Source organism: Perca flavescens, chromosome 9 (assembly GCF_004354835.1).
Source record: "Perca flavescens isolate YP-PL-M2 chromosome 9, PFLA_1.0, whole genome shotgun sequence".
Taxonomy (NCBI): Eukaryota; Metazoa; Chordata; class Actinopteri; order Perciformes; family Percidae; genus Perca; species Perca flavescens.
In genome coordinates, this window is record NC_041339.1 from 918510 (window position 1) to 982890 (window position 64381).

A 64381-nucleotide genomic window follows, 5' to 3' on the forward strand; every position below is an offset into this window, starting at 1 on the left:
CCTTGAATTTGTACTTAAGTACAGTACTTGAGTAAATGTACTTGGTTACATTCCACCACTGCATAGAGACAGTATATGCAGCCATAGGATATGCACTGTTCCAGTATATTTTTAGAATACACAGTAGTAAAATGTATTTAAACATGATAAATTGCTTTATCAGTGTTGTTTTTTATGGTTTTGGCTGCCTCAGTACTGGCACTGTGTTTGTAAATCTTATTCTAGTCCTATGAGCCTCGGTCATTTTTATCACGGATTAAAGACATATGAGGTGAGTTTATGTTCGACACTTTTAGCCTCTTAGACTCCATGTTTACATGCTCACATTGTGTAGCCAAAGTTTCCAAAGATAATAGGTATTCCAGGCAGAGTGTTAAGCAGATGTCTATAAAAATATGCAAAATACATCTAGAAAATCTAAATGTTGTCTCAGTGAGTTCATTCAGCTTTAGTAAAGCGCTACAACAAGCAGATACTCATATAGTGTATGTGAAACTGTCGTACAGTGTTTAATCTAAATGTTATGCTAATCTAAATGCTAACCCTAAATTTCAGGGGCAGTTTAAAGGGAAGTTAGTGAAATCACAAAATACATAAGAAATGTAATATGTATATTATATTTGAATATCTTACTGATTTAATAGTAAGACTGCCACTCTTTTTCTCTTTTTAAAATATATAAGTTTGACATCTATCAAATGTATGATAATAGAGCCATTTCCAGTCTTATTGTTATCATTAATCTTAGTAGTAGTGGAATAGTTGTTGATTTTGTTCTTAGTATTGAGCTTGTTAAAGTATAACAAGTATATACAAGTATATTGAAATACAAATGTGAATTGTAGCATCATTCAAAAAATGTCAAGAGAATGAAAAAAAAAAAACATTTGAATGATTTTTGTTGGGTTGCCATGTTTCAGTGGAAAGTAAGTAAGTAAAATGTACACAAGTACAGTTCTGAGCTACGTATTTGTACTTGAGTAGTTCATAAGTATATTACTCAACTACATTTAAGAATAACATTGTACATTTTATTCCAATAGATGTATTGCACATTACAGTTACTTTTAAGATAAAGATTTAACATAAAAAACATGGCAATTCTATAAAATGTGGTGCATTGTTATGAATGTGCTCCACAACTACACAGTAAAGTAGCACTTTTTTGTTAGTGCATCAGTGATAGTGATCCAATAATACACTGACAGGGTCATTAGGAGGACAGACTTTGTTTATTATGTGAGCTGGCTGAAACTGAGAACAAGTTTCATTTCATGTTTTATTGTCCTGTTTACGAGAGGGACATGAGGGATGCACTTTTTACTCAAATGACCTCAATTTGTGATCATATCTTCTGGCTGGATGGTTATGAAGAATTTGAATTATGCTTAAAGAAAGGAAATTTTTTTGTAGCAGATTTTATTTGCCAAGCTTGGAAGAGAAGGCACAAGACTTTGTTTAAGAACAAGCTGTAAAATAACCTAAAATAATCATTTTATGAAATGTTTGAACACTGCAACTGAAATGTTGGTGTATAAACACATGAGGGTTTGGGCACTTAAGTGTGCATGACATGTAAATATAGAATCATTCAATTAATCAATCAATACTTTTACTTTGGTATCTTTAACCGTGTTTGTAGCCAATACACATGGCAACACAGAGGCAAATTTGTTGGCATTGTTCAGTGAAATCCAAAAATTTCAGAAATACAAAACCATATCGCACCGCAGTCTATCAGTGTGAAAACATACCACACATGAGTCTTGTGTCAAAACAGTGTTATTATCCTTTAAGAATGTTAATCACACTGGTCCGAGCAGTGGCCATTTCTGCCTCAAGGGCCTGTTTTCCTCAGCAAGCGGAGCATTTTATGAGTGAGGTTAAGATGTCAGTATGAGCCCCGGTTAAAGACCAGCCCTCCTTTAACTGCCCCCCCAGCCTGACCTGCGGCACAGGAGGGAAGAATGTGATGTCTTGACGCTAAGTGAGTGCCCCGGCTCTCCCTCTGACCCCCTCCACCCAGCAGCAGCAGCAGCAGCAGAAGCCCTCAGGCTTCTTGTGTCAGCCACTGTGTCCCCAGCAACCTCCTCACAGTTTGCAAATATGTCCTCGATATGGCTGGCATGTCGTACGCAGATGTCCCAGTGGCAGGAGATAAATTTGAGAGCAAGGAGATGTCAGGCTGGCGACAGCTGTTGGCTACAATTTCACCAGATGTCCGCCGTCGCTAACCTTCAGTAGACATGAACTGGCCAGCCCCTGGACGTACTTTACATGCACAGTAAATATTTTCTCAACACGAAGCTCATAGAAGGCGCAAACCCGAATTTGTTTGACACAGCTCGCATGGCCGCAGCCTTCAGGGGCTTGATTTATAAGATCTGGAGGCAAGTACTTAGGAGATGCAGCATGTGTATTACTTAAAGAGAATCACAGCTGGAGCTGTAACAGACACACCGACACCCCCCCCCCCACACACACACACACACACACAGTGCGAAATAACATCTCCAGGGCTCTCAGTGCTCATTGGATGATCCTGGAGGATGGAGTTGTTGCTGAAAATGTTTAAGAGCATGCATTTCTTTTGTCCTTTGTTCCAAAACCTGCTGGTGGCACTGTGACGCCTTGCCATTGGTCAGACAGTGCTGACGGGTGTGATGTCTGTGTGTGGACAGAGTTTACATTCCAGCAGTCTTCAGTCTAGGTGCCACCGACATGGCTGTGGCATTTCCTGTTGTGCCACACTGTACACAGTTCTGCCGGTGCAGATTGGTCACAGACACTCCCCGGTCAGTTCAGCGTGATCTGAACCGAGTCTGAAAGGACTAAAGTTACATTTTTTGTGCTTCCTGCCATTTTTCCTGCAAATTGTTTTGATAAGCGGCATAGTGTGGTGTTTTGAAAGGCCTCGCATGGTGAAAGATAAGCTTCTTTTCTTTGTGCCATGACTCTCTGTGACGAATACTGATAGCGGGAAAGGAGGTGTTATGAAGCTTGTGTGTGTGTGTGTGTGTGTGTGTGTGTGTGTGTGTGTGTGTGTGTGTGTGTGTGTGTTGCATTCTATGGCAATACCTTCACAGAATCACCTTACAGTAAGTTTGGCACTTGAACTTTTTGTCCGAGCTCAAACTACGGTTGATCTCTTTCCCATCCGTTGCTCTCGCTGCAGTCCACCTGAGGGTGTGTGTGTGTGTGTGTGTGTGTGTGTGTGTGTGTGTGTGTGTGTGTGTGTGTGTGTGTGTGTGTGTGTGTGTGTGTTGCAACTGAGCAAAGTTACTTGGCTGTGTCAGAATGGGGTGGGGCTGAAAAGGAGCAATTCAGCGTCTGTAGATTACACGGAAAAACTGTCTGATGACATATTAACCACATTTTCCACCCTTCCACTGTTTTTCCAAGCAAAAGCAGGTGAATAATGCATACTAAAAACCCAACCATGCATATCATGTATCACCCCCAAACAGCACTGGACATGCATTCATTTAAACTCACCATCAACTTGATGTGTTTGCTTTAGCAGTGAAAGTTCAGAGATTTGTCATCAGGTGGGTTTTTTCTCAGACTCTGGCTGCGCGAGAGTGGCATGGCTCTGAGATCTTTTGGGATCACTTAACTCGGCTGTATATGAGCGTCTGTCAGGATTATGCATATTTTAAATGGTTTATGTGCCTAATGTAGAAGTAACAAGCTGTACTGTAGAATCTGAGTGAGGAGAGACTGAGTGCAGGAGCTGAATGGATCCACAGGCCCCTGAGGCTCAACAAACCTGTCCTGCAACCTTCTCAGCCAGCCTGCTGGAGACTTCAAAACAGATTTGTTTTTCAGACCTGTTATTTTCCTGCTTAGTTAATACTGACTAACAAACATAGAAGGCAACAACAATATGTGTCATGCAGGCATTGCAACACATTTCAAGCTTGGTGTTCCTCGTTAACATGATCAAATCTATTATTGTGGAGTTTTATTATTTGTATAAGGGAGGTAATCACCTGCATCATTCCAATAATAATAATAATAATAATAATAATAATAATATAAATAGTTAACACATTAAACCATCTGGGTGCTTGTTGCGTTGTAGAACGGACCAGTAATCCCTAATGACATCAAGTTTGGGAGCTGTCTTTATTACGCAACTGTTTAATTTTAAATGGAAGTAATAGTCAGACATTTTGGGTAATACGCTTAATCGCATGCTCGCCAAGAGTTGATCAGAGGATCGATACCACCTTTATTACAGTTGTTCAGAACATGTACGAAGGAATCATCAACACAAAATCTTTAAAGTGAACTGACTTATTCTTCAGTGTTACTGACTGAATCAGTGTTTTGTCCACTCACTGGTAGTCTGGATCAATGGAAGTACATCTGTCAGGCTCTGCCCATCACAGAGCTAGCAAGCCACACGCTGAGAATGGCCACTTTTTCTAAATGTTTTAAAGAATTGTCAATTTCAGCGTGTTGCTGGCTAGCTTGAAGTTTGTTGTTGTTTCCTGAAGCGAACAGAGTTTGAGAACGACAACACACAGAGAGCGGAAGATGAGGGACATATAATAATAATATAATAAAGTGAATTTATATAGCTCTTTTCACGAACTCAAAGTCGCTTTACAGGGTATAGATAATAAAGACAAACAAACCAAACCAAACAAGATTCAGACACAGATGAAAAGGGGAGGGGGGCGTGGGGCTAGGGATAGGCAGTGGTGAAGAGATGGGTCTTGAGGCAAGACTGGAAGATAGTGAGGGACTCAGAGGTGAGATGTCTTGGGGGAGGGAGTTCCAGAGCCTGGGAGCTGCCCTGGAGATTGCTCTATCCCCAAAACTGTGGAGGGTGGACTTTTGGATGAACAGGAGACCAGCTGAGGTGGATCTGAGGGACCGTGAGGGTTGGTATGGGGAGAGGAGGTCAGTGAGGTATGAGGGGGCCAGATGGTGGAGGGCTTTGTAGGTGATCCGGTGGGAGATAGGAAGCCAGTGGAATTGTTTTAGGACTGGAGTGATGTGGTGCCAGGATTTGGAGCAGGTGATGAGTCTGGCGGCTGAGTTCTGGACCAGTTGGAGTCGGTTGATGTTGGTAGAGCTGATGCCGAGAAGAAGTGAGTTGCAGTAGTCCAGTGATTAAGTGTTGGAACTATTTTCTTGGTCTTGTGTAATGAGTTATTTAAAAAGCTTGCCGGTGCTGGTAGACACATTATCTACCCCAGTTTGTCGTAAAACTGTTGAGGCTGTGAAAATACGTAATTAGAAAGACTACTTACCCCAAAGTCGCATTTGTGACGTCTTGGAAGCTAATTTGCCTGTGTGTTTCGTACCGGAATGTAATGTTAATCACACAGGTGGTCTTGCTTGTTCTTTTGCTTCCTGGCTAAAAAAATACGCTGGATAAAACACATCATGTAAGATAACGTTTTGTGTGTTGTGGAACACAGCTAAGCTAGTTTACTAGAGAGCAACCCGACCAGCAAGCAAGGTGACATTGTGAGAGATGAGATAGGTAGTTCACTGAGCTGTTTCACACAAAAGCATGGGCGGAGCAAGGGGGTGTCTTCTGGGGCCCCAGCCCCGAATGTTTTCTCGAAAGCCCCGAATATTTTAGGTTTTTAAAATAACTTCCACTTTGTGTCATTTCCCCTCAGTCTCTCAGACTGGACCGGCAAATTAATGGAGCAAAAGTTCTATTACTGGGGAAATATCGTCATTCATTCTGTGAACTCTATTAAAAATAGGTTTCAAGATTAGTAATGCTGTTTACGCCAAATTCATACCCTATGTTATGTAAATTAAAAATGGTAACATCAAACAAGTTTTGCCTCTTTTTAGGTGGCAGAAGTGAAAATGAGTCATCCTCAACATTTGTTTTATTGTAGTTTCACAATGATGGAGACAGTTGGAGAATAATCAAATACTAAATAGGATGTAGGCTCCATAGGATGATTCTTTTCCTTGGCAACTATCATGTTTTTTCCCATACGATGTACAGATTTTTAGGCATTCTATTATCAAATGGCATGAAAAATGGTGCACATAGCTGCCATAAATGGAGCATGCCTCCGGACCACCCTAGGTTTGGGCTGAGCCCCGAAGGTTTACAACATCTGGCTCCGCCCCTGCACAAAAGTAAGTGGACAAACCTTCGACAAACTTTCTTCACTTGCAAATTAAATTGACAAACATCATGTGTGTTATTCATGGCTCAATGCAAACAGGATCAAAACAATATTTGTCTCCCCCCATTCACTGCCGTTAAGGTCCCATTGGGTCCACCGGATGAAAAGGGAATTTGCCTCTCTATTTAGTGTACAGACATGAGAGTCGTATCAATCTTCTAATCTAACTCAAGAAAGCTGTGGGCTAGAAAGCTAAGTGTATTCCCGAAAATGTTGAAATCATTCCTTTGAATTCAATTTATTCTCAGCTACATGTAATTACATGGATGATAATATTAAGTAAAGGACTATTGAGTTACAGTAAGATTAGATATAAACTACATATGATAGCACCATTTAGAAACAAATTAGTGCATTAATCTGTTCACAGAAATACTGTAGGCTGCATAATAAACGTTTTTCACACTGAAAAAAATCTTATCTCAAGAGAGTAGTGATATCTTTGGTTTTACTTTTGCATTACACTGTGATTTGATTCTAGTTAGGGCTTGTGAACAAAAAGGGTTAATGACTATGTATCTGAAGGTGTCTGAAGGTTTGAACTCTGCGTTAGTGCTGAGCCAGGTGTCACTCAGACACACTGCCAAGTGAGTCAGACTCCACTTTGGTTATGGGATGTGAAGTTCGAAGTTGACACTGACACCGTCGGTTAACAAGTGCCACTTATGAACTTTTCAGATGTGACGGACCGTTCACCTCGATCAGCATCTGTAACCTTAAAAAAACACCACATCCTCTGCTGCAAAGGCCTTCTGCTGCGCTGGCATGATTCGGCAGCAGATAGAGACATCATGTACGTCTTATAGTAAGATGAGAAGAGCGGAACTGGCCTTCAGTGTGTCGCCATGTCTGTTTCACACTAAGCTTACACGGCCATGCCATGACACACTAAACATATGCACAATCCCAAACCTTCACAGAGATTGACATGTGACATTACCCCACTGGAACCTGGACTACCTGACACTGCAAACATTCCCATCCCATTGCCTCCTGCTCACTGGATCAACTTTCATATGTGGTCATTGCAGTGTAAATTCTCTAAGCCTATCAATTAGCAAAAAGAATTACATGGGTCTTCACTTGAGCGAACATCACCTCATGTACATGGAGAACAGATCGGCAAAAAAAAGAATGAACAACTAATTCAATTCAATTTTGTTTATAGTGTCAAATCATAACAGGAGTTATCTTGGGACACTTTACAGATAAAGTAGGTCTAGACCACACTATAATTTACAAAGACCCAACAATTTCCCCCAAGAGCAAGCATTTGGTGCGACAGTGGCAAGGAAAAATGTCCTTTAAACAGGCAGAAACCTCGGACAGACCCTGACTCTTGGTGGGCAGCCATCTGCCGCTGCCGGTTGGGAAAGAGAGACACAGATACAGATATATACAGATATGGAGAAATATGATTCATAATAATTATAGCAGTTGGTATAACTAATAAAATCAATGTCATTGTTTAAGGTCATGCTGTTTTATTGACTGTGACTCATGATAGGAATTTTACAATGATATCAGCACCAATAAAAGCAAGCCTTTCTCCTTCTGTAATGCCATCACCATATGCTCTCTCATGAATTGAGGCATTTGTTTTCTTCGAAGAAGATAAAATGACTGTGTCCCAGTTTTGTGGTATTTAGGGACTTTTTGTTCTGGCACCACAATGTTGAACATGTAATTGTTTGATGGCTTCGGTATGTTACGGATGAACTATATCTATCTACTCATCAGAGACTCAAAGAAATGCCTCTGAACTATCCACTTTCATTCAAGCATCCCAGAACATCGACAGCGTGTTTTATTTTTAAAGCATATCCAGTGACAAAGGACACTTCAACCCCTCGCTTAGATTACATGTGGACGAGTGTAAGCTCATGGATGGGGGGTAATGTGTCTTTGAGCTGCCCCAGGCATCATTATGTCCTACGCATACATGCTTTTTAATGGGTTGAGGGGCAGACCAATCACACTTGTCAACCTGTTGCCAGGATACCGGCGGTGTGGTTGCTAAACATCGGTCCACAACTTTTACATCATGGACTATATTTCTGAAAGTTAGAATATGAAAGATTGTATTACCTCACAGAAGTGCTGAAGCAAGTCCTGGGAACACCTGCTCTTTCAGTGTAAAATATCATCACCCCTGCTCCTGAGTCCAGACAATTTCCTCATTTAATGCCTGCTCTCAATTGAGAAGATGATCACCATTGGATCCTAATAGGTCGTCTGCATGGAAACGATTAGTAAAGCAGAGGTGATAATGGTTCAGTTCAATGCATTCTCATAAACGGGTCCGTGTGATATCGTACGAAAAGTTATGCACAACAATTCGTATGATATCCTACGAAATAGGCGACCGGTCACATGTCAGTTAAGTTTAGAGGTCTTTATAGTTAAATTTAGCCGCATAAAGGTTACTGGGAGTCGGGTACCGCTCGCTGTTAGGTGCCAGTTGTTTTAGAGGCCGTTGCAGTTGAGTTTAGCCGACAAAAGATGGCTATGAGCCGAGTAAAGTGCACTGGGAGGTGACGGTCCTTTCAGAGGCCATTACAGTTAAGTTTAGCCGCCAAAAAGTGAGCGTCATGCGGCAACGAAGGCAACAAAGCGACTTTTCGAGACGAGATTTGAGAAAAGATTGTGGTTTGGATTAAAACACCAATCCCCTTATATAGTACTCCCGAGAGACAACACATGTTTCCTGGGTGAAAGTTTTGTGTTTTCTCTGAGACACAAACTCCGCTCCCCGGCTTAAAAACCCTGTGTTTATGACTCTCCCGTCCACCCTGACTTCCTCCCTACATGGCACTTTGTGCTCTTATCAGCAGTCAATATGGTGCATACAGCAATAAATACGTGAAATACAAAGGAATTACTGTGCATTACTTTTCGTTGCGAAATGTACAAATGGTTCATGAAAACAGCCTGCTCAGTTAAAATGTATCTTAAGTCAAGATTTAAGCACTAAGCTGAAGCCCTCATTTATTTAACTGTATTTGGATCACTTGAATGTCACATTAGGCAATTATTAATGTAATTATGTGGTAATAAGCCCTTGTTTCAGTTCAAACTGCCAATGTTTCAGTTAATTTCCCCACTGTGATTGTGAAATGATATTGTGCTAAGCTAACACCGCACCATGAGTGATGTCGACCGGCATCAAAAGACAGCAAAGACAGGTTTAGTGTTGGATTAGTTGTGATTGATGGTTTGTGGTTCACTGGTTGTCTGCTCCTCAGTTCTGGGACTGGTTTGGTGAAAAGCTTTGATTGTGTTTACCAAAAGTGCTGCGCTCTAGTTCATGATGGGATTCTGTGCCCCTGGGGATTAAACAAAGCGATCCACTGGTACTAGTTTGAACCATAGCAGGATTTAATTCACAGTTTCATGTTTTTGTTTAGTCTGCAATCCCTTATGGCCTGCTGGTTAATCCAAATCTGTATACTGTACACTACACACTGTACACACTGTTTTCACTGTGTTCTCTGATAGCAATGCTCCACTTTACACCGTCCTCTTTTTAAAAAGTATGCATTCAGATTAATAATGTTAATACCAGTGCAGCATCCTTTATGATCCATTAATTCAATTCAATTAAATTTTATTTATGGTATCAAATCATAACAAGAGTTTTCTCAGGACACTTTACAGATAGAGTAGGTCTAGACCACACTATAATTTACAACGACTCAACAATTTCAGTAATTCCCACAGCAGCAAGCATTTAGTGCAACAGTGGTGAGGAAAAACTCCCTTTTAGGCAAATGAACAATTCCAGTTTAGGTGTCTTTTCCTTCTTCTCCAGAATATCGAACATGAACATAAAGCTACACTAATCAGTATTTTTTATTGACAAGAGCTTTAATAGACTATATGTAAACGGGTGCTTGTAGAGCTGAAACAATTATTCTATTAATCAATTAGTTGACTGACAGAAATTGAACCATCAACTATTTTAATATCTACTTTGTTTCTGTTATTTTTTAAAGAAAAAATGTCAAACATCACACGTTGCAGCTTCTCAAATGTGACAATTTGAAGCATTTGCATATGCATTTTGACAGCAAACTCAATATCTGGGTTTTGGACAAAATCATCCTCATACCTAAACGACATTATTGGTTGATGTCCAAAGACTCCCAAAACAACACATACAACTGTTCTATATACTGCTTCACAGTGGCGGTTAAATCATGCGACCATTCTATTTAAGGTAACAAGCTCAGTTTTATTTATTTTTATCTTTTTTGGCAGGCTTTTCCCCTTATTTGATAGTGACAGTAGATAGACAGGAAAGGTGGGAGAGAGATGGGGGATGACACACAGCAAAGGGCCGCAAGTCAGACTCGAACCCGGGCCGCTGCAAAGGACTCAGCCTACATGGGGCGCACGCTCTTACTGGGTGAGCTCAGTTTTAAACATGGATGTAGATGTGAACCAGAACTAAGTTTAGGCATCAAAAATACTTAGTAAGACATCAGGGTAATTGGCTTAAAATGAGTCACGTAAAACTAAATGAGGTCCGTAAACATTTCTAAATGACAGTTGACTTTTGGTTTCATTACTGAGGCGTTTACATTGCAAAAGCAAGTGTGAATTTAAAAACAAAAATATATATATACAATAATAAAATCTACTAGAATAAAGTGTAAACAGAGAAGTGTAACATTGTAATCAAATATTGAAATGAAAATAGGTAAAGTTGAACTAATATATACATATATGCCTATATATACAGATAACTTACCATAAAATAATAAGTGAGATATGTATGTAATGTGTCTGTACAGAGATCAGCACAGTGCAGTGAGTAATATGATTCTTCATAGTGGTTTTATGCCAATCGATGCCATTTTCTGGTCACAAACATACAATTTAATCAATTTAATTTAATTTCTTTTTTTAACAATTATTTTTGAATGACCAGTTCCATCATAACAAATTATTACTCATAATCACTCGTGTAGTGTACAAACATCTAATAAACAAATCTGGTTCCAACTGAAGCTGGTTATACTGGAAGCATTATTATATTCTGGCTCACTGCCTTTTTGTTGCTTTAGGCAGGATTGATTTTCCCAAGGTGACAACAGGATATCAGGTGTAAAAGTCACTGTGACAAAAGACACAAAAAACTAAGTTGAATCATACCGTGGGAAAGCATTTTATAATTGTCTGGGAGTCTAAATATTAATGCAAAAAGTGATTCAGTGAACAGAGATACAGGTTTAACTGGTCACATGGGAAAGCTCATGCTAGTTTACAGCTCCTTACCTTTAAGCGCCGTTATGGAAGTGCAGGACTGGTTGTATGACGTTGAAAATATTCCATGCTCTGGGAAATGAATTTATATACTTCTACTTTATATGCTGATGATATTTTTTAAAAGCAGCTACAGACGCATCTTTTAATTCAGGCATTTTTATTAGCCACATTGTTGACTGTATTACTTATTTAAATGTTCCTTGCCGTTGTGATTTATTGTGATTTGTATTGGGTATCGATGGGTTTTAATGTATTTATTTATTTGGCCTGTGAAGCACTTTGTGACTTTGTTTGTGGTAAGTGCTATACACATAAACTGTACTTACTGTACTTACTTCCTGAAAGTTTTTCAAATGTTCCACTTAACAGCCTCCTTGAACTTCCCCCAAGATATTGTATAGTTATATGGAGGGATGTTTTGAACAATGCCATGTTGCCGGGCAGTTTAGTGCATAGGCTGTAAATTATCACCTCTCAGACATTGCACCGGACACTGGCAGTTTTGACTCATCTGGATTTCCCCTGCATTAGTCACCAACTGGAATATACACACAGACACACACAAGTATGCCCCCATAACCCCCTCACTGTGTGAGAGTGATTGGCCACAGTGTGGTGTATGTGACTGACACTGATAATACATCTCTTCATAGTGCAGCAAACGTCGGGGCTGCTTCATCAGCTGCTCCACCAACTGCTCTTTGGCATCCCGTATGTAAACTCTAGACATTAAAAGGCTGTGTGAACGGGGCCTCATAATGCCTTCAGGACAATGAACACACCAAAATGAATGAAGCAGATATTGGGCTGTACACTCACTGTACAGGCTGGTTGCCATCTATGGTTTTGACTGCCGACTTTGTAGATTAGAGCGAGCTTAGCGCTCACAAATCAGAGCCTTACGAGAATAATAAGCACATTAGACATATGTGCACTCCTACTGATGACAGTATCTGAGCTGTCACTGACGTAGCTGCCAACTCATAAACACACATACATCTCAAATGAAGTAATAGGGGTTTGGTAACTGGTTCCCAACGCCGGGGCCTTAGAGTAATTAATGATGTAAGGGTTTCAGATGTCGCTGTAAATATCAGATTTAATGACATCTTGAGGTCAGTTTGTCCTTGTTATGTTGAGAGGTAGACATGGTCAAAGCTACAGCGTGTGTATAAGTTTTATTAGAGGATATTTGTTGTATTAATAACATAATAATTGCCCAGAGGTTTTACAAGTGCATGTTTACTGTAGTTGTGAGCAGAGATTAAACTGGGAAACTTTATTTAAGAGAGCAAACTGGTTAACAACAACTGATGTTTACAGCGGTGGCCATGGGGAATAGTTGCTTAGACAGGCAGACAGTCACAGTGCAGTGTTGTGATTCAGTGCACATGATAACAGCAATGGTATCTCCCTCAAAGTTTGACATCCAACTTTTCTTCTTATTTTATCCATGTATTAACTTTTTATTGAAAGAGAATTTGATTCAAAGTGACAGAATGGTAGCAGAGTGGTTGCCCCTCAACCACAAGATTGGTGATTTTTTTATCCCAGGCTCACTCGACCACATGTCAAAGTGACTGACTGCAGATATTGTTGTGCAAGATACTAAACCCCAAGTTGCTCCCCGGATGCTGTATGTACGGCTGTCCACTGCTCCTAATACTTAGAATGGGTCAAATGCAGTAATTGAATTTGCCTACATTGTACTGTCAATTGTATGTGACGAATTAAGAATAACATTTTGTTTTTATGACATCATATCACATTTTTAGATACTTAAATCCAAATCCGGTGTAAAATTCTAGTCAAGTCAACTACAACCCACGGTGCTATAAGAACAGGTACAACAAGTGTACTATAAAAGATAAGTAATATATACAAATAAAGATAAGTAATTTATACAATACAATAATAACTTCTAAATAGTGCAAATGTAAGGCAAAACCAAACAGTATAGAAAACTAAAGATAGACACACTAGGTTTCCTTGATTTAATTTCAATTTTGATATTCACTAGTAGCCAATTTGTCGCACTCATCTTAGCCAAAGATGACAACAACAGTGTGGAGGATTAAACCTTATTACACACATTTATGATCAAACTGTTGCAAAACGTATTTTTAGTCATGCTAACGGCATGGCTCTATGGATGGCAGTGTTAGTCGGTCAGTCCACTTTGTTCGGCACTGAAAATTCTTAACAACTATTGAATGGATCACCATGAGATTTTGTACAGATATTCATGGTCTCCAGAGGATGAATCCTAATGATTTGGTGATCCTCTGACTATTTGTTTAGCGCCACAATGAATTGGCATTTTGTTTTTTTTAAGTGAAATGTCTCTATTACTATTGGGTTGATCAAAATGAAAATATGTAGAGATTCATGTCTCCGTGAATGAACTAGTATCGATGAATGATCACAACTTCCCTGTGCTAATGATTCCTTAGCACTTCTAGACTCTAGTGCCATCATCAGGTCAAAATTTTCATTTGTCCAATCCTTTAGTTTATGATCAAATACCTGCAAAAGTAATGGCATTCCCATCAGGCTAAGCTGGACTTTGAGTTTAGTATTAATGAAGCCAAAGTTAGCTTACCTTGCACGGCAGCTGGATTCTATATCTATATAGATCATGCGAGAATAACATATATCTTGTCTCTTAAGTAGTCTCACTTTGCCAGACCCTCCTCCACAGCGCTGTGGAGGAGGGTCTGGCTAGTCCACACAGCATTCCAGGATTGGAGAATAACATGCTGTGGTTTATTGCCGTTTCTTTAAACCAATCACAATCGTCTTGGGTGACGCTAAGCTCCGGACGGAGCCCCGGTGCCTCTGCTAAATAGCCTCAGGAAAAAACTTGTGTGTACGTTCAAAAGTAGTTTTAGTCGTGCAACAGAAAACTCCGATTGGACAGATAGTCTAGCTAGCTGTCTGGATTTACCCTGCAGAGATCTGAGGAGCAGTTAACCATAGTCCTCACAAATCCACCAGAGGTTAGAACACTAACACAAAGAAAGAGGAAGGTAACGGACAGGTGTTTGTGACGGCTGCGACTGTTCGTTCAAAACAATAGAGAACGTGATAGACAGATGGTTCATCCAATCACCTGCCAGGTATTTTTTGAAAGGGCCTGCCCTTTATTAAACAATCTCCAATCGCAGCTTCTCAAATGGTTCTGTGTTAACAAAAAAGTTCAAGTTTATATAAAGTTTAAATAAAGTTAAAGGTTAGCATGCTAACAGGCCAAACTAAGATGGTGGCCATGGTAAACATTACCTGCTGAACATCAGCATGTTAGCATTGTCATTGTGAGCATGTTAGCATGTTAGCATGCTGACATTAGCATTTGGCTCAAAGCCCTGCTGCAGAGAGCCGCTACTGTAGACTCTTAGTCTTGTTTAATATATCGCCAAAACAAAATGGATTCACACATGCTACAGTTTTAATTGGCAATTAGGATCCCCAGATTTAATTCGCAGTGAAATAAATTGAAGATGATATATATTCCTTATGAAATATCTGTGTATAATTTAGTCTTGTTTGTTAAGTAATTGGCTGAGTCTGACAATTTTTATATGAAATCTTGTTTCATAGCAAATGCTTGTGCTGCGGTAGATTATATCTTTCAAATAACAGCTGTGTGAGCCCAATGTCACGTCACCAGGTTGGCCCACAGCGTACATGTCTGCTGTATCCGTGTCAGTGGGCGCACAGCAGGCAGTCAGAGGCTAGAGAGAGAGACTGTATCTCTTTATTAAAAGTACAAGAGAGCAGCTTAGAGGTTTGTGTTCCCTGGATACACCACATCTATTTATTATCATTCCCCCCGCTGTGACCCTACCTTTTTATTTTAGCCTGCTGATTCATCTACGGTTTATCTCTGAAAACCACACAAGACCTCTAGGTTTACGGTGTCATACTGTTAGGGTGAGAGAGAGAGACTGATTTTGAATAGGAAGTATGTGCTGGGATGTAGGCTACTGTAAAGATTTTTTTAAACCGCATCGTGTTTCGTCTGGTGTCTGTTTATCTCCGCTCAAGCTTAAAGAGGATCTAGGAGGTAATAATGGCCATCTTGTCCTCCTCTAATGTCTCATTAGACATCTGAGATCTTAGAAAAAGAGTATTTCACTTCCTTATAATCAAATATTTGGGTGATTTTGTTGTTGTTTCACTAACTGAATCTTTGCTGAATCGGCACACAATGCTGTTCAGAGTGTGTTCATGGCAATATTCAGCATGCTTGAAGCCTCCCGGGCCTTGGTGAGAAGTTTGATGCAACAGACATGCCCTAAACCCACAAAGCCACTGGGGAATCTGGGTGGAAATATCACAACTGGCAAGAGAAACACATAGCAGGGTAGGGGTGAGCTTTTCAGGATAGTGGCTAGCTGTGTTCGCCGGGTGGGGAGGCGCAGGGTCAAATGTAGTTGCTTGATATCTATATCCTAGCAACTGAGAGTGAGTGATATCTTGTACAACTGTAGCTGGGGATTGGTCAGAGAGCTGACACAGGCCCCTCCTATTTGTAGGCTAGCCTAAGAAAAAATACCTAAATTCAAATTCATCTCTCAAACGTTCTCCACTCTGCACTATACCCTCTGGCCGTTATTTATTTTTTTATTTTGTTTTTTTCTTCTTCATTAATTGTATTTATTCTTGTAGCTCATGCACAGCCGTTGAAACAGGTGCCTTTATGACAAGCTGATCATTTTGAAGAGTTCAACAAAGTGAAGTTTGGCTTGACAACATGAATTCACCTTACACAGCTGTGCAGTATTACCCAGAGTTTCCTTTTCATCGGTAAGTACATACATGTTATATCAACTGATGACTTACAGAATTAGTTATCCTTAATATTATGATATATATGATATATATATATATATATTTTTTAAAGGTATTAAATCCTGCATCAGCACACTCATCTTTATTAACATTGAATTGATTTAACATGGGATACAAATATGGGAAATGTGCACTTAGCTACAAACATTTACACGTATAATTACCCTTTGACTAAGTTCTGACTTATTAAAACTGATAAAATGACTCATTGTTTGACCTGGACTGCCAGTCAGACTGATACTGTCTGGAGGTCCAAAGCGACCTGAAAACAGTTGTGTCTGCCTGGATCCTCAGCTGCTGCTCTGTCCTGATATATATTTAAGTGCGGTATACTTATGGCAACAATGCATGTGTAAAGGGCCACCAGGGCCAAAGTGGCAAACGGATTACATGACAATCGCGGTTGCTTGGTCTTCTCCTGATCCTAACTGAAGATGACTTACGGCCTTTTCAATGTAAATGCATGTTGTGATTCAAAAGATGTCAGGTGTTTTGCAGATGTTTAAATCAAGAATGATAGATGACTGAATTACTAATTGCAGCCCAATTTTGAATCCCGTATATCTTGGCCCATAATGTCTCAATAGGTCAATACCAAAGTCAGGATGATAACATGATGCCAGAACATTATGTTGTTTCTTTGACATCTGAGATTATACATTTAGTTTAGAGTTTTTAAGATTATTTATACGCTCAGGCATCAAGACAAAAAGAAAAAAGTATGTTACCGGAGAAAAAACATTCTCACCATCAGAAAATCATAGCAATGCCACTAAAACAATAAAGTAATTATGAAGCACATTAGAACATCAAACAGAAGAAAATAGAAAAAAAGAAGACCCAATATGTGCCAACAATTAAATAAACATAATATACAAACTTCAATTGCTGCTAACAGGCATTGCATACAACTGCTATAATAATAATAATAATAATATAATATATATATATATATATATATACATGAAGCAAAGCAAATTATTAAATAACTTCATCATAACTACCATAACTACATCAAGCATGTTTAATCATAATTCTTGATTTCACTCGTGGTCAGACACACGTTCATGTAGTCTTCCAATGACAAAATAAATCAAACAAACTTTGATTTCGTCAAAACTATTTAGAAGCTTCCATCTGCGCTACTTCATTCATTTATAAATAAACATATATTTATATTAATATCATTTTCTTACACCTTGTCCTTGTGTGTGCAATAGTGTGCAGAAACATGATGTACGGTGTGCTCTTTGACACTTTCAACACAATGCCATGTGTCCTTGTAGATGTGTTTGACAATCACACTTTTTAAAGTCATCATTGTGCTTCAAATGTTCTGCTTTGATTGAACAGAAAGTTGAGTACACAGTTGAACTACACTGCTGCAGGTTTAAAACGTATTACATGATGCTTTCAAATAAAACCTGCTACTGCTTTAGTCTATTTTTGAAAAAGGGATGTTTTGGAAGCATTCATTTTTCTATGGTGTTGCTTTTTAGATTTGATCAGCTTTCAAGCATCAAGGTATCTTTTGGGTCCACTAGTTTTCACCTTCTCTTTTGTTCTTTTTGCATTGCAAACCTTAGAGGAATTCTTGCCTGTCCTTTTTTGCCCCAGAGGATTTGACTTCAGACTGTTTCACTTCTAAAAAAGTAAGGGGATGAGAAGAGGAGAAACTTTGGGGCTTTCTATTGTTTTGAAGTCATGTCCCTCTTCCAGCCGGGGCTGACAGATGAGGGGGAGAAGGTCTTAGGCCTTTGAACAAGTGATTAATAAAGACACAGGAGAAGGGCCCTGATCGGTTGGGCTGTTTGTTTTGATTGCATTTTCATCGGTCGGTGTGCCCAACCTGCCAAGAGACAATAGCCACCCCTGTTTAGTGCTGACCTCTGCCCCAGTCTCGTCTGGAGGCGCTGCACTGTCTTTAAGTGGATGCTGAACAGCCTTCGCCTCAGGCTAAACTGAAAGACTCTCTGAGTAACCAGACACCCAAAAGCAGACAAACAACACCCAGAATAGGGATAAACCCATCTATTTGAACAGATAAAACTGCTAATTATATTTAAAAAATAGTTTTAATAATAGATTTTTAAAAAAGAGTGTCCATGTGTACAATAAAGAACTTATGTTTATGATATGTTGTTATTCAAATTTTATAAATTAATATTGTCCACTCTTACCACGGACATGTTTTACTTGTTGTTTAAAGGCCTTGCTCTTAGTTTGATGACATGATGCGTTTTTGAACTCTATTCGATACGTACAATTCCAACAAGACCATGCACACATGGTATGCAACTGCAGCGAAAACATGCAACACAGCTAAAAACTGTTTAAAGCACATGACATGTGGCTATACATGTTGAACCTGATGCACAACGTTTGTGATTATATTCTGGATTTTAACCATTCAACAGGCAATGCTCAACAGTCTTTTAGACAAGTTAATGAGGTGACAGTTGAATGAGTTCTGCCAATTTTAAATGTATATTTAAGCCAAAATCAAAGGGAGCTTAACTGAGGTAGAGGTCAGTAGGACCACACCTTAACCCTCCCTTCTCCATTAACAGAGATGACGCCACACCTGCTCCACCTGCAATTTACCTAGGCTATTTGCTTTTTAATTCATCCACTCAAGTTGTTTTTTTGGATGGATTTATGATGCGTGTAGGCTACGAAACCCATAGTCTTTCTATTTACATTGTTGATGTCGATCTTCTGCAATTATCATTGTCCTTTGTTGTAATAGTCAAATTAAAACTGTCTGAAGTCTAATATAGGCTACAGTACAATCTTAAATATTTAAGAAATATAACCTAAATCATTTTCAGTTTTGGCCTATAGTTGTTGATTCCAAAGACAATTAAGCTGCTGAGGCAAAAGTAAGCTACTGGTAGGCTATGTCTAAATTAAAATGATTTACAAATACAATTATTTTGCATTATATCACAAATATAGAACAACAATAAGTGTGTTTGATGAATGAATAGTGCTGCAACATTTTAATTAACCAGATTTTTTGAGATTTTACAAATATAAAAAACATCTGTCGGCATCTGCCCTGTGCTGCCGCGAGACTCTAGTTTCCATCACAAGGCAACCGGGACAAGATCAGACAGGCTTAGTTAAACTCGCGACGCTGAAGGTAACACGGCTTTAAGCTAGCATTTCCTACAATAAGTGTAACTTTGTGCTGGAAAGATACCAAGTCAAGGCAGAGATGTATCCTAAATAATAGCTTGGACAGCTAAGGGGAATTGAGCTAAAATGACCAATAGTTGTGCTAGTTAACGTTAGCTACCGGTTCAAAATGAAATGAGGCTAACTCTTGTTAAAGAGGCTAACATTTGAGCTCAAATGTAAGCTGCAATTTACCTTAAGTTAACGTTATTAAATTCACGTTAAAGCTGCATGGCGGATATATTTGTTTTATATAATGGTTATTGTTACAAAACGACTTGGCTGTTACCGTTTCTTTAACCAAATTAGATTGGCGAAAATGTTTATTTTCTTAACTAACGCTAGCTTGCACGTGTAACGTTACGTCATTTTAACAAATATTTTAAGTTAGCCGATATATCCAATCAATTTGATTCATGACTTGGCTAACAGTTAACTGATTTATAGAGCGTTTTAATGTATACATTGTCAATGTTTGTACTTTACGCTACACTGCTACTAAATTTTGAGTGCGTTTAGCCTGTCAAAATACTTTCAATAGTCACAAACACGTGTATTCGTTGACAGGTACAAAGCATGTAAAACAGTGTACATGTTCAGTTCCAACACAAGATGAGCTAGAGTATAAGTCCATTATTCCCAGTAGTTGTACATCATTGCTTCTCTTAAGCAGTCAAAGCCTCTACATGGTGTTTATATTGCAAACGCTTTAAATTGACTATATTTTAATATAGTCAATTTGAATGATCTGTATGCTTAATCTCCTACATCTCATTTTTTTTATGGTTATGTTTGGGCATTGCAAACTTAATGAACCTTTATTCTAAATGCAACACTCCATGTGTACCTCCTGCATAAGTTAAATTATTTGCTTCATTAGATATGCCTGTGTTTGTAAGTCAAGTATTAATATCATTCACCACGCAGTGTTGGGGAATTCCAAAACCCAAAATAGTGCCAGCTTCAGATTATGGCCCCCCATCTCCTCTCACCAAGCCCTTCCAGCTGTACACATACCAGAAGTTGCAGCAGTGCTATCATATAGACTGTGGGGGGAATTCCGCCTGTCTCAGACTGCAGCGTGCGCCACTTCAGCAGGAACAATGGCAGGCTGAGCTTTGAGGCAGGTGTAATGTTTCAGGGGAGCAGGTCAAAGTGCCTCTGTCTGAATGGTGCATAATCACCATTATGTGTAGTACAAATATTCAGTATTATGCAGGCTGACTTCTTCACAATGGAAGTGCTCTTCATGAATGGCTGCCAGCAGGACTCCTCCTCCTCTTTTTCTCCACTGACTGGGTGGCCAAATCTCAGCCCTGCACATCAACATTTATGTTGAATGTTTGCTGACATTGCAGCGTCTAAAACTACCTATTAAAATAGTTTTGCCATTTTTGAAAATGCCAATAGTAAAAGTAAGTATTGCTTTTTTTGGAATATGAGTAGTAAAATGAATGTGATTGTGGTTGATTCTGTCTCCTTGCAGACTCAGGGACCCTTCGTCTCGTTTGTCCTGGAGAGAGAGCTCATTCCTGACCACCATGTCCCAGAATCAGTCAGCACAAACAACAGACTTTTTCAGCCAAGATGTGTTCAATCAGCTGTTTGATATGCTGGACCAGTGAGTGAACACTACAAAAACAACAACATACAAATGTAACAGACTTAACCGACTAAGAAAAAAAAATGCGTATATCAACCAACTATTCTCAGTATAATCTGTCTTTTTGTGTTTCAGATCTGCTATCCATTCAGCCCAGCCCATTGAGCTGAACTTCAAAGACAGTCCAACTGATGTGTCTGCAGGAAATACCATTCAGATCAGTATGGACTGCATAACCATGCATGAGCCAGATGAGATGCTCACTGTAAGTACGTAGGTTTACTGTTCAAGCAAAACACCAGTTTTCATTTTAATTGTCTTTCACTAGCAATTCCTGCTGCCTCAGACCCACCATAACCAGAGATAAGAAATATGTAAAATTAACAATATTCAAAATAACATGACCTGCTCATCATTATAGAGCTCAACCATGGGCGTACAATGGGTGACACAATTAGTACAGCCAAAATTGTACTTGTATAGGACATAGGACCAGTGTTTTTAACCCAAACCACGACCACTTTTTTCTAATTTTAACTAGACGTTTTGGTGTCTAAACTGTCGCTGCCGCAGGATAGTCACCATTTGTCGGCTAAACTCAAATGCAAAGGCCGCCTAAGGTGATGTAAAGGGGAAATGCAGGCAGTGGACCAAACCAATTCTTTTTGCCCCGTTTACGTTTGTATTGTTTTACTACTTGCACACTAATTTTAAATATATTTTATTATATTTTTTACAATAATAACTGATTTAAAAAAAAAAAAAAAAAAAAAAAACTTTTCAAAATGTTTTCTTTAACCAAATCAAATGTTTTATGGTCAAGATTCGTCTTGTAGCTGGTTGGCTTGGTTCCAGACTAAAATCTGTTTACATGAGCATTTTCTAAAAACGTCAACAGAGCAATTGAATGGGGGAGAATCACTTCTGGAACCAGAGGGGGCGGTCACTGTTGAGCTCTATTATATGAGCCTATTCAGTCCTTCAACAAGTAATATGCTAGACGTTCACCTGAAACTATTTTTTTATGTAAACTGAGCTGTGCCTATTTTGTCTGTGGCATAAGGTTCAAGCAATAACCTTTCTGGCCCTGGCAGTACCAACTTCCATCTGATTAAGTGTTGAGTCAGTACCCTTCACAGACACAATATGGATGGTTTACAAATAGTTCTCTTTTTTAAACCTGTCAGTTTTATGCTTTGTGAGACCAAACTATATACTTTCTTAACCAGTTAATTCTAAAACACAAAAGTGATGCCTTGCAGAATGCTCCTTTTTACCTTTTAAATGATTCAATAAAAACAGCATAGTCTCTGTACAACATAGTAGCATCTGTGATTACTTTCATTCTGATTTAATGGGACTTCCGTTGGTAAATTCCATAGGTACAAAATGTACTTTTAATTTTCATATCAACATTGGAATTTCCCCAGGACAGTTGTGAAAAAGTGGTGCCGAGCTGTTTAACAGCCAGTGCATCAGGCTGGTTTATCTGTTTTTCGTCTGAGATGTTGTCTGTAAGGTGATGATATTATCTCATTCAGCCTGAGTTGTGCTTGACCTGGGTGGCCCCTCTGAGACAGGCAGTGCTCAGAGAGTCTGTTGATAGTAGAATGGGCATTTAGACATTCACATGGCTGTTGGGCTTTAGGTAGTGACATTTCATTTTTTTAAGTTTTTAAATCAAAATCAACTGAATCAGGGATTCTTAGCTTGATTTTTTTTTTCACATTCACTTCATAGTGCAGTCAAATTGTGGAAAAAAAACTGTTCTGGTATTAGATGTTTTTAGGTTATATTGCCTTACGTTTTGTTTAGATGTTGATGACCTGTAGTGAGGGACTTCTCTTTGCCAGTTCTGCTACTGAGAGATGATGTGTATGTTCCCCTCCCAGTGTAGGAATGCTGTTGTCCAACCAGGGCGGAAAAAAAAAAAAAAATAAAATTTTGTTAAAGGAGCTGAGTAATGTTACCCTGCACATCCCCCAAGGGGGCCTGCTGCTCTTTTGAACTGGTGATTAATGGCCCCACCCCCCACCAACCACTTTCCTCCACACCAAAGAGGGGCGTGGTGTGGTGATTGGCACGCCAGCAACGTGGGCAGCATCCGTGTGGGGCGAAGAGCTCGCTGCCAAGGCTGCTTGCTAATCACCAAGCCCCAATCTTTGGTGTCTGTTCTGATGAAAAGACGAGGTGGGCAAACCCCCCCCTCCTCTCCACCCATGTGGAGGTGTGCCTCTTTCATGAGTCATTAGAATGCAGCTCACTGTTTAGTGCCCTGGGGAACTTATTTGTATTGTGTAGGGTTTATGTTTAATCTGAAATTCTCTTTTTTTTTTCTGGATTTTTTTTTTCTGAAGCTGCAGGGCAACAATTTAATGCAGCACCTGCCTCTCTTGCAAAAGGTCCCAGCTCTCATCTATCAGTACGTGTCTTTTCCATGTAAAGGTGGGGGCGGCAACAAGGGGGGAGGAGGAGGAGGAGAGGCGCAAGCACAGGGTAGAATAACATGAAGGAATGTAGCAGAAATAGTGGCAGGAGAAACGCTATATCCTACCCCAAACAGCTGATTTTACACGCAGATAAAGCTCTGATCAGCTGTGCGTGGAAGATGCAGTGTTGAGCAGGTGAACAGACACAGAATAGAGTTGAAACAACTTTGCAGCAGAGTAGCTCAATCAACACACAGCTTCTCTGAGATCTAATTACATGTTTGTGTTTGGATTCGTGCTTTTTTCACCACACCTTGTGTGTCTTATGTGTGATGGCTAGTTTAATGTCTAAGCAGCTGATCAGCTTTCTCCACTGTTTCCTAATTTTAACAGAATGTAAATCTAATGGTAATGCTGTCGTCTGAAAAGAATCTGCAACTTGTGGTGCAATAACTTCCGCTGCCATGTCAGCATCAGATGTTTTCATCATTGTTATTTTCAAAGCAGTCTTTATGAGTGGTTACATCCACCTTACCTGAAATAAGTATTTTAGCAGTCCATCTTGCTCTTTATTTTTCTGAACATGCAGTTGTTTTAGGTCGCTGTATCTCTCAAACTACAACACTAGTTTTACACGTTTTTTTTTTAAAGTTCAGTAACAACAAGCACAAACTTAACCTTAACTTGGATTAATAATTAGGGACTGCTATATTAATGCAAAGTAAGCCTGTGCATAAATACCAACCATAATAAGTTCTTTTTGTATTTTTGTCATGCTCCACCAGTTTGCCTCCAGCACACAAGTGTTTTTTTAAGGTGTAGTTCCAAGGAATGAGTGCTTGCCACGGCTTACTTGACTAACTGTTGAGTCAGAATGAGACCTCATCTGACTGTGGATGCCCCTATTACCCTTATCTCTCGTATTTTCTCTTATATATCCTATATCCTAAAGATATATCCTATATCTTTCTTACAGCTTAGACCAGATTTAACTTTTCCTTTTATACAGCAGCATTATATCATACCAGGTTCAACTGAAAATTGTGTAGGTCACACCCTCTGAGAGAAAGTGCATGAATAAATCTTCAGCAGTAATCCCATACATTTCTTTTGTAAAACACCAATTATCCATATCGATTTTTTTTTTTTTTATAAATCTGGAATTTTATTACAATACTTTTCAACATGTATGTGAGTTAAAGTAGACTGAGGTGGATTCAGGGGAGAAAAACATGTCTCCGTTAGTTGTAAAATAGTACATTTAGTTCAAAAAGTCCGTAGTTTGAAGTGAAGGACACATGACATTAAACAGCAATATTAGAGATGTATAGTTTTATTTCATATCAGAAATGGCCATTCTCAATGATCGGACAAGCTTTGGTTAGAATATACTTTTTTTTTTATTCGTAATTCTAGGAACTAAGGAGCTTGTAAACCAAATAAGGAACTAAAAGTTCCATTTTTTTTGTTTTACTATTTACATTTTCACTGTATCTGAAGAACTGGCGATTAGGCAAATTCGACCCAATAACCGATTTAAAAGTGATTTGTTTAAGATGTACTTTTTGCATGCAACAAGATAACAACACGAAATGTACTGCTGTTTGAAAGGATATTGGAAAGCAGATTGAAAACACCAGAAAGGCAAAACATATTTTTCCAAAGTATCTACATTTTATTTCACCTTAAGTATGTAAAGTATAGAAAAACAAAAATCAAATAGAGCTGAATTTAATTTTTCTCTTTTTATTTTTTTTTTTTTTTTTTTTTTTTTTTTTTACTGTAGATTCAACACATATTTATAGCTGTCCCTTAAACATCAGCATTAAACAAACTTCCCATCCCTACTCCTAATGCTGATACTTGCTGCAGCCAGTGCTTTCCTGCAGTCTTTAATGCATCGTGTGGCTAGTGTTTGCCCACTCACACATGTTCAGTACTTTAATCTCCACCTTGATAGTTCTTTGCCTATTGGAAAGAACTTATGTTGGACTTTTGAAGGCAGAAACCCATGGTCCGAAACCAAAAGTAGAACTGGTTTCCTGCGATCAAAGTGCAAAGTAATTTCCCCTTAGTTCCTAAAAAGTTTCAGATATCAGTGGTATCAGTATGGTTGTCAAAATGGATTGACAACAGTGAATGTCCATCCATCCATCCATCCATCTTCGTCCGCTTATCCGGTGTCGGGTCGCGGGGGGAGCAGCTCCAGCAGGGGACCCCAAACTTCCCTTTCCCGAGCAACATTAACCAGCTCCAACTGGGGGATCCCGAGGCGTTCCCAGGCCAGGTTGGAGATATAATCCCTCCACCTAGTCCTGGGTCTTCCCCGAGGCCTCCTCCCAGCTGGACGTGCCTGGAACACCTCCCTAGGGAGGCGCCCAGGGGGCATCCTTACCAGATGCCCGAACCACCTCAATTGGCTCCTTTCGACGCAAAGGAGCAGCGGCTCTACTCCGAGCTCCTCACGGATGACTGAGCTTCTCACCCTATCTCTAAGGGAGACGCCAGCCACCCTCCTGAGGAAACCCATTTCGCCGCTTGTACCCTGGATCTCGTTCTTTCGGTCATGACCCAGCCTTCATGACCATAGGTGAGGGTAGGAACGAAAACTGACCGGTAGATCGAGAGCTTTGCCTTCTGGCTCAGCTCTCTTTTCGTCTAACGGTGCGATAGATTGAATGCAATACCGCACCCGCTGCGCCGATTCTCCGACCAATCTCCCGCTCCATTGTCCCTCACTCGCGAACAAAACCCCAAGGTACTTGAACTCCTTCACTTGGGGTAAGGACTCATTCCTACCTGGAGAAGGCATTCCATCGGTTTCCTGCTGAGAACCATGGCCTCAGATTTAGAGGTGCTGATCCTCATCCCAACCGCTTCACACTTGGTTGCGAACCGATCCAGTGAGTGCTGAAGGTCGCAGGCCGATGATGCCATCAGGACCACATCATCTGCAAAGAGCAGCGATGAGATCCCCAGCCCACCAAACTGCAACCCCCCCCCACCCGACTACGCCTCGATATCCTGTCCATAAATATTACAAACAGGATTGGTGACAAAGCGCAGCCCTGGCGGAGGCCAACCCTCACCTGAAACGAGTCCGACTTACTACCGAGAACCCGGACACAGCTCTCACTTTGGTCATACAGAGATTGGATGGCCCTGGTAGAGACCCCTCACCCCATACTCCCGCAGCACCTCCCACAGTATCTCCCGGGGACCCGGTCATCGCCTTCTCCAAATCCACAAAACACATGTAGACCGGTTGGGCATACTCCCAGGCTCCCTCCAGGATCCTTGCGAGTGAATAGCTGGTCCGTTGTTCCACGACCAGGGCGGAATCCGCATTGTTCCTCCTCAACCCGAGGTTCGACTATCGGCCGAACCCTCCTTTCCAGCACCTTGGAGTAGACTTTACCAGGGAGGCTGAGAAGTGTGATACCCCTGTAATTGGCACACACCCTCTGGTCCCCCTTTTTTAAAAAACAGGAACCACCACCCCAGTCTGCCACTCCTTTGGCACCGTCCCAGACTTCCACGCAATGTTGAAGAGGCGTGTCAACCAGGACAGCCCCTCCACACCCAGAGCCTTGAGCATTTCTGGACGGATCTCATCAATCCCGGGGCTTTTCCACTGTGGAGTTGTTTGACTACATCAGTGACTTCCGCCTGGGAAATCGGCGACAATCCCCGTTATCCTCCAGCTCTGCCTCTAACATAGAGGGCGTATTAGTCGGATTCAGGAGTTCCTCAAAGTGCTCCTTCCACCGCCCTATTACCTCCTCAGTTGAGGTCAACAGTGTCCCATCCTTACTGTACACAGCTTTGATGGTTCCCCTTCCCCCTCCTGAGGTGGCGAACAGTTTTCCAGAAGCACTTTGGTGCCGACAGAAAGTCCTTCTCCATGTCTTCTCCAAACTTCTCCCACACCCGCTGCTTTGCCTCTTTCACGGCAGAGGCTGCAGCCCTTCGGCCCTTTGGTACCCTGCAACTGCCTCCGGAGTCCTCCGGGATAACATATCCCGGAAAGACTCCTTCTTCAGTCGGACGGCTTCCCTGACCACCGGTGTCCACCACGGTGTTCGTGGGTTACCGCCCCTTGAGGCACCTAAGACCCTAAGACCACAGCTCCTCGCCCGCAGCTTCAGCAATGGAAACTTTGAACATTGTCCACTCGGGTTCAATGCCCCCAGCCTCCACAGGGATGCACGAAAAGCTCCGCCAGAGGTGTGAGTTGAAAGTCTGTCGGACAGGGGCCTCCTCCAGACGTTCCCAATTTACCTGCACTACACGTTTGAGCTTACCAGGTCTGTCCAGAGTCTTCCCCACCCCTGACCCAACTCACCACCAGATGGTGATCGGTTGACAGCTCTGCCCCTCTCTTCACCCGAGTGTCCAAAACATACGGCCTCAGATCCGATGAAACGATTATGAAATCGATCATTGACCTTCGGCCTAGGGTGCTCTGGTACCAGGTACACTTATGAGCATCCCTATGTTCGAACATGGTGTTCGTTATAGACAATCCATGACTAGCACAGAAGTCCAACAACAAACAACCACTCTGGTTTAGATCAGGGAGGCCGTTCCTCCCAATCACGCCTCTCAGGTGTCTCCATCATTGCCCACGTGTGCGTTGAAGTCCCCCAGCAGAACAATGGAGTCCCCCACTGGAGCCCCATGCAGGACTCCAGTCAAGGTCTCAAGAAGGCCGAATACTCCGAACTCCTGTTTGGTGCATATGCACAAACAACAGTCAGAGTTTTCCCCCACAACCCGCAGGCGTGGGAGGCGACCCTCTCGTCCACCGGGGTAAACTCCAACACAGCGGCGCTCAGCCGGGGCTTGTGAGTATCCCCACACCCGCCCGGCGCCTCACACCCTGGGCAACTCCGGAGAAGAAAAGAGTCCAACCCCTATCCAGGAGTACGGTTCCAGAACCGAGACTGTGCGTAGAGGTAAGCCCCACCAGATCTAACCGGTAGCGCTCCACATCCCGCACCAGTTCCGGCTCCTTCCCCCACAGAGAGGTGACGTTCCACGTCCCCAGAGCCAGCGTCTGCCGCCCGGGTCTGGTCCGTCGAGGCCCCTGACCTTCACTGCCACCCATGTGGCATCGCACCCGACCCCAACGGTTCCTCCCACAGGTGGTGGACCCATGGGCTGGAGAGATGGGAGCCACGTAGCTTGTTCGGGCTATGCCCGGCCGGGCTCCGTGGCAAACCTGGCCACCAGGCGCTCGCCGACGAGCCCGCCGTCTGGGCCTGGCTCCAGACGGGGGCCCCGGGCTTCCTCCGGGCAGGGTCACTCCATCTCTACCTTGCTTATTCATTGGGGTTTTTGAACCATTCTTTGTCTGGCCCCTCACCTGAGACCACTTTGCCTTGGGAGACCCTACCAGGAGCACAAAGCTCCAGACAACACAGCCCTCAGGTTCACAGAGACACACAAACCTCTCCACCACGATAAGGTGATGGTTCACGGAGACAGTGAATGTATGAAAATGAAATACTGATTTATGGCATTGCCATCACGTTGGAATTATCCATTTATGTCGGAGTATATCAGTGTTTTTCTGATCCCTTAATGGGGATAGTGACTAGGTTGCATTTTCCCTCCACTTCATATTACAGCAGCAGCAACATAAGTAAAGAACTAAAAATATCTATTTGACTTTTTTTGTGTCAGGTTTAGGGTAAATTAGAATTAGATTGTTGTACAGCTCTTTGAGTTGACACTTGGCTTAATACTTTTTTGTTATCACTATTGATAATAAAAAAGTATTAGGCTAAGTGTTCAAGCTCTAATTAAACCGCTGCAGAGTCATTATTCAGTATCAGGGTTATTTTAGTGACCGTTCAGCACAGTGAACTGAAGTTGTAAAATAATAAATATAGTAAAATATGTATATATATATTATTGAACACAAGCCACATACCAAATACTAATTAATTACTAATAAAATAATAGTTGATTAATTTTCCATTTCATTTCCATTGTATTGTTTATTTTTACAGGGACAATGCACAATTAAGAGCAATTGCACCAGAGTTAGCTAATAGCTAGTTTACATCTGCTGTCCCTGGGCAGGTAAACAAATAAAATAACATACACGTACATTACATATACACCACATAAAACATCACAATACATACATATCCAGAAATATAAAATTTAAAACCAAAATATAAAACAGATAATTTGCAACACAGACGTTAGTGGGTGCAGATCTGTTCTGATAGTAGCCAGTACTTAAGTTTATTTTTAAAATTTGAGAACCTATCGAGGTTTCGAATGTCTGTAAGTAGGGAATTCCACAACCCCACTACTCTGACTGAAAAATCTCCCCTGGCAGATGCTCTAGTCCTACCGGCACTTCCGTTGTAGGTCACGCATCCCCGAAGAGGAGGGGGAGCAAGATTATGAATAATTTTGTACATCAGGCACACATCGGTATAAAATACAAAATTGTTAAAAGTTAAAAAATGTAACCTTTTCAAAATAGTACAATAATGGTACTCCCTTGGTTTTTTATCTAACACTTTCATGATTTGTTTATGAAGGGAGTACACAGGCTTAAGTGTAGTTACATCTGCTTGTGACCAAGTTGTTATACAATACGACAAGTGAGGGAGAATCAGAGTATGTACTAAGAGAAGTGCAGCTGATTGAGAGAGCTGGTGCCTGATGTTTTTAAAATTATTGAAATTGAATTTAACATTATTTATAACTCTTTTTACTTGCTTTTTAAAAGACAGGTGTTGGTCTATTATTATTCCTAAATATTTAACATGTGTCACAAATTTAATTGCTTCACCATTAAATATGATATCTGGATTCACAGAGTTTTGTTTTCGTACAGTGAAATACGTGCATAAGGTTTTACTTACATTAAGAGACAAACAAGACTCATTCAACCAATCTGAGACTTTCACCATTGCAGATGACAGTTTGCTTGCAGCTAGTTCTTTAGTTCTTGCATGAGTAAAAAGCACAGTATCATCTGCATACATTATAACATTAACATCTGGACATGCTTGAGGCAGATCATTAATATAAATACTAAATAAAATCGGTCCTAAAATTGACCCTTGAGGAACCCCCGTAGGAAAGCTAGCAAATGAAGAGCATTTATCAACCACTCTTGTGTATTGACTTCTATTACTGAGGTATGATTTCATCCACTTCAAGGCAGAATCTGATAAATTAAAATTCTGAAGCTTTGACATTAAACAGTTAATATTCACTGTGTAATTAATTGCTCAGTTCTTAGTGTTTTCTTTTCCTTTCAAAATGTTTCCGGTAGTTTTTTAAATCAAATAGTCCAGATGGTAAATTAATTTTATCTAAAGCAGCTTAAGTTTATTTCTTTTAAACAGGAGCATTTCAGGATTTGGTGGCAGTTGATTGTTGGGGTTTTAGGAATTGCCACCCAAGTGATGCTTTCTCTCTCTCTCTATCTCTCTCTCTCTCTATCTCTCTCTCCATTGACTTCCTGTGTATGTCAGTGTGGATGGGAGCTTACGCTGTTTTCAGGGCAGGTGTCTATGCCTTCCCAGCTATTGCAGCCTGACACTTGATACTAAACTAATCTAGCTGACTTAAGGAACAGGCTCTTTAAAGGGACAAACTTTAGTAAAGCCTCTTTTGTCTGAGCCTCAGGATCTGCAGATCTTTAGCTGCTGCCTGGTCCGACTCTCTTCTTAGTTTCTCGCCGCTAGAGCATCTGAGGTGATGCTGCTAAAAGAGATGTGACTGCACTGTCTGAGTATAGCGTTTGGAATAGGCAGGCAATGTAATACCTGTGAACCGGTTTTAGGGTCTTTCAATTATTATCCACAGTCCAAAGCCTAAGGATTATTTTTATCATTTTAGGATTAGTTTCATTATTGGTTTGTTGTTGTCTTCTCTGTTTAATTATGGAAGAAAGGCATGACATTTAAAAAGATTAGGCTATGTGTTGATTTACCCACTGCAGTTTATTGCCACATGAGTCTCAGCTGCATTATATAGCTATTATACTAAGTCTGTCCTGCCCTGTTACAGCTACTGTTCTATATTTTACTACAGCCTCACCCTTACGCTGAGTACTCTATCTGCTTTTCAGATGGCAATGTTGTTTTAATATAATTAGTTTGTTTAGTTAAACTAATTGTCACACTCAAAAGGTCTTCATTGAAGCCTGGGTACCTTGGGAGGCCATTGAATTGGGCCCCTTTTAAAGTGTTGATTTGCCTTTGTGACAGGCTGACCTGTAGGCTCAGAGCCCCAGGGCCCGGCCAAGGTGTGGCTGGTGATTGGAGACACTGACTTCAGGTCATAGTTGTGCTTAAGTTTTCAGACAGCTCTTAAATTATTCTGACCAGAGGGCAAGAGTTTTAGCCCTGTGGCTCTGTAATAGAAGTGATATTGCCCCACTGACCAGTCTCCTCCTTTGTCATCTACCAGTGCAGCTAGCACTATCCACTCATGTTTACATCTGTAGTATTACTCTACTCCATATTGCTCTTACAGTAGATGATTGCACATTCGGATCTAGTTTCACTTACAAGTTATAAATATACAAACCTACAGATGGAATTTTTGCTTGTTTAGCAAATAGCTCTGGCGTGTAGGAGATTTAATAGCAACTATTTAAATTTCAAAATCATGTCTGCTGAAAGGAACAATAGGCTGTTTTTTGTAATTTGTTGTAAATTAGGGTTTTTTCAATGTTAAATGCAAGGGTTTTAGCTCCCCAGGTAAAATATGGAAAATAAATGTGTGAGGCCAAATAGTTCTTAAATTCATGTGGTAATTGTATTGGTACTGTCAAATAGCTGTTCAGGGCTAGCACCGTTGCAGTATCTACACACAATGCATGTTTCCAAAACAGATCTACATCAGTCATCTCTGATATATACAAGCAATCTACAGGAGTCACATTGTTTTTCTGCATTAGGATAGCTTAGGGGCTGCAGAGGGGAGCAATTCTTATGCTAACTAGTTACTGGAGGTGTACTCTCCCAGCCCCAGACTCCACTTCTCACTCTGGGGCTAGCTGGCCTAATGGATTTTTCTCTGAATGTTTCAACTCAAATTGTGTTAATCCTTCTTATTGTCATCCACATTGATAGAATTTTTGTCCATTTTATTTTTTTTTTAATATCATGCATCTGTGTAGATATACTCAAGGATGCATTGTCGTGGCTTACTTTAAATGAAGTTTTACGGGTAGAAATGATGTAAGGGCAGTGCATGAAGATAAAAATATTCCAAAGTGATTTAAAGTTGTATGTTTTTGATGTTACTTTATCTGGATTACCATGTTTGCTTTGTAAGAGAAAGTAAGGACAATGCAAATAAAGTAAAAATGCAAGCATATGATGACAGCAATTAGATTTTTTCTTGAGGTTGATTTTAAGCATTGCTACCAGGATGAAATAGTCATTTGCTGCTCAACTAATACATTGGAGGAGCCCTGCACAGCTTCAAAGGACGAGTAAGGAGACTGTGCTTCTCCTGAAGATGGGTGTGGACTCAGGTATTGGACAGGTAGCTCCTTAGAGCCCTCCCCTCTCTTCCTGGTATATATGACCTTCCCATAGATTCCTGTAGAAGCTCCTGCTTGTCCACTTTGCATCTGTAGTCCACATCACTCTTTTAGAGTAAGGGAAAGAGATTTGTGGAATCCTGGAGCCAGTGGAGCAAACAGCAGCAGCTCTGCTCAATCTCAGCGCCAACATGTTGTACCTGGAGACGGGGTCCACCACATCTTACAGCGAGGTAAGACCAGCAGAGGAACTGGTAATAGGGCAGCATCAATCGCACCCATTCCTTTAGTTGGTTCTCCAGAGCTCCATGGGACTAGTGAAATATCACACAAGAGTTCAAGGCCTTGTTTTTTAGGACTTAAATTTTATGTCAGTGTTCTAAATTATCCAAAATCTTCATTGCATGTGTATTATTTGTCACAGGATATTTTTTGGAGGGTAACTCTGGCATTCTTTAGGCTGATTAAGTAAAAGAAATATAAATAGCCTGTTTTAATCAAGTCACAGTTACTATAGAAAGACTTAACGTAGGAAAGATGGCTTTGCATTTGACGTGTGTTTGCGTGCACATGTGTGTGCGTGTGGTAGACAGAGAGCAGGGGAATGTAAACAGCTGGAGAATCGCTTTGAATACTGTATGTCCTTGGGAAATGGCTGCTACTGTATCTGGCTGGGCATTGACTTAGTCCGTTGATGTGATTTATTTGTGTCTGATTGTTGTTGTCGAAAGATTTAAAATGTCAAATGAGAAAATCTGACTTCCAAAAGGCTTTGGAGGGTTTTGATTTTCTGCTGGAGACTTTTTTTGTTCCTTTTCATGGAAAAGCTAAGGAAAATATAAAGTATGAAAAATAGAGTAAACAATTATCATAGTGTAGGTAATCTTTATAAAATTATCCGGATATTATTTTGTGCTTTATTTGATGACAAATTTTGAGATGGATACTTATGGGACCAGGAGTTTACACTTGCTTTTTTTGGGAACCAAGTGTCTTTTTCCAAGATGTCTGACGTTAATAAATGTTCTTCTGTTCTTTCACAGACAAAACAAACCATAAATGGCAAATGCATCAACCTGCATTCAATTTCTTAGTATGAAAAAAAATAAAATACAGAGGTTTGATTCCCATTTTTCACTTTGAAAGTGCAAGCGTCATGATTGATTCATCTGTGTTTGCAGAGCTCGACAGTAAATACTTAATGGATGTTTTAAATTGAATGAAATATGAAAATAAGTTTGTACTGATGTTACTTTCAGCTTTTTATTTTATCAGGCAACCTTGCAATATTGTGATTTTGGAAATGGTAAGGTTTTCAATTCATCAATTTAATTTAACCACCATGTTACAATAGCAAGGAGAAAGATAGGCCTCGTCATTCTTAACAGTATTTTAGAATGCAAGAACCAGGTTGTTTGTCAGTGAAATACACGCTTTCAGTATCTCTTCTTTGATAAGGCTCCCATCTTTCTTTGTCATTGCTTTAGTGAACTATTGTGTCGGGCTTCTTGTGTTTTTACCATCTAAATCCTGCACCCAAACAGCAGAGCAAGAGAGCGCTGATAGATTCTCAGATTGCAGGTTGCAGATAGCAGCTGTGTCAGGTCACTGTCTTTTAAGTTGTTGAGCAGGGGGTCTTTAAGTGGTGTCCAGCTCAATCCCTCCAGTGTGTGAGGTATCAGGTTCCTCTGTCCTCAGTCTCCAGGGAGCCGCTGCAGCCATTAAAATGTGGCTGGCAAGGCGCTGCTGTTGAGTCCACCATCGTAATTGCTTTAATGGTGTGTTGATGTAGATACAATCACCTACTCTGCCCACCCCAGCAGGTATAAGGTGTAGATAGACCCCCACCCAGCCACACCTCAACCCCCAACCCTGTTGAGCCTTTAATGCCTCCCTCCTCTGTGGTCACTCATCCCAGTCCCCTCGATGCTCTTATATGCTGGCCCAAGGTACAGGGAGTGGGTCAGCAGAGAGCCTGGAATGGGAGCTATTCCCCCCTCAGGCCAAGTCTGCTCTGGTTTCTGTCATCTATTGGTCGCCCAAGCTCTGGCTTTATCAGTGCTCAGACTTTGTGTGTGACCACCCAACAGTAGTAGCAGCAACAGGACAATTTTATTAATTTATACAACAGTGTGCCGTTCATGGTTTCAATCAGGACACTTATGGGCAGAGGGACACTGGTGGGGATAATAATCAAACAAACATATTAATCAGACACCAGTCATAACCACTGAACTGACACAGACCTTGCAGTCTATGTTTTAACAGCCCTCCACAAGCTGCAGAGATCATGGTTTACCTTAAGTCAACTATATTTTAAGAATATTTCTTGAGCCTACTATTCAGACATGTCCATAGTAAGACATGGTAGTTGCATTGATTAATTTGGCCATTGGTCTACCAATAACAACAACCAGGAATACCTTGAATGCTTCAGTATGCCTTACTAAGTAAGTTGGCATTAGCAGTAACTTTTAAATGAGTGCTGCCATGTGTTTTTGAAATGTCTCTGATATGTGTCCTGGATCATTCAGATTCCTACGTTCTATAATAAACAAGCCATCACTCCTTTTCCCGTTGGCCTGAAATGCTTACCCCAGCATTTTTCTCAGACAAAGAAATGAGCTTGAAGGCCCCAAACAGACTGCACAATCTTTCAAAAACCTTATTAAAGGCTGTTGAGGATGTCAAGGCTGCTGATTTACAATGTTCCTGCTTAACAGCCTGACATCCCAAAGGCCTAAACACTGCGTCAGCTATAAACAAGGAATTTTTAAGAGCAGCTAAAGTGGTTATTAAATGGTTGCTGTATTATAGTGGAATCAGATCTGATGAAAGGAAATGTATAGAAGGCCTGAAACTCCCTCACACAACCGTTTTAAAGGCTGATATCCCACTTCCAGTCAATTAAACATTAAAACATGATGAGTTAGGTGAGACTCGACTGCTGGGCCTCACTGTCCGGTCAATTATGGCTTTATCTTTTTTTCTCATCTTTGATCCCTATATTCATTTAAACCACGAGAAGCATTGTCCAGGGCCCTGCATTTAATGTTAAGTATTCTATGTCAGGCATTCTGCTTTATGTCCCCGCTTTTATCTATGTTTGGTCTCCAGCATCAGTCTTTTCTTTAGAATAATAATTTGAGATTGATAATTGGTGCCTGTCACATTCCCCTTTGCAGATGCCTGCATCAGGTAACGGGGGAGGCTGTGTCATCTCTGAACGGCTGAGCGCCTCGGTGCAATTGCAGTAAATTGTGTCACATTTCAAAAGAATCACTCTGTTATCATGATCATGATCACTGACTCCTCTCATACGGGAAAATATTGCCCAAACTGGAAATTGTGTTACCTTGTTCGTTCCCAAAACAGGGATTTTCCTGCTGTTAATTAACATAGGCAAAAATATTTCTTCTGCACATTGCCACTCTTCAGCCCAATGAGTTTAAACCTTAACCTATATGTGTGTGTAATTAGCCCATTGTAAGGTGTGTGTTTGGGGAAGACTGCCAAAGGCTGGAGGGTCTCTCTGTGTGTGTGTGTGTGTGTGTGTGTGTGTGTGTGTGTGTGTGTGTGTGTGTGTGTGTGTGTGTGTGTGTGTGTGTGTGTGTGTGTGTGTGTGTGTGTGTGTGTGTGTGTGTGTGTGTGTGTGTGTGTGTGTGTGTGTGTGTGTGTGTGTGTGTGTGTGTGTGTGTGTGTATTCCATTTACAAAACACTTGTCTCCTAACACCTGCATGACCAGCATAATTGTTCTCCAGACAAGCTCTTCTAAGCCCTGGTGTCATTGTTTCCGGGGGGTTAAGCAGCCCTGCACCACACACACAGTGACCCTCATTCAAAAAGCTAGCTAGCTAGCCTGTGGCGCTGTTGCACAAGTATGCTGAGGTTGACTCGACTGACCTCTTTCAGGTGTGTCTGTCTGTTCCTGAGTGTGAGTGGATCTGTATCTAATAAAGCAGCAACATTGCTTCATACTTCACTGTCCTGATTAATAGTTAAATAACCTACCTAGTCTGTGTTTTGTTGGTCATCTGGCACACCACTAACACCTGGCAGTGTGATGGGTGTTAGCCGGACAGCTGTGGTCAGCCGTGCTTGAAATAAACAAGAGGCCCTGGAGAGATTAATGGCTGTCTAAAGAGCGAGAGCCATGGCACCTCGTCCAGGAATGTGCCGTTTATAAATGGAAAGGAATGGGGTGAATGGCAAGCAGAGCAAGTAGGAAGGGGCTGGCTACGACCCAGGTGTATTCTCCATCCTGTTTAAAGGCAGATATTTTAATGCCATTCCTCCCGTCTGAATAGCTGTGGATGTGGAAAATGGCATGAGAAGGCGAGGTAGTGCAGTTTGTAGCACAACATTGATCTAAAAGCAAGCATCAGCAGGTAATTTGAGTGTTTAAATTATAAAATCAGATTTAGTAGTTTTATAATATAGACGTATCCGAGGGCAGTGATCTCTGGAGTGTTAACATGTTGCTTCAGGAAGGAGCTAGACCATAGACACAACACAAGGAAAGATGGTTTATGTTACTCTGATATACCATGGAACTTTCCTCCTTTTCTTTTTTTTGGAAACAAGATCTCCACTTCCCGTAACATGCTTTCTTCAAGTGTTGCGAGCCTTCACCACCTTCCGTCGTCACTTGACATGCAATTTTCTGTAAATACATTTTCAGGGCCCCCAGGGTCCATATTTTTTTAAATAAGTTAAAACCTTGAACATGCATTTTAAGGTCAATCATTATTTTACCTGAATCTATGTGGTATTATGTAGTAATTTACCAACTGTATCTTGGTGTCATTTGAAACTACGACACCACATACCAAAAGCTAATTCTAGCAAGATTTTGTCACGTTCTCAAATGTTTATGTAGATCAGTCTAACAGATGACAGACCAACCCTTGTAAGCATATAATGAGAATTAAAAAGTAAGTCCAGTGAGACCGGCCGTTCTGGGAACGGCCAGGATTGCGGGTGGATTACGTGTGTATAGCATCGGCTTATACATTGTCCTACACTAGCGTCATAAAATCTTGTGTTATCTGTTTTTATATATTGTTTTTAACTGCTCTTTAATGTTTTATGTAAAGCACTTTGAATTGCCCTGTTGCTGAAATGTGCTATACAAATAAATTACATTAAAGTTTCACAAAACAATTTGCCTATTTACATGTTCAAGATTCATTGTTAACCTGTTTCCTTTCTGTCAGATTAAAGCACCTCAGAATTCTCCCATAATGACTGAAGACGTTCCTCTGTTGTTGCTCCCCTATCCCCCATCCCCTCCATTTTGTCTCCAGTCACAGTATACAAACCTGGGGCTGCTGAACAGCATGGATCAGAACATTCAGAACGGCGGCTCAACCTCCACCAGCCCCTACAACAATGACCATGCACAGAACACTGTGACAGCCCCATCACCCTACGCCCAGCCCAGCTCCACCTTTGATGCCCTTTCTCCCTCACCTGCCATCCCATCCAACACAGATTATGCCGGGACCCACACCTTTGATGTGTCTTTCCAGCAGTCTAGCACTGCAAAGTCTGCCACCTGGACGGTAAGATGCTTACTCATCAGATTAGTTTGTGCAGTTTGCTTTAGGGCTGCCCCCCCTTTGTAGATTTTTCGACTATTTGGACATCTTGGTCTTAGTCGACTATGATTTCTTTAGTCTTTTTCTATGTGATTTCATGCTGAATGACTTATTTCCAAGAAATTTATGAACATTGGTGGTCTCTGGTAAACACAAGATGTAACGTGGTGCTTTTGCCTGATTCTTTGTGTAGAAACTCAGTTTCACAGATCTGTTGATTAAATACACTAATCGATTAGTTGATAAAATCATGAGTGTTAGTCGACTAAGAGTTTCTTTAGTCGAGGACAGCCCTATTCTGCTTAAAGTTAGTGTGATTCTAGCTCACTGTCGAGCAGTATTTATCTCCCTTCCTAGCTAGCCTTTGTAACACTAGCATCTTTAATTCAGCTTCTGAATTAATAGAGGGTATTTTTCACTGATCTTATTGAAAAGCTGAAACATGTTGCAGGGGTTTTCTGCACATGCTAACTGTACTGGATAGTAACTTCTTAAAGGACTAGATTTACATTTTGGGCAATCACTTCTTCGCTTTCTTGTTAAGATTGAGATGATAAGATCAATGACCATTTAATATAAAACTACAGCCAGTAGCCAGTTAGCTAAGGGAAGCGTACAACTGGAAACAGGAGGAAACAGCCTGGCCTGGCGCTTTTCAAAGGTAAAAAAACAAAAACAGATCTTATTAATTAACATCTATATCTTGTTTTTTCATTCCATACAAAACCAACAGTGTAAATATGACTATTTCTTGGCCAGGAGGAAGGCAGCCAGCGGAGACTTGTTTTTATACTTTGGTTTTTGTTGCCTTATATTGAATGTACAGACATAAGAGCAGTATTGGTCTTCTCATCTAACTTTCAGCAAGATAGCAAATAAGTGTAAAAGGTTGAATTATTCCTTTAACCAATATCAAAAAAGGAAACCGTTTTTACAACATATCCCATGAGTCAAACGTAGTAGTGTGGATGTAGCCTTTAGCGACACACTGTCACACTCCTATAGGACAATTTCACACAGTTCCAGGTAAGTTTCCAATCACAATATGCTGTGACCTAACCTCTGCTGTTGTACTGAGCAGTTCTGTGTTCTTTATTCTATAACTATACTTTACCAAGTAAAAAACCAAAAGGTTCTTTTGGCATATGTCAATTTTTTTTTTAAACATAGTTTCATATTGTTTTTATGTGTCATATAAGCAGTCATATGCTTGTCATAATACATATGGACCCACAGAGACACTTTTATGCTCTAGCTGTCATCAGAACAGGTCATCAGATGAGGCAGTGATTTGTCAGGTTGAAGAGATACTAACCCTGAACTCCTTATCTGACAATCTGTGCTCTAGGCAGATTTAGGTTGCACAACTACATCTGGCAAGGAAGAATGACATTTGAGAATGTATAGCTTCAAATCATGACTAAACCGCAGGCATTTCTTGCTAAGTCCCAGACATTACAATGCATTTGATGAAAAAGAAAAGCTGATCTCACTACATTGGCTGTCACTAAAAGAGACCATTCACATTAACCAAAGTCTTGTGTAGGCAATATATCAATATTATATCTAGATATTTTCTTAAATTTTGAATATTGTAAAAGAGTTTTTTTGTGATTGTTGCGGGCAAAAATCCTTGATTATGCAGCACGTTTTCTTAAAAAATGCGATGGAATATGCGGGATATTTATGCGTTAAAATTGCGGGAACTTGCAAAAACTGCGGTTTGATGAAAAAGAGGAAAAAAAAGTGATTTCCCCCAACACCCTTTTTCGATGATGTTCACGTCGCGGAATTACGTCACTTCATAACGTTCCCATGGCAACAGGGGAAAATGGCTGCTCTTGTGTGAAGTAAATGCAACATTTTTCAACTTTCTGCTAAGATATATGTGACTTTTTTGCAACGAAAATACGGGGATTATGAAATCATGCAAGCCCTGCATATTTTGCGCGGAAATCTGCAATTTATGCGGCGAAAGTATTTGAAAAAATGTGCCCCACATAAATATGCGGACTTTGGCTGATTATGCATTGAATTATGCAATCGCATAATCCCGTTTTTCTGGAGGGACTGATTATTTGCTTTTTCCCACTTTGTATATCCACATACATGATTATTTATCAAAAATCTCAAAGTATAAATATTTTCTGAAAGCACCAATAGTCAATCCAACAATATCGCCGCAATATTGACATCGATGTATTTAGTCCGAAATATTGTGATATTTGATTTTGTCCAAATCGCCCAGCTCTAGTCTTGTGTAATCCTAGATAAAAAGGTAATGTGGATGGATGTTAAAAACTACTCATGATCATGTTACAAGGTTTCCCCCATAAAGGTTATTTAGCCAGGTGGCGACGAGGGCCCGGTTGGGGCCAGATACAGACTGATGGCAGCATTAATGTAGAGCCCAATAGATTCTGTGATAACAGAATCACAGATTGAATCGCAAAATTGAGAATTTTAAAAAGCAATAAGACAGATTCCATAGGGCCGTACATTAAGTCAGTGCTAAAAGCTAATTGGAGATTTGAAAAAAAAATTCAAACCGAGCAGCCCCAGCTAACTGCAGTTAAAAAAAAAAAGTCTTAAAAATACATTAAAAAATAATTCCAAGTGGCTTAGGCCTGGTGGGGGTGGCAACTTAGGCCAGGTGGGCCACCAAGCTTGCAATGCACTGTAGCCTGAAGATCTTTGCCTGAACCCGATGGGACCCGACAGTCGGGTGAAACCTTGAATGTTCGTGTCATGTTTTAACTTCAGTTTACTCTCACCTTGGGCTTAGTTCACTGGTACTTTGTTGATGACAGAGGTGAGCAGTTGGTCCAGGTGTGGTGATGCCGTGTGCAGCTAGATGTCACCATGCAATGCTCCGTAAACCTACAGAACCAGCTCCTCCTGCTCTGTCATTATGCATGACAGGGCTGAGGGACAGCTGTTGCATCAGAGCCCCACCTGCTCTGTTGTTTATGTGTCTGCTGTGCACTGCTGTGTGCAGACACTGTAACAGACCCACAAGTTCGGTGTATTAATGCACCCTGGCGGACAATCGTAGGTGACAGGGATGTCAACATCAGACAAAGTTTTTTCATCGTACGTTTGAATGATGTGTTTTTGGAGGTACCCTGATTGATGATATTCACGTGATGTCACAGTTACGTCACGTTCAGGGTTTTCCCTACCTTTTATAAGGCTTAGGCGCAGCACCATTTTGGGCATCACCTAAGCTGAATGAATGTAAAATCAACTAACTAAATGACGTCATTAAATGACTCAGATCTACTGATGGTAGTTGGTCCACAGTGGACCTCTATAGTAAGCTTTGTCTTTAATTATCTGCTCTAGCTTTTCCAACGTTTTAGACATGCAAGCATCCCTGTCAGATTTGTCCAACGGGACTGTTGAAAAACCTGCTGAGTTGACTGCAGTGAATTCATTGCACTGTGTCTTCCAGTAAACGGGCTGAACTGAAGGGAGTGCTGGGCGATCTCACCTTATTCCTGGGCCACGCCAAGTGTGGGATTGTGACATTTACCCAATTCCCACACTGCCTCACTCATCCCTCTCATTTTCACAGCCCAAAAACAAAAGTGTTTGTCTGATGTGCAACTGTGAGGAGGTTGGGAGTGTGGTTTGTGAGAGGCACGCCCCATAGCCTGAGCCACACTGGTTTAGGACACATCCCCATTATAGATGCATGTAGTGCAACAGTCTGTGTCCCACAGTCACAACACATGATGCAAGACTGGATTGATTAGTCTGACTTAACATGGCAAAGTAGTGGATTGTTTACTTATTATTACTGTACTGAGTAAGTGTATCTTTCCCTGATGCTTTGAATATATCTTTGAAGATGAAAAACAACAATGAGAGCTAAAAATATAGCAAATAAAAAAAGAAGAGGAAATCTGTGATGAATAAAGTGGCACTTTCCTGACCTGCGTCCATCATTTTTATCAAATGTTATTTATTGAGCCAAAAAAGATTATACATATAGTATATTGTTGTGCCAGTGCTCTTTTCTATTCATATGAAAGAATTATTGAATGATAGAATATAACATGAATGTACATTCACAGATATAAAGCAGATGATATAAAAGAAATATGATTGTATTTTGAGATTGGAACAGTATCAAAAATGCACAAATTTAAAAGAGAAAAAACATTTTAAAAATATATATATATTTTCTTAAATTTAATAGTAATTGATTCATGAACATTTATGACGCTATTAACTAACCCATCAAGAGAGTTAATTGTCCGCTGTTTTAATGGATGAGCTACATAAAGAGTCTCTTGGTGTTTCTTTACTGGTTTCTATTTTTCCGTTGTACCCCTAAAAACAATAAAACAACATATTAGAGTTGTTTTCTCATTTAGTGCCATTTAGTGTCATTTAGACACCTTACGTTACTTAATTTTGTCACAATTTTGCCTCACTGAACATTATTTTGTTGTGCTGCTGCTTATTTCCTATAATGGCTCACAGAGAGGTCATTTCCCCTGTGGTCTACAGTAGCTGTTGACCTAATTCTAAAGAATTGTGATTATAGTGTTGGTTCCCATCACAATGAGGCTCCCTCCCCTGATCTGAGGAGCTTTTTTCCAAAGCTCCCGTAATCTCAACCCAATAGCTCTACTGCTGGACTGATGGACGGATGGCAGAGAGCCACTGAAGATGTCACCGCCACAGCTTTGCTCGGTGCATAGATCTGCTAATGCCCCCTTTTGAAGGCCTGCGGGATCTTCCACACGACTTAGTGGACTGTGTACTGTGCTTTTTGATGACTGTTCTTATGGAGACACACCTAATCCCTAACCCACACCTTAACCTCTTCCTGTCTAGGATGACTGTGTGACACACACATACACAGTAAGGTGCAGCACGTCAACATTTCCCAGAACTGCTCCCACACCGTTTTCTAGTTGGCACTCCTGCAGTCTCCATGGTGCTCTCTCTTCAATCATTTAGTTAGGGAAAAAAAACTTGGCCAGGTCAAATGAATACATGGGATAGAGATGTTTTATCTTCTTTGCTTTACTAAATTAATGGAGTGTTGCTAATGAGGCAGCCATTGTTGGCTGCAGATGCAACTATTGTGAGGCTGAAGATTGGTTGTGTTTGCCATGTGTATTAACTGCCACCACATATAGTAGTCAAAGGAGAGGAATGTCACGGTTTGGGCTATCATTGGGACGCTGTAGAGCTCGAGGGATTACAGTAATGGATTGAGGGCCTGTAGGTAATACTTGTGTAAATACTGTGTGCCTCTCACCTGAACCCTGTGCTTTTGGAGTGGGCTCTGTCTTTTTGAGAGAGTTAAGCTTGATGGTTGCATCTCACATTGCGCCGGAGGAGAAGGAGGAGGAGAGAGCCCTTGAATGCTCAAAGAGAAGAGTGTTCTAGCGAAAGGCAGCAAGACACAGCTTGCCCCTGGAACATCTGCGGGCCCGTCCCACGCCTCACGAGATGGGGCTGAGACTTGTTTTTGTCAAGAAGCTTGTCACGACTCGCCCATCACAGGGAGACAAGCCCTAAAAGCTACAGATGGGAAAAGGTAGAGGGGAATTTTTTAAACAAGCAGAGTTGAAAAGGTTTTTTATTATATGGGCTATGCGATTTCTTCATAAATCGTTGTGGAAAAGCCCATTCTCTTACAGTTTAGATTACAAGATTCTTTTTTACTCCGTGCAAACAACCCTGTACAGATACTGGCAGCATTGGTTTACCTCAACAGAAAACAGGATCATGCTGTAGTTGTATAAATACAAAAAAGGTAGTATTTCCTGGATCAAACCACAACTGAGTTTGTGGGAGCTCTCAACACAAAAAAACATTGTATGATGACTGAACTTTAGAATAACACAAACACGCTGGCAGCTTTATTACTTCCTTGAAGGATAAGTAGATCAAACTGGTTTTTTTTGAGTAGTGCAATGTTTGAAAAGAATGAAAGGAAAAACAAGATCTTTTTCTTCATATCTCTCTACTGGCTTTTATTTTCGGTTTCAAGCACAATGAACTTAGTTGTAGTTATAGTAATTTAGACCGCTGGTTAGAAAAGGGTTCGATTGGCTAATCCCAAGTGACAGATGCATATTTGACTCTTTCAGCACTGACCACACAAACGTGATACCACATGTCAGTGTACAGGTTTGCCTTAGGACAGGTGTCATCACTCAGATTGTGTGATCAAGATTGGTGCTGATGGCTACAACATAATCTTTTTTTTTTTGTAGACTGAGATATAGAGAAAGGTAGTTATCCTGTATAAACTTTACATTTGACCCCGTATACATTTTCTTCGAAAAAGCAGGTGTTTTACTTCTGTTTCAGAGAAAAGAGGAGAGTAGAAAACACCCCTTTGCATTATTGAGGAATTAAACAGGTTTGGGAGAAGCTTTGGGCATGACATGACATGTCAGGTATGAAGAAGACAAGACCTGAGGCGCCAAACAGCGCTTGTTTAAGGCCTGATGTTTGTCAGGACTTGACTTCTGCATGCGCCCGCAGCGCCTGTCAGGGAGAAAAGAACGCTACAGTTGTGGGCCTGCCTCAACCTGTGCTCCACGGGAAGTGTGTGTTTGTGTGTTCAAGAGTTGCATGTGTTAGAAAGTAATTGCACACATGCAGCACTGTACACGCATCAGAACAAATTGTATGTTGCACGCAGTTAGATTATTATAAGAACATAGTTCCATTATTACACCAGCTCATTTTCTTTGTCCTGCAGAGCTGCACAACAGCGGAGTTGAGTAGGTTGTATTTGTGAATGCAGCCACTCTTGGTCGTTGTTGTTTTTCGCCTCACTGCCACATCACGTGCCAGCTGAAAGCAATGTCTTGTGTGGTTCTTGCAAATATGTAGAAAACGTTTTCTTTCAAATGATTGTGATTAAGCAGCTCTGCATTGTGCGCCTGTGTGTTCCTTTGGCTGTGCAATTCACAATGTGACCAATGAAAGGCTCATAATTACATGTTAACACCTGAGCACCACGCCCTGTGTGAGCCACTGAATCCCATCAGTCAACTGGCTGTCCTTCACCCCCGAACACTGTTAGCTTTAGCAATCAGCAGCAGCTCCCCACTCTCACTGCTGAGCAAACACAGCACCGGCAGCGCATAGCTGTGTGCTCAAAGTTTGTACCTTCAGGGCTGGGATTGGCTCTCTTGTTTGTGTGGATGTGGGTGTGTGTGTGGGTGTACGTTTGAGAAAGTAGGATATGATCTAAACAAACTTCGCTTTTCTGCCTCTAACATCTCTGATTAGATCTTATTGCTTTGAGTTGTGTTGTTTTCGCCTTCAGGTACACAAATCCAGCACCCTGTAATTATTCCAAATGCTACGTAGTGACCCTTTACCCAGCACATCTCTCGTTCTCTTTGCCTCATGATCTCCTACTCACTCTTTCTCTTTTGCTCTTTCCCCTGTTCTCCACCTCATTTAGCTGATTGACAGAGGTGTACGGGGAGTATCAGGTTAGGAGCGAGGGGGCAATTGCAACCATTCATCTTAGGCTTTTCTCTCTCTCTCTCTTTTTTTTTTTTTTTTTTTTTTTTTGGAAAGCTGCTTTGATTTTAAGGAAGAATCACTTCACGCATTGTGTTGATGTACATGTCCCAGAGCTTTCATTGTGCTCATCGTCAGTACATCATTTTAGCTAGATGTATTTAGGCACAAATGGCAAACACTTGCTACTGATTTTTATATTTCCTTACTGTCTGCTTTAATATTACCTTAACTTTCCAGCAGTGAATATTCAAAGTGTAATGTAGTGTTGTGTCCTGTGCATGTACAGTTTATAATGAGGTCACTTGAGGAAAGGAGCGTAGTGGAGAATTTGGGTTATTATTAACTTGCCTTTTATTAGTGGATCCGGTCTTTGGGTGAAATGCACAGCAGTAATGTGTTCGGCTTGCGAGCAAGAATCTGGGAAAGAGAGATGAGAAGGCACTGTTTTGGGTTTGTCTTGATGAAAGGAAAGGTTGTGCCTGGGGAGCAGAGTAGAAAATGTCCCTGCCAAGCTTGTGTAATATTTAAAGTCAGCACAGACAGGTACTGGGATGAGCGCCTTTTCTTTGGAACCAAACTTAATGGAGGTGGAATTTTATGTTGCATTGTTTTTCGAACACAGCCCCAAGCGGCTTTCACAATGTTCACTCAGAAATTAACCTGACAGGGAAAAAAAAAAATCCCCACCACCCCCACCCGATGTCTCCTGCACACAGAGGATTTAAGGCTCTGCTTACACAGCACTGATTTGAATGGTTTGTTTACACAGTTGGGTTCTGCCTATTAGTAACAATTCAGTCTTTCTGATGGCTTACTGGTTATCAATCCTAACAGTGCCAGGGATCAACGTGCATCCATTCTTCATGACTCCTGGCTTACAAACCTTGAATGTGAGCCAGTTTGTGTAAGAGACCATCACATTTTGGCACCAGTCATACATGGCTCTTTTGTAACTCCTGTAATACTACTTCATTCCTGTACTCAAAAGTCATTTTCAACCGCACAAGGAAAACTGCACTCACACTTCAGAAGCCCTGTTCTGTGTGATGAGTAGCCATCAGATGCTTTAGCAGAATACTCCTCCCTTGAAGATGAAAGCCAGGCCTAGTTTAATTGCTGCTGGAGGGTCCATTTTATGGCTCTCCGCGGAAGTCCCAGAGGCTCTCCGTGAGACATCCTTGAGGTTGCCCAATACACACTCGTAGCACCAAAACTCTTGTGCGAGTTTATTTAGGTAGGTCGTAATCAGTCTTGTCTTTAACCCTTTTTGCTTCAGGGAAACCAGAAGTGCACAGTCCAGGCAACAGGTGTTGATCTGTGCTTTTTAAAATTTAGGCAGAATTTTTTGGAAGCTTCTATACTGCTCATGAACTTTTCTGAGCAACTTTGGTATTTTTAATTTCTATAATTTATTTTGCAATGCTTATGTAATCTTTTTCTCCTTTGTCTTGTGATTTCTCTTTTCCAGTACTCGACAGACCTGAAGAAGTTATACTGCCAAATTGCCAAGACATGTCCCATTCAGATTAAAGTCCTGACCAACCCACCCCAGGGCGCTGTTATCAGAGCCATGCCTGTTTACAAGAAAGCCGAACATGTAACTGAGGTGGTGAAACGCTGCCCGAACCATGAGCTTAGCCGCGAGTTCAACGACGGTCAGTTCTGTTTGATTTATTTATTTTTTTAAACAAATCTTCGCTCATGTTTCACTTCAGTAAATAGTGTTTGCTGTCAACATTTAATGACACAACTTGTGTGTTCTGCTTCCAGGTCAGATAGCTCCTCCGAGCCACCTGATCCGTGTGGAGGGAAACAACCACGCCCAGTATGTGGAGGACTCCATCACTGGAAGACAGAGCGTATTAGTTCCTTACGAACCTCCCCAGGTGAGCTATCTATCATCGCCGAGCGAGGCTAGCTGAATGCCCCGTCAGCGACGCCTCACCACCTCCGCCTGACTCTGACAGAGCAGTGACAGACTTCTCATGTCCAGCCTCTCAGTCCCCTGAAACCCCTCAGTAGGAACGCTACTTCATCTCTATGCAGGCCTCAGAAGGAAATAGTCCTGTTGGTCTGCATGTGGGTGTAACAGGTCACCTGGAAAGTTATGATATGTAATTAAAAGCCACGTTGCAGTGTCACATGTGGTTACAAATATGGTTTCATCATTTTAGCCACTAACTATGACAGCTATCAGGAAGGATCGGGGCGGTGAATCTGTTTTTAAACTATCCAGTAACTGGGATGTTTAAATAATGTTGAAGTCATTAATTTAGTTATTAAGGTAGGCTAAATATTGTGACGTTGTAATTGACTTTAAAAAAACATAGAAGTATATATAACATAGAAGTATGTATATAGAAGTATGTGTATATATATATATATATATATATATATATATATATATATATATATATATATACATACTTCTATGTTTTTTTGTGAATTGCATCAGCAAAATCTGGCTGGGGAAAATAAAGGAATTGCGTTGTCTTTGGTTATAATCATGTCTTTTGATATTTTAAATATATATGTTTTTAAAGACTAGAAAAGTAGAAAGAGATACTAAAATTGTAACTTTAATGACTCTAACACTGCATTTACATAGACTTAAATATGCATATTTAGGCGTCTTTCTGCTGTAACCTGAGATAAAAACTAGTAGAGCTTTCACGTGTGCCTTTGCATCACTTACAAAACTAAAATACACCAGATTTGTTTCAAAAATATTATGTAGATGGAGATGGGGATGGGGAGAATTCTTATTCGTGGCCGCCTGCTTTTAAACGCAGGTTTTACAGGAGGCAGGTCATGGCTGTACATGTAAATGCAGTCTTCAAAATCCTGTCTAAAAACCAGTTCTTTGTTTTTGTTTTTCCCATTTTTCATTTCACCCAGTGATGTCACTCACCATCAGTGTCGTTCTCCTTTCTCAGGTGGGGACAGAATTCACCACAATTTTGTACAACTTCATGTGCAACTCGAGCTGCGTGGGCGGAATGAACAGACGCCCAATTCTCATCATTGTCACTCTGGAAACCAGAGAGTAAGAGACACAATTATCCTCGTCCGCTGTGATTGCCTGTCATGCCTCCAGTTAAGCGGTGGATTGTGTCTTATGTGCTGTGTGTCCCCCCCGTCTTCTCCCAGTGGTCAGGTATTAGGCCGCCGGTGCTTCGAGGCCAGGATCTGCGCCTGCCCGGGCCGAGACCGGAAGGCAGACGAGGACAGCATCCGCAAGCAGCATGTAACGGACGGCACAAAGAGCAATGACGGTACGAAGCGCCGTAAGTAGGGCCGGGGCTGGTGGTGGTCTGTCGTGCTTTGGTCTGATCCGACATGCTGCCAGTGTCGATGACCCCTAACCGCCGCACTCGCTAACACTCCACACGTGACTGCTGCCAAACTCTCCACATTCTAACTCTTTCCTCTCTCGCTTGTTCCCCCTCCTGCTCTGACTTAGGCTCACTATTTAAGCACTTGGCCAAAGATACTTAACACTTTACCCTCCTCTTTGCAGCCTTCCGCCAGGTTTCCCATGGCATACAGATGTCCACCATCAAGAAGAGAAGATCTACAGATGAGGAGGTTTTTTGTTTGCCTGTAAGTGTTACTTTCACTGTTTCGGGGAATTGCTTTGAAACATTGTTCTGAGTGTGTCCAAGCTGCTTACTGACCACCGCCTTTCTTTCTTTTTTTTTCTTACAGATCAAAGGCCGTGAAATTTATGAGATTTTGGTAAAAATCAAAGAGTCTCTGGAACTCATGCAGTTTCTGCCACAGCACACTATAGAGTCGTACAGGCAGCAGCAGCAGAATCTCCTTCAGAAACAGTGAGTACTGGTTCAGATTCATAATAAAGTCTTGCTCATTTGGTCTTAGGCACATACCCATATTACTTGCAAGGTTTACCCTCAAATTCCTGTTTTACTTGTCCTGTTTTCTCTTTATCTACTGTCACTGAACTGCTCGTTTGCTTGCACAGAAGATTTGTTTTGGATAAAATTGTTTTTGTTTTAAATAGACTGCAGTGATTTAACTGACTAAACCTGACTGACTCGTTGCTGGAAAAGTGGATTGCACTGATAAAGGCTATGCATGAGATTTCTGGATTCTATTTATTGCTGCCATTGAAGCATCGCAGATAATAATTGCTCTAAAATGGGTGTTGTTCAGTGTTTCTCAGCTAAGAATGGACCTAGAGTTTTTTGCTCAATGCTGGCAAGTTCGAGGGTGAGCCTTGCATCAAGTAGAGCTGCTTTTGTTTTCTCTTCTGCGCTCTCATGGGATGTGAGCCAAAGCTGACGAATCGTGACAAATGTACCTGGCTATGCTTTGTTAAGGAGAAGCTTCCAAAGATTGGCGGTAACGCCTTTGGGTGCTCTGCCAGGGTTTGCACAACAGCACCCTACAAAATCCGTGCCTTGGCCTCATCTGTTCACTCTGAGCATAATTAAAACTGTCTCAGACGCACATGTTCGCACACACTTTTCCTCGTCCACGCCCATTTCACTATAAGCTATGGAAAAGAAGAGATGGGTGTAAATGATAGTTTGACAGCCCGATGGTGATAATTATTGCTTACGTTATAGTTTCCCATTAAGAGACTGGCAGACAGCCTCACAGTGAGATAATGCTTGCATCTGCCGGTTTTTACTTTACTTTTGTTTGTTGCTGCCTACCTGTTGCTGTCATGTTGGTAAAGCCTATTAACAATCATTTAACAAACCGACATTTAACTAAATCCTGCATTTCAGGTTTTACTGGGTTTGTTGATACGTTTAGATTCTAAATTCAAGATTTTTTAAAGCCTGAATATTAGAAAAGATTTGGTATATTTGCGCTTTTTTGTGTGGTTATCATGCATGTTTTTCTTAGTTTTCTTTGTATATTGTTACAATCCTCATGGCCAACATAGCTTGGTACTCATTTCTGTCATTTCCAACTCCTGCAATGTTTCCCTCACACCCTTTGAAATAAAAGGTTCTGTCAACAGCAATTGTGCCAGGTCTTTTTATTCCTCCACTGTGTTAACGCCAAATATTGCTGCACATAACAGTACTGACATGCTGTGATCTGTGTTTGTAGAGTGCCATCTTCTGGACAGACTCATTAGTGCAGGACATTGATGTGTTAAGTTACAGCTCTCTGTCACACAAACTTTGTGTAGTTCTGTGTGTGTATCTTTTTTTTTTTTTTTTTTTCAATACCGGTCAGGGTTTCCCCCAGAACAGTTGTTGGCATAGGGCGCTACATTAAGTCAGTACTAAAAGCTTACTGTAGATTTGAAAATATAGCTATATCTAAAGTTCCGACCGAGCTGCCCAACTATAACTGTAGTTTAAAAAACGTCTTAAAATACATTTTAAGTGGCTTAGGCCTAGTGGGGGGCAACTTAGGCCCGATGGGCCACCTCCAGGCAGGGGGAATACACTGGGGAAAACCCTGCCATTTGTTGAGCTACTTTTCTGAACCTCTGGGGTCACTCCTCTCTCCTCCTCTGTCAGTGAGCACTTATTTCTGCTCTCTCTCTCTTTTTCTGGTTCCTCCCTGCAGTCTGATTAAAGCCCGTCTTGGTAGCCAGCTCATGGAACCGGCAGGAGAGCAGAGGTGGCGCTGCAGCTCCTCCTGAAACTCTGACCCACATTCCTCCTCCCTCCTCCTCCGAGTCACACGGACCGCCTCTCTGTCTCCTTTTCATCAACTTTTTTTCTGATCTCCTCCCTTTCTGCCTTCTGGGATTCTGCACTGAGGATGTGACACTGAAACTTTCTGTTTTTTAAGATCTGCTGCAAGATCATGGAATATCTCTTTGTTATTTTATTCAGCCATTATGGGTTGGACATTGTCAGTATGACATGTAGGTTGTAGCCCTACATGCTGGCCTTGCAAAGCCTTTGTTTATCCACTCTGGCCTACTGGCTCTCTACCAATCTGAAATCCATAGATTATAATTTGTAGACTGATTTGCATGCATTCTTTTTGTCCATTGAAAAGTACATTTTGTAAGGTTGCCTATTATGATGACACCCTCACTTTGTTCAGGTCGTCCCTGTTTAGTTTTATGGCAGTGTCATGTATCTGTTGCATAGAGTCTGTTTGTGAAACGTTCGTCCCATTCAACCTTTTATGAAGGCTGAAGTTGGACAGGAACCAAGCTTAAACGTCTGTTTCTTTATCTTACTTGAGCTTATTTAAGTCAATGTGTTTTTGACCTTGCATCGTCATGAGAGCTGGACTCACAAAATCTATCTCATTGGGTTTTGGGTGGGGGGAAGAGACTTTATTCTTGAGAGAACTTTTAGCCAATGCTGGTCATGTTTTATAAAGTCACTGCAGGACAGTTTGCACATTTGTTTGATGTGCACTCTGTGATGTACAGAACAGATGTGAACATTTGCATCTGTGACCATTCTGTTTGAAACAGATTGTTTTGTTATTTTATGTGGCTATTGCACTTTTGCCTGTCAGAACATAATAAATAGCTTTTTTTGTTGTTGCTTGAACTCTGTCCTTTTCTTTTACTGCTCTATGTCATGATTGAAATATGTGGTCAGTATGAGGAGGAAACCTTCTCTAGGGGCCCAGAAAGTTAGTAATTTACAAAAATGTTATTATCATAGTGCGTTCCATTCACCTCGGAAGCCAGAGTTGGGGATTACGTCACACCCGAGTTGACTGCGTTCCGATTACCAAGTGCTCTAGCCAGGTTAGCCATTGTTAGCAATATTAGGTGATAACCGCGCATTTCACTGTATTTTGTGCTGCAAACAGCGTAACATGTCCACAGATAGAAGTTGGACAGGACATTGTGTACAACTGATTTAGTGAGACATAAATAGGACAGTAGTGCTAATAAACGGTGTATTAATACAGTGGAGCAGCCATGTTGGATTTTGAGTTCGGGGTGCTGCTATGTTTCATGGCGAAACAAGAAAATTCAATGCCATGCCACGCCCACACAATTGGACATAACTGCAATAGCTTGCCAGGTTCTTTAGATTGTACTGACCAATTTTGAAGTCAATTGGGTTAAATCTGTAGGAGGAGTTTGTTAAATTACAACACCTGTGAATGGTCCAAAATGTCCCAAAAATGTTCAATTCAAAATGGCGGACTTCCGGTTGAGTTTAGGGTATGGCTGCAAGAGGCTTTTTTGTAGATCTGGACATGATGCATACCAAATTTGATACATCTAGGTGAAACGCACTGCAGGGGCTACTTCTTTGACACTTAATAGTGGGCGCTATTGAGCCATTTGCAAGGTTTTCTGACTTCCCAAATCGGAAATCCAACTGCAGTTGGGGGCATGTTTCCAACTAAGAAATCAAAAATTCCAACTTTCTAATAACAAATGGAATGCACTATCAGTTCCAGTTATGTTTAATTAGAATAAATGTAAAGAGCAAACTGCGCAGGCCTTTGTCATCCCGTGTGAGTGCTGCTGAGCGATGATTGTAACAGCATGTCGCCTTCTCTCTCCCACCCCAGGACTTCGATGCAGTCTCAGCCCCCCTACGGCTCCTGCTCCCCAACTCACGGAAAAGTCAACAAGCTGCCCTCCGTCAGCCAGCTCATCAACCCCCAGCAGCGTAACACACTCACCCCATCCAGCATGGCTGGAGGCCTGACTGACAGTAAGTGTGCCCCTTTGTTTCTCTTCCTGTCTATCTCAGGCTATGCCCCCCACCACCCCCCACTAGTTGCCCCTTCCCCCCTGGGCTTATTGTAAACTTATAAAGACTGCATGTCCGGGCAGGCAGGAGGGGACCTGAACACCTCTCAGCCCCCCCCCCCCCCCCGCCTGACAGAAAGCTTCCTCCTCAAAAAGAATGTGATCCCTGTGAGACTCTCCCGCAGGACCTGTTATGATGCATTATGTGTCATGTTGAGAGTAACCTCTGCATGTCTCCCCCCCTCCATTCCCCCCATGTGTTTCATTTGACGTTACGTAATCTCTCTAAATCCCAGAGCAGTAAAAGAAAGCTCACAGTAGCTCCTTTTTGTCTCTGCAGTGACTCCCATGATGGGTACTCACATCCCCATGAACGACATGAGTTCACTGAGCCCCACACACGCACTGCAGCCACAGCTACCCATGGTGCCTTCCTCCCACTGTACTCCCCCTCCTCCATACCCAATGGACAGCAGCATCTCCAGGTACCTCGTCATACCACAGTGGATACATCTACAGTTCACTTAGAAATGCATCATCATAACAACTTGGATTATATAGCACAAACAACATACATAGTGAGCCACAGTTTCACCAAGACCTAATGTAGTGCAGTAAAATATGAGTAAGATTACACTAAAGTGCAATTTACTCTAACTAAAAGAACGATTGCAGTAAAAGCACAGAAGAAAATTAAAAAATAATGTGTTTTTAGGAGAGACTTAAAAGGCTAGCCTTTCCAGAGTCAAAGAGCCCCATCTCCTTTTGCCTCGAGCTGGGATATTAGTGTGAATTTTACCTTCAAATGTTGGAGAGAGAGTGAGAGAGAGAGAGTACTGTACGCACATCCAAGAAATCTCTCTTCTGCGGTCTTGTCTGCTGGACCAAACAGGAGCATTATTTGAATGGCACACTAATGGCTTGAAAATATCCTGTAAATTTAGAAACATTTGAAGGTATTTTATGCTTTCACAGTGTTTTTGTATTTGCTGTTGCTGTGCAATGTTTCCATCAATCAGAACTTCATCAGGCACAGAACAGCACATCACATTATAGGCTACTGCACATACAGTACCAGTCAAAGGTTTGGACACACTTTCCCATTCACTTGAATGAGAAAGTGTGTCCAAACTTTTGACTGGTAATGATAGCAACCATGCAGGCCTGGAATTGTACTTTGATTATTTGACTCTATAATATACTTTGAATACATGTATTAATTTAGAATGAGGTTCTGCCAGCACCCATTTTAAGCTAAGAAAAAAAGTAATTTCATTGGTCTATTTTTGGGTAGTCTTTCCAACATAACTTGAGTCTGAAACTTTGATAAAACCAGTAATGAAGCAGGTCTTGCAAAGTAGAATTTGTTGATAAGTGCCACTACCCAGAGAACCTTTAAACAGTGAGCAACAGTTAGATTGTTCCACCTGTTAAAGCTCCTCTCGTCCCTTCCTCCCACAGCTTCCTTATACGGTTGGGCTGCGCAGGCTGCTTGGACTACTTCACAGCACAGGGCCTAACCAACATCTACCAGATTGAGAACTATAACATGGAGGTGAGCCCTTGCCTATCCAACACGAGTCATTTGATGGGTTAGAGAGAAGAGTGGCTCCACCTGCGAATACTAACGCTCCCCTGTGTAATGACCATTAGGACCTGTCCAGGATGAAGATCCCCGTTGAGTTCCAGCACATCATCTGGAAGGGCATCATGGAGCACCGACAGGCCATGGATTTTTCCCCACCTCCCCACATTGTGCGCACCACCAGCGGGGCCTCCACCGTCAGCATGGGCTCCTCCGAGGCCCGAGGCGAGCGCGTCATCGACGCCGTGCGTTTCACCCTGCGCCAGACCATCTCCTTCCCACCGCGCGACGAGTGGTCCGACTTCTCCTTCGACCTGGATTCTCGCCGCAACAAACAGCAGCGCATCAAGGAGGAGGGAGAGTAAGACGGCCTCCGTCTCGCTCTCAATGTTCCCATTTCTCATTTCACGCCCACTGTTGGAACATTTCTTTTGAAAACATGGTATAAGTGCAAATACTGCTGAGAACAAAATTCATATTCAAATGGGAGTGCACTTATTTTCTGTATTGTTCTGGTTCTCGTTATCACCGAGGAGAAATACACGGTGTTGAGCAAAGGTACATTTTATTATTTTCTAATTTCTTGAGAGCACTTAAGAAATGCTGAGGATTTCAAGTATGCTTTGAGTTTTTAAATGTTCGTGATTCATTCCCATGTTAAAGCATGACTGGAAACAAAACTGGCATTAGGGCTTATTAGGGCTTCTACTTCTGCTACGGGCCATAGCAAAAGTGTATTTTAATATGTAATAGACTTTTACGTTTTCACCATTATGGTTGTGCAAATTAGTCAAGTACACTGGTTTTCATTTGTGGCAGAAGTCAGCATTGATTGTATACATTTCAAACATTTCCTGTCATAAGTATTATGTCAATTCATGGGCAATTTGTTTTTCTGCTCCTTCTATATTTTGCTTTTTTATGTCTATTGTGAGACCAATGCATCACCTTTTTGTGTCAGGTTGTGAAGTATGTGTTTAAGTGACAGATGGTCATTCATTTGATGTAGCCATATAGAGGCCTAATAGTAAAATACTATGACTGATGTTTTTTAATTCATGAACCATGTTTTGGTAAAAGGTTTATTTCATTTGATAACTGGCCAAAACCTGATATAAATGTATATAAATTTGTATAGTTCTTTTTTGAAAGTCTCCCTAAAGAAAATGCATGGTTTTCATCATGGAACAAAGTATACAGATGTGAATATTGCCTGGTAGCCTTACCAGTAAGAACAATGTTTGTATTAATTCAAAGAAGTGCATACAGTATGTGCGTACTACACTAGCCCAATGTTTAACTTTGTCTCAAGTAGCCAGCATTATCAGAAAGCAGAGACTATCTGCATTTTCATATTTTTGTACAATGTCTTGTAAATAAGTTGCAATATAACAAGGGTATTTTGATATAAATCTGAAATAAATATCCATACTTGCTGTAATACTCTCGTGTTAAATTATTTTATGGATGGCTTCATTGAATGATTTCTCATCACATTTCATGTCGGGATGAAGTCATAGTATAGTATGTCAAAAAAGTCATAAAAAGTCATTGTGTAGTAAATCGACAAAAGTCATAGTATATTATGTCAAAAACGTAATAAAAAGTCATAGTATAATGTCAATAAGTCATAGTATAGTATGTCAAAGAAAGTCATAGTATAATATGTCAAAGAAAGTCAATAAAAGTCATAGTATATAGTATGTTGAAAAAAGTGATAAAAAGTCACAGTATAGAATGTCAAAAGTCAGTAGTATGTAAAATAAAAGTCATAAAAAGTCATAGTATAGTATGTCGAAAAAAAGTCATTAAAAAATTCACAGTATAGTATGTTGAAAAAAAGTCATAATATAGTATATTGAAAAAAGTGATAAGAAGGCATAGTATAGTATGTTGACAAAAGTCATAAGAAGCCATAGTTTAATATGTAAAAAATGTCATAAAAAGTCATAGTATAGCATGTCGAAAAAAGTCATAAAAAAGTCATAGTATAGTATGTCGAAAAAAGGCACAAGAAGCCATAGTGTAATATGTAAAAAGTGATAAAAAGTCATAGTATAGCATGTTGAAAAAAGTGATAAAAAAGTCATAGTACAGTATGTCAAAAAGGTAATAGTATAGTATGTTGAAAAAAGTGATAAAAAAGTCATAATATAGTATGTCGAAAAAAGTCACAAGAAGCCAGTGTAATATGTAAAAAAATATCATAAAAAGTCATACTATAGTATGTTGAAAAAACGTGATAAAAAAGTCATAGGCTAGTATGTTGAAAAATGTATGAAAAGTCACAGTATAGTATGTCGAAAAAAGTGATAAAAAGTCATAGTACAGTATGTCGAGAAAAGTCATGAAAGAAATAGTATAGTATGTTGAAAAAGTAATAAAAGTCGAAAAAAAAACATTTATGAAAGGTCTTAGTATAGTATGTCAAAAAAGTAATAAAAGTAATAGTATGTATGTCGAAAAATGCGATAAAAAAGTCATAGTATAGTATGTTGAAAAAAGTGATAAAAATGTCATAGTATAGTAAGTCGAAAAAAGTCATAATATAGTATTTCGAAAAAAGTCCTGAAAGTAATAGTATAGTAGGTTGAAAAAAGTGATAAAAAAATCATTGAGTAGTATGATGTAAAATTTATGAAAAGTCGAAAAAAGTCATGAAAAAGTCATAGTAATATGTTGAAAACTTTATGAAAAGTAATAGTATAGTATGTCGAAAAAAGTCATAAAAAAGGCTTAGTATAGCGTGTCGAAAAAAATCATAGTATTGTATGTCGACATTTTTTTATGAAAAGTCAAAGTATAGTATGTTGAAAAAGTAACAACAGTAATACTATAGTATGTTAAAAAAAGTGATAAAAAAGTCATAGTATATTATGTTGAAAAAAGTAATAGTATAGTATGTATGTACAGTATGTCGAAAAAAGTCATGAAAAGTCATAGTATAGTATGTTGAAATAAGTCATGAAAGTAATAGTATAGTATGTCGAAAAAAGTGATTAAAAAGTCATACTATAGTGTCGAAAAAAGTGATAAAAACGTCATAGTATAGCATGTCGACAACATTTATGAAAGGTCATAGTATAGTATGTCGTAAAAGTAATAAAAGTAATAGTATGTATGTCTAAAAACGCGATAAAAAAGTCATTGTATAGTATGTTGAAAAACACGGTAAAAAAGTCATAGTATAGTATGTTGAAAAAATTTATGAAAAGTCATAGTACAGTATGTCGAAAAAGTGATAAAAAAGTCATAGTATAGTATGTCGAAAAAGTGATAAAAAAGTCATAGTATAGTATGTCAAAAAAAGTAAAAAAAAGTCATAGTATAGTATGTTGAAAAAAGTGATAAAAAGTCATAGTATAGTATGGTGAGAAAAGTCATAGTATAGTATGTTGAAAAAAGTGATAAAAAAGTCATAGTATAGTATGGTGAGAAAAGTCATAGTATAGTATGTTGAAAAAAGTGATAAAAATGTCATAGTATAGTATGTTGAAAACATTTATGAAAAGTCATAGTATAGTATGTTAAAAAAAAGTGATGAAAATGTCATAGTACAGTATGTCGAAAAAAGTCAAAGTATAGTATGTTGAAAAAAATTATAAAAAAGTCATAGTATAGCATGTTGAAAAAAGTGATAAAAAAGTCATAGTATAGTATGTCGAAAAAAGTCATGAAAGAAGTCATAGTATAGCATGTCAAAACATTTATGAAAAGTCATTGTAAAGTATGTTGAAAAAAGTGATAAAAAAGTCATAAAATAGTATGTTGAAAAAAGTGATAAAAAAGTCATAGTATAGTATGTCAAAAAAAGTCATAGTATAGTATTTCGAAAGAAGTCATGAAAGCAATAATATAGTATGTCTAAAACATTTATGAAAAGTCATAGTATAGTATGTCGAAAAAAGTGATAAAAAAGTCATAGTATATTATGTTGAAAACATTTATGAAAAGTAATAGAATAGTATGTCTAAAACATTTATGAAAAGTAATAGTATGTCTAAAAATGTCATAGTATAGTATGTCGAAAACATTTATGAAAACTCATAGTATAGTATGTTGAAAAAGTCATGAAAGAAGTCATAGTATAGTATGTCAAAAGATTTATGAAAAGTCATAGTATAGTATGTTGAAAAAAGTAAAAAAAAGTCATAGTACAGTATGTCGAAAAAGGTCATAAAAAGTCATAGTATAGTATATCTAAAAAAAGTGATAAAAAAGTCATAGTATAGTATGTGGAAAAAAGTCATAAAAAGTCATAGTATAGTATGTCGAAAAAAGTCATAAAAAGTCATGGTACAGTATGTCGAGAAAAGTCATGAAAGTAATAGTATAGTATGTTGAAAAAGTAATAAAAGTCAAAAAAAAAGTGATTAAAAAGGTCATAGTATAGCATGTCGAAAAAAGTGCTAAAAAAGTGATAGTATATTATGTTGAAAACATTTATGAAAAGTAATAGAATAGTATGTCTAAAACATTTATGAAAAGTAATAGTATGTCTAAAAATGTCATAGTATAGTATGTCGAAAAAAGTAAAAAAAAGTCATAGTATAGTATGTCGAAAAAAGTAAAAAAAGTAATAGTATAGTATGTTGAAAAAAGTCATGAAAAAGTCATAGTATAGTATGTCGAAAAAATTTATGAAAAGTCATAGTATAGTATGTTGAAAAAGTTAAAAAAAAGTCATAGTATAGTATGTCGAAAAAAAAAAGTCATAGTATAGTATATTGAAAAAAGTGATAAAAAAGTCATAGTATAGTATGTGGAAAAAAGTCATAAAAAGTCATAGTATAGTATGTCGAAAAAAGTCATAAAAAGGTCATAGTATAGCATGTCGAAAAAAAAAAGTAAAAAATAGTATAGTATAAAATGTTGAAAAATAAAAAAGTCATAGTATAGTATGTTGAAAAAATTTAAAAAAAAGTCATAGTATAGTATGTTGAAAAAATTTAAAAAAAGTCATAGTATAGTATGTCAAAAAAAGTTAAAAAAAGTCATAGTATAGTATGTTGAAAAAGTGATAAAAAAAAGTATGTCATAGTATAGTATGTTGAAAAAATAGTATAGAAAAAAAAGTCATAGTATAGTATGTTGAAAAAGTCAAAAAGTATGTTGAAAAAGTGATAAAAAAAGTCATAGTATAAATGTTGAAAAATAAAAAAGTCATAGTATAGTATGTTGAAAAAATTAAAAAAAGTAATAGTATAGTATGTTTAAAAAAGTCATAATATAGTATGTTGAAAAATTCATAAAAAAATGTCATAGTATAGTATGTTGAAAACATTTATGAAAAGTCATAGTATAGTATGTTAAAAAAAAGTGATGAAAATGTCATAGTATAGCATGTTGAAAAAAGTGATAAAAAAGTCATAGTATAGTATGTCGAAAAAAGTCATGAAAGAAGTCATAGTATAGTATGTCAAAACATTTATGAAAAGTCATAGTATATTATGTTGAAAAAAGTGATGAAAAAGTCATAAAATAGTATGTTGAAAAAAGTGATAAAAAAGTCATAGTATAGTATTTTGAAAGAAGTCATGAAAGTAATAGTATAGTATGTCGAAAACATTTATGAAAAGTCATAGTATAGTATGTTGAAAAAGTCATGAAAGAAGTCATAGTATAGTATGTTGAAAAAAGTCATAAAAAAGTCATAGTATAGAATGTCAAAGAAATTTATGAAAGGTCATAGTATAGTATGTTGTAAAAAAAAGTAAAAAAAGTAATAGTATAGTATGTCGAAAAAAGTCCTGAAAAAAAAAGTCATAGTATAGTATGTTGAAAAAACTCATGAAAGTAATAGTATAGTATGTTGAAAAAAGTAAAAAAAAGTCATAGTATAGTATGTTGAAAAAAAGTGATAAAAAAGTCATAGTATAGTATGTCAAAAAAAGTAAAAAAAGTCATAGTATAGTATGTCGAAAAAAGTAAAAAAAAGTCATAGTATAGTATGTTGAAAAAAGTGATAAAAAGGTCATAGTATAGCATGTCAAAAACAATTATGAAAAGTAATAGAATAGTATGTCTAAAAATATCAAAGTATATTATGTCAAAAAAATTTATGAAAAGTCATAGTATAGTATGTTGAAAAAAGTAAAAAAAAGTCATAGCATAGTATGTCGAAAAAAGTGACAAAAATGTAATAGTATAGTATGTTGAAAAAAGTCATGAAAGAAGTCATAGTATAGTATGTCGAAAAAAGTAAAAAAAGTCATAGTACAGTATGTCGAGAAAAGTCATGAAAGTAATAGTACAGTATGTTGAAAAAGTAATAAAAGTCGAAAAAAAGTGATAAAAATGTCATAGTATAGCATGTCGAAAACATTTATGAAAGGTCATAGTATAGTATGTCGAAAAAGTAATGAAAGTAATAGTATGTATGTCAAAAAACGCAATAAAAAAGTCATAGTATAGTATGTTGAAAAAACTCATGAAAGTAATAGTATAGTATGTCGAAAGAAGTAAAAAAAAGTCATAGTATAGTATGTTGAAAAAACTCATGAAAGTAATAGTACAGTATGTTGAAAAAAGTAAAAAAAGTCATAGTATAGTATGTTGAAAAAAGTCATGAAAGAAGTCATAGTATAGTATGTCAAAACATTTATGAAAAGTCATAGTATAGTATGTTGAAAAAAGTGATAAAAAAGTCATAGTATAGTATGTTGAAAAAAGTGATAAAAAAGTCATAGTATAGTATGTTGAAAAAAGTCATGAAAGAAGTCATAGTATAGTATGTCAAAACATTTATGAAAAGTCATAGTATAGTATGTTGAAAAAAGTGATAAAAAAGTCATAGTATAGTATGTTGAAAAAAGTGATAAAAAAGTCATAGTATAGTATGTCGAAAACATTTATGAAAAGTAATAGAATAGTATGTCTAAAACATTTATGAAAAGCAATAGAATAGTATGTCTAAAAATGTCATAGTATAGTATGTCGAAAAAATTTATGAAAAGTCATAGTATAGTGTGGTGGCAAATTTTATTTTAACCATTTGTTTAATGATATTAACCATTGGTTTAATGATTGTTTTATAACGCCACAAGATTTAGCTTCTTCATGTGTAGATTCAAAAGGCTCCAAGTGAAATAGTTGGCAACATTGAACTATAGCCCAGTAGAGTTATTTAGTTTTACTAGTTTGAACCTTCTCACATTGTTGACTTTTTAGCAGACGAAGTGGAGAAGGCCACAAGCCGTGTCTCCTTCTGTCTCCTGAGATAAACTGATGTTTAGGCTAATGAAAAGAACCGGAGCAGAGGGGAAGGTGAGACAATGGTGGGACTGTTAATGATGTCCTCTTTTCAACTATGGCCGTGCTAAAAGATACATTTAGAGGGGTGGCTTAACGGAGTTTCTTCACTATATGATGTTTGGATGTTTAGACTTTAGGTTAGAAAGACATTTTCAGTTGTGCTGCGTGTACCTTTGAAACTGTGTTTTCTCCATTTGCAAATGTAAATAAATACTAAAAGACCATACTTTGGTTTAATTCTCAAACAGTCGTTATTCGTTTTGATTTTATCATGAATATCACTAACCCTGCTGCTTCAAGGAAAACTTCCACCACAATAGTATGTTGAAAAAAGTAAAAAAAGTCATAGCATAGTATGTCGAAAAAAGTGATACAAATGTAATAGTATAGTATGTTGAAAAGTCATGAAAGAAGTCATAGTACAGCATGTCGAAAAGTGATAAAAAAGTCATAGTACAGTATGTCAAAAAATTTATGAAATGTCATAGTATAGTATGTCAAAAAACGTCATAGTATAGTATGTTGAAAAAAGTAAAAAAAAGTCATAGTATAGTATGTTGAAAAAATTTATGAAAAGTCATAGTACAGTATGTTGAAAAAAGTGATAAAAAATTCATAGTATAGTATGTCAAAAAAGTAAAAAAAAAAAGTCATAGTATAGTATGTCGAAAAAAGTCATAGTATAGTATGTTGAAAAAAGAGATAAAAAGTCATAGTATAGTATGTTGAAAAAAGTCATGAAAAAAGTCATAGTATAATGTTGAAAAATGTGATAAAAAAAGTCATGGTATAGTATAATCTCAGCTGGTAGTTTGTTCCAAACATCTTGGAGAACTAACCACAGATCTTCTGAGGATGGAGGCTCCCTCTAATCCTTCTGTCTCTTCATGTTCTCCCAGACAGACTAGATGATGCTGAGATCAGGGCTCTGTGGGGGGGCCATGCCATCACTTCCAGGACTTCTTCTTCTCTACACTGAAGATAGTTCTTAATGACCTTGGCTGGATGTTTGGGGTTGTTGTCCTGCTGCAGAATAAATTTGGGGCCAATCATACGCCTCCATGACGGTACTGATGATGGATAAGTATCTGCCTGTATTTCTCAGCATCGAGGACCTCATTAATCCTGACCAGATCTCCAACTCCATTTGTAGAAATGCAGCCCCAAGTGCATACAGTATGTGCGTACTACACTAGCCCAATGTTTAACTTTGTCTCAAGTAGCCAGCATTATCAGAAAGCAGAGACTATTTGCATTTTCATATTTTTGTACAATGGGTTGTAAATATGTTACAGTATACCAAGGGTATTTTGATATAAATCTGAAATAAATATCCATACTTGCTGTAATACTCTCATTTTAAATTATTTGAAGTGTGGCTTCATTGAAGGATTTCTTTTTGCAGTTACAAAAAGTATTGACACTGAAGTGTGAAATTACTCATAGAAGATTACATTTTGATTCTAAGGGTCACATTTCGGAACTCAAAATACCAAATTCCAATATTACATTCCATATTTACATTAAGTCATCTAAATGTTTACTTTGTGCTGATTTAAAGAAGCTGGCAAAACAACTTTTAAAGCACTTTTGGGGGGAAAGCAATGTTGCTATACACCCAACAGTACGTAACTGACTGACAGCGACAGTGAAATGTAGACATTTTTATTTGTGTCTTCCTTTAAGCGGACACTAGAGGGAGTAAAGAA

At 39.4% G+C, this 64381-nt stretch overlaps 1 protein-coding gene across 3 annotated transcripts; it reads left to right on the forward strand.

Annotated features, from left to right (window-relative positions):
• Window positions 1-16108: 16108 nt before the first annotated feature.
• tp63 (tumor protein p63) lies at window positions 16109-56861 on the forward strand. 3 transcript variants are annotated; one of them, XM_028587048.1, is made up of 14 exons: window positions 16109-16253; window positions 20965-21099; window positions 21217-21346; window positions 38350-38607; window positions 47627-47813; window positions 47929-48044; window positions 49095-49204; window positions 49309-49433; window positions 49679-49761; window positions 49867-49991; window positions 53650-53795; window positions 54174-54318; window positions 55295-55388; window positions 55487-56861. In XM_028587048.1, exons 1-14 carry the CDS (start codon window positions 16201-16203, stop codon window positions 55781-55783), a joined length of 2004 nt encoding a protein of 667 aa, XP_028442849.1. In that variant the 5' UTR covers window positions 16109-16200; the 3' UTR covers window positions 55784-56861. The 3 variants fall into 3 exon arrangements, with proteins under 3 accessions (XP_028442849.1, XP_028442850.1, XP_028442851.1); XM_028587049.1 differs by lacking the exon at window positions 16109-16253 and adding an exon at window positions 19359-19443 and having other exon boundaries at window positions 49309-49445; XM_028587050.1 differs by lacking the exon at window positions 16109-16253 and adding an exon at window positions 19467-19657 and having other exon boundaries at window positions 49309-49445.
• The last annotated feature ends 7520 nt before the right edge of the window (window positions 56862-64381 follow it).

Coding starts and splice junctions, on each gene's coding strand:
- tp63 (XM_028587048.1), top strand. CDS start 16,201: ATGAATTCACCTTACACAGCTGTGCAGTATTACCCAGAGTTTCCTTTT. Junction 21,100..21,216: donor CTGTTTGATATGCTGGACCA/GTGAGTGAACAC, acceptor TTTGTGTTTCAG/ATCTGCTATCCATTCAGCCC. Junction 49,992..53,649: donor CAGAATCTCCTTCAGAAACA/GTGAGTACTGGT, acceptor CTCCCACCCCAG/GACTTCGATGCAGTCTCAGC.